This window comes from Urtica dioica, chromosome 3 (assembly GCF_054948205.1).
Source record: "Urtica dioica subsp. dioica isolate 48M chromosome 3, U.dioica_male_clone48M_v1_H2, whole genome shotgun sequence".
Lineage (NCBI taxonomy): Eukaryota > Viridiplantae > Streptophyta > Magnoliopsida > Rosales > Urticaceae > Urtica > Urtica dioica.
Window position 1 is genome coordinate 27,673,988 of NC_142758.1, and position 71,740 is coordinate 27,745,727.

The 71,740-nt window shown below is 47.4% G+C and overlaps 2 protein-coding genes across 3 annotated transcripts; both read right to left on the bottom strand.

The window, feature by feature from the left end:
* Positions 1–8,502: 8,502 nt before the first annotated feature.
* On the bottom strand, positions 8,503–12,861 carry LOC149402537 (isoprenylcysteine alpha-carbonyl methylesterase ICME-like). Of its 2 annotated transcripts, none has more exons than XM_089609880.1 (11): positions 12,221–12,861; positions 11,578–11,654; positions 11,346–11,415; positions 11,152–11,232; positions 10,774–10,848; positions 10,592–10,693; positions 9,924–10,064; positions 9,752–9,817; positions 9,541–9,684; positions 9,252–9,305; positions 8,503–9,124 (listed from the first exon to the last, which is right to left on the bottom strand). In XM_089609880.1, the coding sequence occupies exons 1-11, from the start codon at positions 12,616–12,618 to the stop codon at positions 9,115–9,117; spliced, it is 1,218 nt and encodes a 405-aa protein (XP_089466006.1). In that variant the 5' UTR covers positions 12,619–12,861; the 3' UTR covers positions 8,503–9,114. The 2 variants fall into 2 exon arrangements, with proteins under 2 accessions (XP_089466006.1, XP_089466005.1); XM_089609879.1 differs by having other exon boundaries at positions 9,215–9,305.
* A 1,664-nt stretch (positions 12,862–14,525) lies between these two features.
* LOC149402538 (uncharacterized) lies at positions 14,526–57,444 on the bottom strand. Its single transcript, XM_089608424.1, has 6 exons — positions 57,380–57,444; positions 30,363–30,498; positions 30,189–30,281; positions 30,012–30,116; positions 29,843–29,948; positions 14,526–14,653 (listed from the first exon to the last, which is right to left on the bottom strand). Exons 1-6 carry the CDS (start codon positions 57,442–57,444, stop codon positions 14,526–14,528), a joined length of 633 nt encoding a protein of 210 aa, XP_089464550.1.
* Between the last annotated feature and the right edge of the window lie 14,296 nt (positions 57,445–71,740).

Genomic DNA, 71,740 nt, shown 5'->3' on the forward strand with positions numbered 1-71,740 from the left:
GGTAGTTAGAGACGAGTGTCCTTTTGAATTTTATTTTTTTACTCAGTTTTAGATTATGTATTGTCATTTTGGAGCTTTATAAGTGTCGTTTGTACTCGTTTTTTGAATTTTTTACAAACCGGATTTGGATTTTAGAAACTGGATATCCATTTTATAAAATTGGATAGTAAACTGGATCTGAAATTTTACAAACTGGATAACCGAATTTTAAAAATTGGATACTGGACTGGATACTGGATTTAAGAAACCGGATAACCGAATATTCGGATAACCGAATTTCGGTTTTAGACTAAATTGGATCGGATACTGGACCGAATTTTTAAAAACCGAAAATTCGGATTCGGATACTAAAACTGTCAAAAACCGAACCGAACCGATCCAGTTTCACCCCTACTGTTTATGCAGGGAATTGAGAAAAGATTTTTTGGTTGCCGGTACTGCCTCGGAGTCTCTTTCTCGTGCCTGTGAGGCAATGTTCAAGACTGACATGGTACTTTTCAGAAAAAAAAGTTTTTGTTTTTCATCAGTATAAATATTACTCCTGTAGGCTATTAAATTTACAAAATTAATATTTCTTGCTCAACAACTTGTACTTGAAAAGTAAATGATGCGCTTGTTTTATATTGAGGTTGATTAGAAAGCTGATGTTTAATACTCAAGAGTGAAGACTAAAAAAAGCCTTATAAACTATGGTAATAAGACTTGGTGGGAGATGAAAAAATACTGCTTTCATAGGCAAGTTCCAAACTAAAAAAAACGATTATTATCTGGCCAATAAGGAAAATACTATTATTATCTGGCCAAATAAAAAAACTGATAAAAATACGAAAATAAAGCTAAAACGTTTTACTTATATTAATTTTTTTTTATCAGTAATCTACTTGTCCGTCAATTTACTGCATGAACTTATACCAATATGTTTTCCCACCAGATGAACATCAGTATCATACACTGCAAAAATATAAATTACACACCAATTCATGCAGAATGAGAATTCACGCAAAAGACAGTCATAAGAATCACTAAGCAGTAAATGAGAATCACTAACCAATTACACATCAGCACTTAATGTATACCCAATCTTTCCCAATACTAAGAATTAATTCCGCCAAAATTACATATATTAAAGCCTAATTAATACCCCGATTATGGCTTAAAATACACAATAACTTCAGTAATATAATACTACCAAATTCCTATACTATTCACTATCAATCTTCAATAATTAATATCGTCGGCTGGTAAAATCCCGAGTATAATATAAAATATTCGAATTGGAAATATTCTAACATAATTCAAATATTTATGTAAACAATAGAATTCCATGATTAGTTTAAAAACCAGCGACTTTTACTCCTCACTTCTACAAGTATATTTTCAATTTCTAATTTCGTTGTTCAATAAGGAAAATACTATTATTATCTGGCCAAATAAAAAAAACTGATATAAATACGAAAATAAATACAGAATACAAGATAAACGCTTGACTTGCCCCAAGATACCAATAACTACAGCGCGGCAACTGCAGCATTAATGGAGAATCAAGAATCATAATATGCCTCAATATTTCATAGGCAAGTTACAGAACGTATAAACAACTTTCAAGATTTTACATTAATGCTCATATAATACGCGTGATTGATATATCAAGTTGAGAAAGATGACATTAAACAAAATGCATACTGATTTACATGTATAAATGAACCACCAAGAAATCAGTACGCATACTGATTTACAGATTTATATTTATAAAATCAGATTATAGATTTACGATGATATAAAATCAGTACGCATGTAAATATAAATTTACAGATTTTATTTATTTATATAAAAATATAAATAAATAATCAGTACGCATGTATATTACTGATTATGAATGCATATATTAGTAATTTACATGTATTAGTAAATTGAGTCTTGAGAAGATACGTATGTGTGTGGGCAAATCATTTACAAGTATTTACACATATATATGAATATAATATATGAAAATACAATTTCAAATTCTCGTAAAAGCCACTGATGAGATCAAGTCATAATCTCCATTTTCTCAGAATAACTCATAAATCTAATTTCCACATATATGTCATATGTATATACACACATATATATATATATATATATATATAATATAAATATATATGATTATAAATAATTTATTTCCGCTTTATTCTCTGAATATATATAATAACGTCATATACTACACAATTTATTACTTGATCTGTGTATATTCCCAAATTCACTCTGCATATTTATTGACTAAATATGATGCAAGTTGACAATATATATATATATATATATATATATATATATATATATATATATATATACGTAAATATATTCCCAAATATAAACAAACTGATATAAATACGAAAATAAATACAGAATACAAGATAAACGCTTGACTTGCCCCATAATAAAGATACCAATAACTACAGCGCGACAACTGCAGCATTAATGGAGAATCAAGAATCATAATATGCCTCAATCTTATAAACAACTTTCAAGATTTTACATTAATGCTCATATAAGTGACTGGAAGTTGAAACCAAAAATAAAGAATGCAGGACTAGATTTTTAATCCCGTTAAAATACCTTCAGTACGCATGTATATTCCCAATCTTTTCCAACGGTTAGAGATAATTCCGCCACTTAATTACATGTAATGAAGTCTAATCAGTTCCCAAATATCGCTATAAATACACAATAACTTGGGAAATATAATACTATCTAATTCCAATATTCGTTGACTCATAAACACGTCCACAATCATAATATATTAAGCCGAATCAAGACTATTCGTTTCACAGAAGAAAGCTCTATATATAACATCTCATATTCTCACATACAACTTACGAAAATCTTTAAACCTATTTCTACATTACTCAATTATCTGCTGTCTAAAATCTCATACTTCATCACGTCTCTACCGTACCAATGACTCTATCACAGCCAAGCTCCGCTTGGAATTCTTACAATCTCAGCCAAGCTCCGCTTGGAATATCTATTATAACGTATAGAGTGTTTGTGATGTAAATGTGTATATGATACCAATGGTTATGGAGAAATGGGAATTGTATTGTTTGACTGAGACTCTCAAAGGTACAATGATACACACGAGCCTTTCAAGAGAACTCGTTCTTTCCTAAACAAATGAACTAAAAACTCACACAAGATTCTCGATAAAACTAAACAACAAGATTACAATATCTTAAGTAGTAACTCGTAGACTCCGACTTGACTTCCCCCTTGACCACGTCACCGATCACGCGCGCCTCCGGTACGTGGCTCGTACCGGAGGACTAACAATACTGCCCCGCCAAATTTCCACCTTGTCCTCAAGGTGAAAGTCGGGAAATTGCTCATGAATGACGTCGAAATCCTCCCACGAAGCCTCGAACTCTTCAAGTCCACGCCACTTGATCAACACTTCAATCTCGCCCGCTTGTCCCACAGATTTCGGCCGAATCCCGAGAAGCCTTTCCGGTTCCACGATCAACTCTAACTCGTCGGTGAGCTCGGCCGGAAGCGCGTCCGCTGGCTGCGCCGGTCCGATGGCGCGACGGAGCTGCGACACGTGAAAAACCGGGTGGATCAACGTAGTCTCGGGAAGAGCGAGGCGATAGGCGATAGCACCGACTTTGCCGACCACCTCAAACGGCCCATAGAAGCGAGCTGCGAGCTTCTCGTAACGACGACAAGCCAATGACCGTTGACGATACGGTCGAATCTTTTAAGTACACCTTGTTCCCGATCATGAAGGACTCATCCCGACGGTGCCGATCCGCTTGTGTCTTCATCTTTTGACGAGCCCGGAGTAGGTGCATCTTGAGATCATCGAGGATGTAATCGCGGTCGACGAGTTCTCGATCCACCTCGGCCACCACGGCCAAACTCCGGACGTATCGAAGGACCGGTGGAGGGTCTCAACCATAAAGGGCTTGAAACGGAGTACATTCGGTCACCGAGTGAGATGCGGTATTGTATGAATACACGGCCCACGAAAGCCAACGGGCCCAAGTACGGGCTGCCCGGACGCAAAGCACCGAAGATACGTGTCCAAACACCGGTTGACCACCTCCGTTTGCCCATCGGTTTAAGGATGGTACGAGGTACTCCGCTTCAGCCCCACGCCTTGGAGTCAAAAAAGTTCAGACCAAAAATGGCTCATGAAGATGCGATCCCGATCCGACACAATCTCACGTGGAAGACCGTGTAAGCGAATCACTTCCCGTACAAAAATCACCGCCACTGTTGTTGCCGTTCTCGGGTGCTTCAACCCGACAAAATGAGCATATTTACTAAGCCGGTCCACCACGACTAGGATCGAGTTGGAACCCCCGGACCTCGGCAACCCTTCAATGAAATCCATTGACACCGCATCTCACACATCTCCGGGAATCGGTAGTGGTTGAAGCAACCCCTCCGGTGACATCGCCATTGTCTTGTTTTGTTGACATACGGCGCATTGTCGAACAAACTCGACGATGTCGTTTATCATCCCGGTCCAATAACGTTCCGTCGAAATCCGTTGGTAAGTCTTTGTTTCGCCTGCATGACCTCCTAAAGGCGAGCAATGGAAGTCCTTCATAACCTCCGTGAGTAACTTCGAGCTTTTTGGAAGCACGAGCCTTCCCTTGTAGCGAACCAAATCCTCATCCACGGTGAACCCACTCGGAATCTCTTCTCTGGTCGCCACGGCTTGGTTGCGGTGACATAGGAACTCATCCGAATCCAATTCCTTCTTTAGGTCCTCCCTATAAGTCCGCACCGGAACCTTTATGGCTAGTAATTCGACTCCACCCGAAACCCGTGAAAGAGCATCGGCCACTCGATTGCTTGGTCCGGTGCGGTATTTCACGTCGAAGGTAGAACCCATCAATTTTCATACCCAATTTTGGTACTCGGCTCCGACCACCCGTTGCTCAAGAAGAAACTTGAGACTTTGTTGATCGGTGCGAACGGTGAATTTACGGCCGAGGAGATACGGTAGCCACTTCGTCACGACGAACACGATGGCCATCAACTCTTTCTCGTAGATAGATTTCAAACGAGCTTGGACCCCGAGTGTTTGGCTAAGGAATGCGAAGGGACGGTCGTGTTGGAGCAAAACCGGCCCTAGCCCGAAGCCGGACGTGTCCGTATCGACCGTGAAGTCTTGCGAGAAGTCGGGGAGAGCGAGGACCGGAACCCGTGTCATGGCCATCTTAAGAGCTTCAAACGCCGAATCCGCTTCGTCCGTCCACCGAAATGCATTTTTCTTCAATTGCTCGGCAAGTGGCCATGCAATCCGAGCATACCCCTCTACGAACTTCCGATAATAGCCAGTGAGACCAAGAAATCACCTCAAGTCTTTCACGGTTCTCGGCTTCGGCCATTCTACCATGGCTGGAATCTTCTCCGGGTCGGCTTCGACCCCGTCGCCGGTGACGATATGACCGAGATACGCTGCCCGATCTTTCTCGAACTCGCACTTTTCCCGGTTCGCGTAGAGCTTGTTCTCGCGTAACACTCGTAGCGCGGTGGCCAAGTGCTCTCGGTGTGCCTCCGGACTCGGACTATACACCAATACATCGTGGAAGAAGACCAAGATGAATTTCCTCAAATACGGCCGGAAGAGGCCTTTCATGAGGGATTGAAACGTTGTCGGGGCGTTGGTGAGGCCGAAAGGCATCACTAGGAACTCGTAGTGCCCGTCCTGGGTTCAGAACGATGTCTTCGGCACATCTTCCTCTTTCATCCGGATTTGGTGGTATCCGGACTTGCGATCTAGCTTCGAGAACACCTTGGCGCCGTGGAGCTCGTCCAAAAGCTCGTCGATAACCGGTATCGGGTACTTGTGCGGCACTGTTATTTTGTTGAGTGGGCGGTAGTCGATGCAAAACCTCCACGAACCGTCCTTCACGAAAAGGACCGGACTTGCGAACGAACTTTTGCTCACTCGAATCACCCCAGCGGCGAGCATCTCCGACACGAGCCGGACCATCTCGTCCTTTTGCTCATGTGGGTAACGATACGGTCTTACGCTCACCGGAGCGCTTTCTTCGTGGAGCACGATCGAATGCTCATGATTGCGCCCGGGTGGTAAAGTTTTCGGCATCTCGAAGACATCTTGAAACTCTTTCAACATGGCCGGTGTTTCGATCCCCTTGTATGCCTCTAGAGAATTTGACAAGTGGTTGAGCTCTATCAAAAACTCGGATCCTTTTTTTCTTAATCGTCTTCATCATGCACTTCAAGGACACAAGCGACCGACCGAGCGAGGGGTCGCCTTTCAACGTAACTCGCTCTTTCCCCACCATGAACTTCGTGACTTGAGTTTTCCAATTCGTGTTCACGAATCCAAGTGTTTCCAACAATTAGATCCCCAGGATGAGATCGGTGCTCCCCAACGGAAGCGGAAGAAAACTCTCCACAACGTTCAACCCTTGTAGGATCACTTGTAAAGCCCATCATCGAATTCAAGGAAACTTTCACACGCTCAACTTCGGCCACCTCTAGAGTTGGAGCAATCTCTTCCTCGGCATCGTGAAATTCCGCGTCGCTATCCTCATCGATCTCCCCAACCAAAAGAACACTCAACTCTTTGCGTTTACACCTATGGCCCGGATTCCACTTCTCGTCACATCGGTATCAAAGTCCCTTCTCTCGTTCCTTTTGTACCTCGGCTTCCATCAACCTTCGCGTTTCATTACCACCACGGTGGCCTTGTGTCCCTCCGTTTCCCGGGTTGCCGTTAGCTTTCACGCCCTCGGTCGCCGAAACGATCGGTCAGGCATTCCACGGCGGTCGTGATTGACTCCCTTGTCTGTGGCCGCGGTATCCACGGGCTCGGTTCTTGTTGTCGAGTAGTTGGGCTAACTCCATCGCTCGTCCCAAACTCATAGGCTCAAAGCAACGTAACTCGAGTTTGATATCCTCCTTGAGCCCTTCTAAGTACTTGCCCATTGCGAACGCGTCGGGCATCGTGTCCAAGGGTTCCGACAATTCCATGAACCGTCGAGTGTATTCGGTTACGCTCGTCTCTTGCACAAGCGCACTCCATTGCTCGTGTAACGATCCTCCAAAACCCGTTCGGAAATGGCGTAGAAGCCGGAGCTTCATTTCTTCCCACGAGCCGAATCTTCGCGTCTTGTTCTCGCAACGGTACCAATTATACGCGTCCCCTTCGAACGCCCACACGGCATGTTCAATCTTCTCTTCGTTAACGAGAACATAGTTATCGAAATAACGCTCGACTTTGGAAACCCAAACATCGGGATTTGGTCCATCAAAAATTAGTAATTCCATGCGTCGAGTTCGAAACTCACCTCTCAGCCGGGGTGGCGGCTCGCCATACCTTCCGTAGTCCGCTCCATAGCGTGGGTGCATCGCCGGAGGAAAGTCCTCTTCAAATCGGTAATCCTCGGCTCTTTCGTCGCGCGGCCATGGTTCAACGAGTTCGTGACCATCCCTCGCCGCTCGTCTCCACGGGTTCTCCGCGCGTGGACCCTCGTTCCGGCGTTCTTGACCCCTACCCAGTCCTGGAATGCCTTGGATGTGAGCCCGGTGAGCCCGATCCTCACGCCAAACTTCTCTCGTCACCGGCTCAACTCCTCCGAACTGCAGATCTTCTCCGGCTGGCGCGGCACCTCGCCTTGGATCTCCTCTGACCGGCGCGCCTCCAAGTCTCCACTCTCCCACCGGCGCGCCTCCCAGCTGTAGATCGTCGCGCGCCTCGTCCTCGCGATTCCTAGATCTAGATCTAGGAATCGAGCCGCAAGATCTGGTGAATTCGCTCGTGGTCGCCCGGTTCTGCGCTTCCCAACCCTCGCCGGTCACGATCTCCTTCGCTCGCGCCACCACCCGCTCCGGTGCGCCTCGCTCCCAGCCTTCGCCGGTCACCGGCTCCTTCGCACGGACCCCCGATCGCTCCAGCGCGACTCGATCGTGAGTCTCTCTCTGGCGCGGCTCGATCGCCGCTCTCCAACTCCGGCGGACTGGTGTGATTGGCTTGTAGAACCCGCTCCACGAGAGCGAATCTCTCGTCTGAAACGCGTTGGATCTCGTCGAACCTCGCCGTGACCTCGTTCCTCATTTCTTGTTGAGTCTTTTGCACCTCTTGATTCGCGTTCTTGATCTGGTCTCGGATCGCTCCGATTTCTCCTTCCACGGCTTCGATTCTCGACCTGTTGTTCTTCGTCGCCGCCATCGGATCGTGACTGCTCTGATACCAACTTGATACGCCCTAGGTCGCCAGACTCGTCAAGATCGTAAATCGCCGGGAGACCTGCAATCAAATCCCACCTGCAACAGCCAAGCTCCGCTTGGAATTCTCACAATCTCACCCAAGCTCCGCTTGGAATATCTATTATAGCGTATAGAGTGTTTGTGATGTAAATGTGTATATGATAACAATAGTTATGGGGAAATGGGAATTGTATTGTTTGACTGAGAATCTCAAAAGTACAATGATACACACGAGCCTTTCGAGAGGACTCGTTCTCTCCTAAACAAATGAACTAAAAACTCACACAAGATTCTCGATAAAACTAAACAACAAGATTACAATCTCTTAAGTAGTAACTCGTAGACTCCGACTTGACTTCCGCCTTGACCACGTCACCGATCACGCGCGCCTCCGGTACGTGGCTCGTACCGGAGGCCTAACAGAAAAAATGAGGTGAGGAAGAAAGGCATGAAGTGAACTGAAATTGTCATTAATGCTTTTTATGTATATACACACCCAACGTATAGTGTGTACTAGAGTTACAATTTTCTTTAAAATATTAGGGTTTATCCCCTAGGTCCCCCATCTGACCTCACAATATTTGAGGAATTAGGGACACTAGCAATTGCTAGGTGGCTAGAACTCGGGACGCCTTAAAAATAAACCAAGGGTCTGACCGCTAGACCAACGAGCTCATAGATGTGTACTAGACCTACAAATGAATACGTCTTTTCACGAATAGGTAATTATGGGTTAGAATGGACTAACTCGCCGGGCTAATTTCAACATGAGTTCGGGTACAAGGCGTCTTCTCGGAGGCGCCACAGCGTCTTTGGCGAGGGCTTCCGAGTCACCGTAATGGATTCTGCGGACTAAGTCTTCAAACATTTGGTCATTACCACCTCTCATAGGATCCTGCAAATTCAATGTCCATAGACAAGTAGCTAATTAGTCAAGTAATAAAATCCAAAAAATGAACAAGAGGAAAAGGGATTAAAATGTCACTTGTAGGAAAAGATCAGTATGAGTCTTGTCCTCGTACAAAATTGATTCAGCTTTAATGCCAAGTCTCTGAAGAACTTCTGCAAAGTTTTTACTGCCAAAAGAATCCGTTCAGCTGATTGAATATCAGGACTATTAATTTATAAAAGCCATGTTGATATAATAACTGTTCTGCTCGTTGTTGACTAGGAATTATGATCCGGGTATGATACTAAATGTTGAGAAATGTGGTAACATCTCAAACCATGCTACTGAAACTATCGTCTATTACAACAGCATGTAATCAACTATACGTGTTGCTGAGAAATTCAGCGATGAAGATTCTTTACCTGGAATCTGATGGTATCGAATAGTCAGCTGTGCCATGAAACAGAGTTATAGGAGGCAGGAGAGAAATTGCATTCTTAATGTTTGGATCCTGAACCATCACTTCAGGAGAAAATCTTCGCATGGAGTGTTCGCCTTCCATTATGCTGCACAAAAAGACTGATTGTGACACCACAATCCTAGCAATTTATAATGAATTTATGGCAATCGTACCTCAGAAAGATTGAGCGGTATAAACCTCGACTGTGGAAGTGATCGGTCAGGTTGAACAAATTATACCTGTTTGTGAATGTGGCAATTACATATAATTGAAAAAAAAAATAAATAAAAAATAAAAAAAATAAACGTTGCAGTTTTTTCTTATTTATATTTAGTTAACAATTACCCGCCGGATAAACCAAAGTAACCCTTTATCTGGGAGACACTCCAAGAAGTGTTTTCTCGTTCACCGGCCTCCTTGGTTGCTTGTTCCACGAGAGCACAAGCGGCGATATGTGCCCCAGCTGATTGTCCCATTAAATAAATCCTGTAACAGAGAATAAGGGTGGCAAAACATTAGCCTTCTGGAATCTAGTCCTCTAAGAAGAAAATAATTATTTAAGAAAAATAAAGGATGAGGAAAAGATAAGTTAAAACCATAAATTCTTTATTTTGCTTGGATTTCAAGGAAAATTTAAGTAACAAAAATTAGATCATTTAGTATTTTCCCATTCTTGTTTGAATCTAGGAAAACTTGAGGGAAAAAACGTAAGAGAAAACGATGAGAGTAAAATGAGAGAAAGCAGCAGAGATAGGAAACATGAAATGTTGCACTATTATTAAAAAAAATTAAAATTAAAATTAAAAAACAATTTGAGTTTCCAAATCCAAATTTAGTTATACATTTTCCACCGTGTTTTTACTAAAACATTCTCTCTCAAATTTTTTAATTTTAAAACTAAAAGAATATATACCAAGAATTTTCAAAAAAAATCTGTCCAAGGAGTTTCCTAACATAGCCTTACTAAAATGATTTTACACTAGAGAGAGAACCTATAGTAATTATATTTTAACCTGTTCGGGTCACCTCCATATTCAGCTATGTGATTGCACACAAAAGAGATGCCTTCAGATGCGTCTGCGATCATATCGCTAATTGTTCCCTGAGGGAAATTTCTGCATAATGATATAAATGATCAGTATATCAGGCATCATCGGACACTTACCGTATTTGAATATGGTGGAAATAATATCACCTGTAGTCTATGCACGCCACTATTATGTCTCTTTCTGATAATTGTTGTCCTAAAAGAGAACCCCATGCTTTATATCTGCATATGCCACAAATGATATCAAGAGATTATACAAAATATTACCACCTTCATGGTACACACTAAATTAAGATAACACCCAAAAGCATTGCTTCTGATGTACATCTACTTGAGGCTACACCTACCACTTTCCTGCGGTTTTCCTCAGATAATAAAAGTAAATGTATAACCTTGGGCTTATGGAAGTAAAACTAAGTTGATCGTAGGACCAAGAGTGAATACGGCTACTACCAATTTTTCATATTTTTTTATTGGAAAAGAACCGAGTATCGAAAATACTTTAGGGTTTTCACAAGGCCTTACCCAATAATCCAAGCTCCACCGGTAACAAAGGCAATGACGGGTTTTGCCCCGTCGCAATTTTTTGGCAGATACAGATCCAACCTTCAAAACCAATATATATATATATATATATATATGAGCAATTAAGGACGTGAATGAAGGATATCCAAGAATCCACGACAATAAAGATCTCTAGGAAAGGATGAAGATGGTACCTATTTCGAGGCTTGTCGCCATAGACAATACTTCTGCGTATCTGCTTGGAGAAGAAGTAATAATGGCCAACTGTAAATGAGAAAAATGGCTAGTTATTTACATCGGAGATCGATTTTGCTCGGTCCTATCCTATTCAGGGTAAGGTATAGCCACGCATTAGTAAACAGTCGAAAGAAAAATAATCCGCTCAACGAAGATGTGAACACTAAGAGCAAAATAAAGACACAAAACCTTGAAAGAATCCCGGCATAAGCAATATGGCATAACAACAAAGGGCGGAGAATCTGGTAATCCATCTGTACGCTACCCTGAATAACAAGACGACCGATCGGATCAACATCAATCTCTACATTTCCCAAAGAAAGAAATGCCATTTCAATAACGCAAGCTTCTCCTGAACTTCGCACTAAAACTTTTTTCAATTAAAATCATAAAAGATATTGACAATATAAAAGCCACTTTTTACCGCATCGATTTGTTTTATTCTCTTCCAAGCATTCCGGGACAAAATAACACTCCAGAAATACGCTGGCATTGATAAACTAAGTTAACCCGAGAGTTTCTATAACCACTTTCTTTCACCAAGAAAAATGGTTTATTTCCAAACCATTTCAAAATAAAATATATTTCACCATTTCCCTCATTACCATTTATATCTTCACCATAGTATTCTCTTTGTTCATTTTCAGCAATTTGTTATTGTATTTATAACAACTTTCACCAGCAAAATATATCATTTTGTATACGCTATAAAATAAACCGTCGAGACTTTCTCTTGAACATTCGCACTTGAAAGCATCCAAAATACGGCGACATTATCTAAACAAATTTATCAACAAAAACAAATACCCCAAAAAGCAAGCCCAAAACGTACCCAAGAAACTTCAAGAGCTTCAAACTGAGGCGAGTGAGCAAAAAAGTCTCCGCCGCGGCGTGACGAAAAGATCTCGGCCGCAGTCCAGACCCATCCCCCTCCTCCGACGAGCCCATCAACGACAGCGAGTCCTCGCTCGCAATTCGTCGTCGCCTCTGCTGGTGAATCCCATTCCCATTCGTATAGCTCAACGCCCTAACCAGGACCGGCTTTAGAGCGACGGCCTTCGGATCTCCGTCTCCTTCTTCGCCGCCGGAGATCATCAGAAGCGTCGAGGCCGGATCGTCGTCGTCGATCTTGACAGAGACGAGATCGTCGCTCGGTGGTGGTGGAATCGCTCTGAGACACGATTTCTCGGATTGGCTTCGGGTTATGGGCAGGATTAGCTGCGAAGGCATTTTTCGAATGTATTTTAATGGAGTATTTTCGCGGGGTTTCTATTAGCCGTATTCGAGGGAACAACTGTTTCAGGCTATTTGTTTGGATTTGTTAAGAGAATCGCTGTGATTTGGTTGAGCTCGAAAAAGGAATTTCGATGCTCAGATATATTAATATATTTATAACATCACACACTTGCTTTTGAGTCTCTGTTGTTCCCTTTTGTTTATGTTTCGTTTTCTTCGGCTCCGATCTATTTTCTTTTCTTAATTGAAAATGGGACGAGAACGTTTAAGAGACAGAGAATATTCAGAGACGATGGGCCAATATGTCAGCCACGTGGACAGCTCTCATTGTCCGGATTTTTCCTTTTCTTCGACGACGTTCTTGTATTGGTCTTTTGTTTATTTTAAGTTTTTAACCGGATTAAGACCGATAAGTGAAAGAATTATTTTTTTAAGAGATAATCTACAATGATGTTGGGATAATACAAATTGAAATAGAAAATGAAGGGATTAATGTACTATTTAACTATAACGATCGACAAACTGTTTAACAGGAAATGAAAAAAAAAAATTAAAAAAAAATTAAACGGTATTCTATGAATTATGTACTGATTGAATAAAATTCTAATAAATACTAAACATGGGAACTTTACTAAAGTTCAAATTTTACATGGGTGTATATAACTTGCAGGCTTTTTTTTTTAACAATTAATGTTTTTCATAGTTTATAATACGGGACAACTAGATCAAAGCTCACTCACCTTTAAAAAAAAAATAGTCAAAATTTTTATTTTATTAAGAAAATAATTTACCAGGTCAAAATTAATTTAATTAACTAAATAGTTAACTGAACAGTTAATTTAATCAACTTCGGTTTGATAAACTATTTTCTTAATAAAATAAAATTTTGACTAGAATTTAAAAAAAAAAAAAAAACTAAAAATTTGACTAGTTACAACAAATTCTTCTTATAATACAAGAAAGATTAAAATGAAACTAAAATTTTTTATACATTAAAAAGCTACAAAATTTTGTTTGGTTTTGACCTAATGTCACAAATTTCATTTTGGTTATATATTTCACCACAAACCTCTAATCATTTATGAGTATATTACCACAAATAAGAGTACAAAATTCATATGCTTAACAACTTCTTTCATAATTTCCTTGAAAAAGTGAATAAATTGCAGATATTAGTGTTTATATTTTTTAAAAATCAATGGAAAAGTCCATGAAAAATGTGCGAACAAGTCATTATTGATTAAGCTCAATTAAAGAGTCTAAGATCTCATTCCGGAAAGGATCAAGCTGCCCATGTGAAGAATTGTGAATAGCTCAAGTTTCATTTTATTAAGCAAATAGCTCATATTTTCGGCTCAGACCATAATGCCCTTGGCAAATTCGCGAATTGATTAATTTAATTAACCTACTGGAGTGAGTTAGGTTAATTAATTAACTTATTAGTTGAATATTAATTTAAGTTCTGATTTTTTTGTGAGTAAAGTTAATTTACTAAATGATAGAATTCGGAATTAGGTTAATTAATTGAATGCTTTGTTTATCAATTTACTTAAGTTATGATTTTTGTAAATTTTTTGTGAATTTCAAATCATTCACGAATCAGTTAATTAATTAACCTAACTCACTCCAGTAGGTTAATTAAATTAACCGATTCGCGAATTTACAAAGTGCCTCTCATCAATCCCCTCCATCGCCGCCGATTTCCTCTCCGTCGCCGATTCCTCTGAATTCGGAATTAGGTTAATTAATTGAATGCTTTGAATATCAATTGACTTAAGTTATGATTTTTGAAAAAATTTTGTGAATTTCAAATCATTCACGAATCAGTTAATTAATTAACCTAACTCACTCCAGTAGGTTAATTAAATTAACTGATTCGCGAATTTACAAATTGCCTATCCTCAATCCACTCCATCGCCGCCGATTTCCTCTCTGCCGCCGACCCCTTCCTCTGCGCCGCCTGCGCCGAACCCTCCCACTTCCACGCCCACGGCCGCCGCCACGCCCTCCTCATCCTCGTCCTCGTCCTCTGCGCCGTTGATGGTGAATCAGGCGCGTATCACACACTAACAATCGTTCTGATGCGACTCGTTTGAGATGATTCCACCATATAACCATATTAATGCGGAAAAATAATTAATTACGCTGATCATAAGCTAATTAAATTATGGTTATAATTAACAAGATCTAGTTATGTTTAATTAATATAATTCACGAGAGCATATTTATCAAGCAACCGATTTGAGCGAAAAACGAATACTTACATTGATTTTCGGTTCAGCTACAGAACGCTCCTAAACCAATCGCGTACTCCTTGCGTCGTCTTGATGAAGGACTCGAGGATGACACCTTAGTCTTCCGAAACGTAATCTCCGAGACGAATAAGAAAGATGAGTGGGCACAGTCTTTATCTCACTAGATCACGAAACTAGGTGTTTCGAGATCTCGCTCTTATTTTACTAAGAATGGAAACGAATTTCCGAGGGGAGGGAGAGGCAGAAGTGCACGGCCAAGGTAGGCTAGGGTGCACGAAATTTTTCTCAAAAATTGCTTAATTTTTGCCTTCTCATGAACCCCTATTTATAGTAGTAAAAGGAGATATTCATGGAATCTTCCAGAATATTTTATTTCCTTTTATTGTGTTCACACTGGTGGATTAAATCTAGGCCATTGGATCTCAATAAGTGAATCCTACTTTTTCTCTCATCCATCATATCAATATCTATGGGATATTATTCTCTATTTAAATAGAGAATATTTTATTTAGTGAGATAATAAAGGAGAATATATTATTTACCTTTAAATAGATTCTCATATATTCTCCTAAATACTTTCCTTTAAATAAGGAGAAAATATAGGACAATATCTTATATTATTCTCTCTCCTTTATTTAAACAACTAAAGAGAAAATATTGGTAAATAACAATATCATGAAATTCGGATTTGATGGCACACGGCCAAGGGGATTTGCGCAACACCCTAGTGCGAAAACCCTAAATCCGATTTTCATATTTTGTGCAAGGCCCAATTGCTTAAAACCCAATTAATTATTTATTTACTTGGTCCAACAATAAACAAATAATTACTAATTGTTTATTTACTTGATCAAACAATAAATAAACAATTCTACCATAAATATTTATTTAATTCTGCAAATACCCTTTTCCAGAATTAATGCTGTCAATCACAATTACAGCAAGTGAGATTAATAATGATAAACATTATTATACGAAAGTTCTTATCCGCCTTTATCAGAGCCGAATCGGGGACTATGGACCTAGTAATAGAAGCTTAACAAATCCGATGAAAAAGACGAAATAGTCTTTTCTCTTTTTCCATCGATTCGTCTAATCTTGGTCAAATACTCCACCTTGTAAGCCAAGACTGAACTCTCTTTTATACTAGAATTATATTTACTCATCGTGACAAGTGTCTGCTGATATAGTCAGTTCGTGATCAAGATCCTCCAGGTTCAACGCGTGTCAAGAGAAGTCAATTTTTCTGTTATACTTCTCTTGATACATATCAGCCCTAAGCATTGTTGCTTCCCCAGCGAAAGATTCTTTCGAACGTTACTTACTTCGAAAGTGCTAGCAATCTATCGGTTCTGGAATCAACCCTTAGGTGAGAGAACATTAACCTTCTTTCAGGAAGGCTGGATTCCGTATCTGTAAATCATTCCCACTCGAATTATGCTCTGAGAAAACTCTCAAGACATAAGCTGTGATTAGCATGAATAGCCTTTTAGCGAATGAGTCAAAGAGCTCAGTAACATAACCCAGTGTCCATGATCACTTCAGGATTTAGATCAAGTCTCACTGTGACCATCATAGTGGCATCGGTTAGTGTCTCGTAATGGTCCTTAAACGACACATCTATAACCAAGACCTGTCCAAGTCGTACACTTACCACAAGTGTAGAATGCTCCCACATAGTGACCAGTCTTCACCTAAGTGTTCCACATATATGACTTTAGATATAGCTTTCCAGGCGTATATCAGTCATCGACCTCGTTTTATCTCACCGCCCGAACTCAGGTGCCCAGCACGTGACTCAGTTTAATACGGAGGCTATGGAAGATAGTTGTTATTGATTCTAATTGTTTAGAACTCAACCCACTAATCATATAATGCTAATAAAGTAATCTTATTATCGAATTTAGTAATCATTTATTCATTATCTTCAAGTGGGCAATATTCCTAACAATCTCCCACTTTGACTAGAGAAGATAAGTTTCCTTCAACCAATTTAATTCTTTGCCACCATTATAGACGGTTTAGACCTTGACCCAGGATTGAGATTCCCATCATATGGATTTCCACTTTTATCTTTACTCTATCATTTATGTCGATCTGACATATGTCCCATTTTCATATTATTCTAGTTCATGCATTTTTGCAAGTGATCTTTGACTTACCATTTAAGGTCAAGTCAAATTGTTCATAGTAAATAAATTTACTTTAGAACAAATTAACACCTCGCATATCTTTAGATTATACACCAGACTTTATATCTAAAGATAACAAGTCTCCCTATCAAGGTGTACATCCCTTTGGTGCAAAAACAGGTTGCACCATGCAATGGTTTGATCTCATCACCACTTACTATAGTGTGATTTATTGAACGTGTTTAAATAAGAACTTTATTGACCTATTTCCATGACTTGGTTATTTATAGTTCATCCTTGTTTGTCGTGTTCATATTCAATATATACACAGGACTTTAAGGATCTACTATATTTAAATAACTAAGTATCTCACTATTTCCAGAAATTACAGTGTTTACAACACATGTAGTTATTCTCGGAAATACGACATTGTCTAAGGTCTAATTATTAGTCCTTTTATAAAGACAATGTCAATAGCCTCAACATTGAGCTCATACCTTATATCAATAAGTATGTTTGAAACATAATGGAAGGAGCATGTCGTTTCTAAATTTAATTTTTAGAAACAGTTAGCTCAGTCAATTTACTTGTGTCATAATGAGGTCTAGAACTATAATAGTAATGACTTTATTCATGACACTTGTTTAGGAGCTATACTTATCGATCATTCTCAAAATATTGATTATAACAAACATCCATGTACAATCATGATTAGTTTGTTAAGTACTTAGTATCTACCTTTCATATTTCAAAAGGTTTATTAGTATAACTACTTTGATCCATGTCTTTATGTTATTGGAACTTCATCCTCAAAGGACAGTTCATCTTCAATTTTGAAGATCCCTAATGAAGTGATTCGTGGTATCAGAAAGAAGAGTATCATTGATGATAATGTCTCTCCTTAAGGGCTCAATCCCTTACCTTATAGCTTATTAAAGCTTAAACCATTTCATTAATCCTTTTATAGATCTCTTTATTCCTTTAAGCTAATAGCTTAACAGGTAGATCTATTAAATATGGGCTAATAACTTTCAGACAAGTTAGTATGATCGAGAGTGATATCTCAAGATCATGTCTTTCCATTTAAGGAAAGTTTATTGCTAATGAGAGTGACAAGTATCCATTCTAGGATGCTCCCACTAGGTTATTGATTTTAACGACAAGATAATTCAAAATTATCCTTCCTTTCAATTCAGTTATTTATGTGGCAAGGTAATCATTGATTACTCTTCCACTTTAATTATTGAATAATAGCATATACATTCCGGTTAAGGATGCCATCTTCAATGATGGGTTTAATCCTATGAAGGATGTTGCTATTTATTGAATAACAAGTGGCTAGATTTCATTAAAGAAAGCTCCCACTCTTTTATTGAACAATAGTGACTAGAATCCAATTAAGGATACTCCCACTCAATAATATTGGTTATTTAGTGGCTAGGTTCCATTTATGGATGCTCCCACTGTTGGAATTGATCTAGGGTTTAAGAAAAAGTTTAACGCTTCGCAAAGCGGCAGAATTTTAAAAATTTTCTTTTCAAGTAAAAACAGTTTTTTAATAACCTAGACAAAGAGCAAGTACATATAAATAAAAACTATTATGAGCATAGAATTTTACTAACCTTTCTTGAAGCTTGAACTTTGAGAAGCTTTTGGAAAGTTTGCAACCCTCGTCTCCCCTCGCAGCACGTCTCTCTTTCTTTCCTCGGCAACTCGAGCAACCACGATGGTTTCTATCACTAAATCACTCGAAATAAAAGGAATCAGTGAGTGGACACTTTTAAACACTACGACTTAAGAACGAGTCTTGAAGTCGCAGAGCTAAACACTAGGTCAAATGAGGACCTAGGTGTCAAAATAATAAAACGAAATTCACTAGAGAGAGAAAGGAGAGGGGCGGCCAAAGTTCTAGAGAGAGAGTCTCTCTAATCTCTTAAACTTGGATGAATGAAATGTGTGGAATGAGGCTCTTATTTATAGGAGAGGTTTCACCTTCAATAAGGTAGTTTCCTCTTCTATAGAATATCACATATTCATGAGCAAAAATCCCTTATTTCCCATTCCCTTCTTGGACGTGTGGCGGCCTTCTAGAAACAAGATTTGTTTCCCATTTTGCTTGCCTTGTCCTTACCTTGGGCGCCCACTTTGATTCCTCTTAGGGGAAATTTGTTTCCTCTTTTTCTTTTGGCAAGTATCTTCATACATTCATGCACAAAATATTCTCTCTTCCTTTGGGTATTATGGGTGTTGTTGGCCCGTCTAGGGCCAACGGGATCAAGGTCATCACTTCGACACACATGGCTGGTACGAGATCTTGGGCGGCGAAACCCCGACTCAACCAGGGGCCGGCCCAAACCAATGGCCAAGTCAAAACCCAGCCACGGGCCGAGTCAACGGCTCACCCGGCCATTGGCTGGGTCAAATGGCTCACTCGGCCATTGGACAGTTCACTCGGCCAATGGCCGAGTGAACCCCTCAGCCACCAAGGCAGTTCACTCGGCCATTGGCCGAGTGAACCTTCCAGCAGTTCACTCGGCCAATGGTCGAGTGAACCCCTCAGCCACCAAGGCAGTTCACTCGGCCATTGGCCGAGTGAACCTTCCAGCAGTTCACTCGGCCAATGGCCGAGTGAACCTTCCAGCCGCCGAGACAGTTCACTCGGCCATTGGCCGAGTGAACCTTCCAGCAGTTCACTCGGCCAATGGCCGAGTGAACCTCCCTGCTGCCTCAGCAGTTCACTCGGCCATTGGCCGAGTGAACCTTCCAGCAGTTCACTCGGCCAATGGCCGAGTGAACCTCAGCCGGCCCAAGACTTCCACTCGGCCAATGGCCGAGTGAACCTCACCACCATGTTCACTCGGTCATTGGCCGACCCAACCTCCTCCAATGCCGACCCAAGCATTCTCACTCGGCCAAGGGGTCTTCAAACCACCCCTTGGCTGCCTATAAATACCAAGGCGCCCCCCTTGGTCCAGGTAATCCATTCTTGAGCACTGAAACGCTGCCGAACTCGTACCTCGCTCGTTTCTCTCAAGCTTTGGCCTCTAAACACCCCTAAAACCTCTATACTCCACCTCAATCACACTAATGTTGAGCGTCGGAGAGGTAAACAGGGGCACCCCCCCTGTTTCCCCTTTGTAGTTCACGTGTTCTCTACTCCTTTTCAGGTACTCTGACGAACTCAAGGGACATCCACAGCTAAGGGACGACTCGGGATACCGGGTCCGACACGCTCGAGTCAAGACGAGACCACTTGGTCCGGCCTTGGGTCTAACCGTCTTTGGCTCCTAAATAGTTGTCCGAAAAACAGCGACAACATTTTGGCGCTAGAAGGAGGGGATCTCTCGACCTTGACGACGCATTCCCTCTACCAGTTTTCTCCCTTTGTAATCACGACTCTCGAGAGATGAGTCATCTACCCACTACCTCCGCGGGTACCCGAGCGACGAGCTCGAGGTACGCTCTCCGAAACCTCGCGCACCGTCTTGAAGGGCAACCTCGCGATAGCGAGAGCCAGCCCCAAGACCCGGTGAACGACCCCGAGGCCGAGCTCCGAGAGGACACGGCCCGGCGGCTCGCGGAGCTCCTTGACCGTCCCGGCGTTGACAGCTCCCTCATCGCCGGTCTCCTCGGCTACGACGTCGAGGATCGATCTGCTCAAGATTACTCCGACCCCGAGTACGTGGAGGAATCGAGGACCGACGAGGCCACCCCTAGCCTCGCTCAAACGCGATCCGAGAGGGCCAACGGGGCGTTGGCCGATCCTCTGTGCCCGGCGCGACAACAGGCACGATCACAGTCCCGGGGACTCGCCCCCTCGGTTTCAAGAGGTGGCCGGACACGGCCCCTCGCCGAAGAGAGAGCGACTCTGGTCGACGATGGAGCCGATAGCCGAAGCGCTCGCCGGACGACCCGGCCAAGGGCGGCCTCGCCTCGTCACGCTCCAAGCGTGGACCTTAGAGAGCGCTTGACGGCGCAGAGAAACTCCCGAGGGGAGGATCTCCGCCAAAGGCTAAATTCTCGGAGGGACGCGCTCCCCGCCGCAACTCTTGGCCGGCCTCAGGCCAATGTCGTGGACCAAGCATCCAATGAACGCCAACCAGTGACCCCCGTGGCCCCGACGATTGGCCCTGCCAACGGGCTTGATATGGTCACAATGATCCAGAGCCTCCAAAACCAAATCATCGAGATGAGGGAATCAGGAAGGCAAAGGCCGTACGGAGGGATCGAGGAATCATACTCTCCCTTCGCCGCACAAGTCCTCGCGCAGCCATGCGTGGGAAACTTTAAGTTACCGTCCATTCCCCCCTATGATGGACGTACGGACCCCCACTTCCACGTCCAACACTATGAGACGTGGATGACGATGCAAGGGCAGACGGACGCCACCCTCTGCCAAGCCTTCAGCCTGACCCTCACAGGGTCGGGCTTTGAGTGGTTCCAAAGTTTGAGGCCTGGAAGCATCCCGTCCTTCCGGGCCTTGCGAGAGGCTTTCCTTGCTCGCTTTGCCACGCTTGTGGCACAAAAGAAATCGAAGACCCACCTCCTCTCCATTCGACAGGGGAGAGATGAGACGTTGAGATAATACCTCGCCCGCTTCACCGAGGAGTCTCACAAAGTCGAGGGCTTCGACGACAGGGACGCCATCACGGCGATTACCGAGGGAGTTCGCACGAGCGACTTCCTCAAGTCCATTGTCGGGCAAGTCCCGCGAGACATGGCGGAGCTGATGACGAGAGCCCGCACACATATGGGAATCGAGGACTATCTCGATGGCCGCGATGGTCGGAAGTCAGGAGGACAAGGTGGTCGCCACCGCGAAGAACGGGACGAAGATCGCCCCGACCCTCAAAGCAAGAGGAGCAAGGGAGGCCGTGCCCCTAACGGTCGCCCCCTCTCCGGTCCGAGATCGTCGCACGTTGATAACTTCCAAGCGTTATCGACGTACACCCCGCTGAACACTCCGCAAGAGCGGATCCTAGCTCTGCACCGCGACAAGCTAGGAAGTCCGGCTCCTCTAGCGAAGGATCCCGCGAAGAGGGATCGGAACAAGTTCTGTGAGTACCACCAGGATCATGGGCATCTGACGTCCGAGTGCTATCATCTTAGGCGTCAGATCGAGGCCCTGATTCAAGTCGGGAAGTTAAAAGAGTATGTCCTAAGAACGGTCGGGGAGGCCACGGTGCACGAAGGCCGTCCACGGCGGGGAAGAAAGGGTCCGGCGACGGTGACTGACATGAACCAGGCAGCGATTGAACAACCGGAGAGCTCACAGCTGCATGTCGTGGGCTAAGCCCGTCCCCTTTTCTCATTATGTCATTTTATTTCCGGTTTTAAGACAATCTCGAATTTCAATAAGGCCAATGGCCCAGGGATGTAATTTTTGACTATTTCCGTATGGTAATTAGATTACATTTCACCTTGTTGCATTATAATTTCTAGTCTCCTCTACGAGTACACAAGAAACTCGGGGGGCTAATGGGAAACAATGCTCAACGAAACTAAAGCTCACTCGTTCAACAAAAAAAAAAAAAACAACAAAAAAGACGTGCTAATCGATTATGCCTTCGTTGGCAAATCGAGAAAAGTAAGACGCGCACTAAACAACAAAGACGTGCTAATCGATTATGCCTTCGTTGGCAAATCGAGAAAAGTAAGACGCGCACTAAACAACAAAGACGTGCTAATCGATTATGCCTTCGTTGGCGAATCGAGAACATAAGACGCGCACCAAACAACAAAGACGTGCAAATCGATTATGCCTTCGTTGGCAGGTCGAGAACATAAGACGCGCACAATACGAAAAAGACGTGCTAATCGATTATGCCTTCGTTGGCAAATCGAGAAAAGTAAGACGCGCACAATACAACAAAGACGTGCTAATCGATTATGCCTTCGTTGGCAAATCAAGAAAAGTAAGACGCGCACAATACAACAAAGACGTGCTAATCGATTATGCCTTCGTTGGCAAATCGAGAAAAGTAAGACGCGCACTAAACGACGAAGACGTGCAAATCGATTATGCCTTCGTTGGCAGGTCGAGAACATAAGACGCGCACCAAACAACAAAGACGTGCAAATCGATTATGCCTTCGTTGGCAGGTCGAGAACATAAGACGCGCACCAAACAACAAAGACGTGCAAATCGATTATGCCTTCGTTGGCAGGTCGAGAACATAAGACGCGCACAATACGAAAAAGACGTGCAAATCGATTATGCCTTCGTTGGCAGGTCGAGAACATAAGACGCGCACCAAACGACAAAGACGTGCAAATCGATTATGCCTTCGTTGGCAGGTCGAGAACATAAGACGCGCACCAAACGACAAAGACGTGCAAATCGATTATGCCTTCGTTGGCAGGTCGAGAACATAAGACGCGCACCAAACGACAAAGACGTGCAAATCGATTATGCCTTCGTTGGCAGGTCGAGAACATAAGACGCGCACCAAACGACAAAGACGTGCAAATCGATTATGCCTTCGTTGGCAGGTCGAGAACATAAGACGCGCACCAAACAACAAAGACGTGCAAATCGATTATGCCTTCGTTGGCAGGTCGAGAACATAAGACGCGCACCAAACAACAAAGACGTGCAAATCGATTATGCCTTCGTTGGCAGGTCGAGAACATAAGACGCGCACTAAACGACGAAGACGTGCTAATCGATTATGCCTTCGTTGGCAAGTCGAGAAAACAAGACGCGCACAACACAGTAATAAAGCCGTGCTAACCGATCACGCCCTCATTGGTAGATCGAGAAAATGAGCCACGCACGATCAACCCGAAATAAAAAGTCATCCCTCGCGACACGCGAAGGCCATTCCTCATGATGCAAACCCGAGAGCATTCGTCCCGCGTCCGCACAAAAGCGTAGATTTTGAGTTTCCACTCGACCTACGCTCGACCGGAAACTCGGGGGGCTAATGTTGTTGGCCCGTCTAGGGCCAACGGGATCAAGGTCATCACTTCGACACACATGGCTGGTACGAGATCTTGGGCGGCGAAACCCCGACTCAACCAGGGGCCGGCCCAAACCAATGGCCAAGTCAAAACCCAGCCACGGGCCGAGTCAACGGCTCACCCGGCCATTGGCTGGGTCAAATGGCTCACTCGGCCATTGGACAGTTCACTCGGCCAATGGCCGAGTGAACCCCTCAGCCACCAAGGCAGTTCACTCGGCCATTGGCCGAGTGAACCTTCCAGCAGTTCACTCGGCCAATGGCCGAGTGAACCCCTCAGCCACCAAGGCAGTTCACTCGGCCATTGGCCGAGTGAACCTTCCAGCAGTTCACTCGGCCAATGGCCGAGTGAACCTTCCAGCCGCCGAGACAGTTCACTCGGCCATTGGCCGAGTGAACCTTCCAGCAGTTCACTCGGCCAATGGCCGAGTGAACCTCCCTGCTGCCTCAGCAGTTCACTCGGCCATTGGCCGAGTGAACCTTCCAGCAGTTCACTCGGCCAATGGCCGAGTGAACCTCAGCCGGCCCAAGACTTCCACTCGGCCAATGGCCGAGTGAACCTCACCACCATGTTCACTCGGTCATTGGCCGACCCAACCTCCTCCAATGCCGACCCAAGCATTCTCACTCGGCCAAGGGGTCTTCAAACCACCCCTTGGCTGCCTATAAATACCAAGGCGCCCCCCTTGGTCCAGGTAATCCATTCTTGAGCACTGAAACGCTGCCGAACTCGTACCTCGCTCGTTTCTCTCAAGCTTTGGCCTCTAAACACCCCTAAAACCTCTATACTCCACCTCAATCACACTAATGTTGAGCGTCGGAGAGGTAAACAGGGGCACCCCCCCTGTTTCCCCTTTGTAGTTCACGTGTTCTCTACTCCTTTTCAGGTACTCTGACGAACTCAAGGGACATCCACAGCTAAGGGACGACTCGGGATACCGGGTCCGACACGCTCGAGTCAAGACGAGACCACTTGGTCCGGCCTTGGGTCTAACCGTCTTTGGCTCCTAAATAGTTGTCCGAAAAACAGCGACAACAATGGGCGCCTATTACACTCTAGAAAGGCCTTCTAGAAGCTTTTCCATTTGTTCATGACAACATGGAAAAGGCCCATTAAGAATTTTCAATAAAATTCTTATGAAATGAAATTAATCCACAAGGCCCAATTAATCATATTATGGCCGAGTATTACTTGTCATCAAATGACCATGTCAAAAAATTTATTGACATTCATTTCATCCTATGTCTCAAAAGACAAAAATACCCTTTTGACAATTTTCGTTCTTGTTTTGACTTAGCTTCCAGTTTAACTATTCCTATTCGATGTGATTCGTGACAGTGACCTCATGGATCCAAATGAACAAAGCTTGAGCTAAAATACTTGGACTCAAAAGTTCACAAACCTTTTCCAAGTTTAGCTTAATGTCAACTGACTCCACTAAAGAGTTGACACTGAAAATCTCTCGGTTCAAATGAATTTATTTTCTACTCAAGAATTCAACCTAATTATGATGAGCGGATCCAGTGAATATTATCTGTGTTTACCCTTCATGAATATCATCAGCTAGTCGGGATTTACAAAATTACCATTTTACCCTTCTAGTTGTTATTTCCTCAACTCCTTTGTCGCTTGTGAATAAGTTAGAAACAATGTATTGACGAGGAGCTAACAAGTCACATTGTTTCATCCAAAAGAGTCAAGACTCAATTTGGACACTGGCCAGTTCATTTATTCACACTCCAAGGAACAAAGCATGAGGTGATATGCATTGCATTTCAGCAATCTTGTACATGAATTCCATATCTATGAGAACTTCACAAAGTTATTCATGACATTCTCACAACTTAGTACTTCACCAATAGGCCCTGTTCGGAATCACATAGTGAGTCCGAACTCTGACTTTCTCAAATAAGAATACTAAGGTGTGAAATGACATGTCTCATTTCAGGATTAAGGTAAGCACGATGCAATTCATACGTAGTGACTTCGAGACATAAGAGGTTAAATGGTTTGTTCTTATCTTGTCTCTAGAAGTGCACTGGTCAATTCAGTACCTTCGGAAGATACCTAGAAGAACTATAGAGTCTCCAACTCTCAATGCCTCATAACCAGACATCATAGATTCTTCTAACAATCATACTGAGGTGAATAGTCCTTTGACCCTTAGATTGCGAATATATCGTTTTAAGCAAACTACGAAGAGTTTGTTCATGTAAATCTACATTTGTCTCTTTGTAAGTTGTTTAGTTTTTTTATGGACTGAAGACTAATGTTTTATCATAAAGCTTCAGACAAGGAAGATTGAATGAACGTTTCAACTTTTTATTAATGAATAAGCAATTACAAGCAAGAGTCTTCATGAGACTTTATTACTTCAAATGTAGAATATAAAGATTACAACTCTTCTTGTGGGCACCATTGACAACACCCACTAAGTCAATGAATAAGAGTAGCTAGGTTCCAGCTAACGATGCTCCTACTCGATCATTGAATTTTAGACTGGCTAGGTTCCAATTAAGGATGCTCCCACTCAATCAATACGAATATTAGTGACTAGGTTCCAATTAAGGAAGCTCCCACTAATTTAATTCATCATCAACACTAACTCTTAGTTGTGTCTCCTTTATTACTTATTATTCGCACAAGTCATTGTCGAATAATGGTAATAATTATTTAGACGCTTTCAAAGCTCTAAATAGTTCTTAAACAATAAAACATATTCAACATAAGAATTTAATGAAGCAATAAAAGCTAATTAAATTCTAACAGAGATAATAACTTAGAAAATATTTATATTTATTTATTGTGCTTCTATATAGCATACGAACAGAAAAACGTGACCTTCATATTCTATATCTTTTTCATAAGGACATAAGCATTCATGCATATTCAAATATCATAAAAGCAATCACGGCATTCAATTATAGAAGGAAATATTTAAAGACACAACCATGTGTTCATAAAAAATGTAATAAAACATAAAGAAAGAAAGATTCATCCTTTCTGGAATAAACATAAAGGCTACAGTCCAGAAAACCTCGGATTATTAAATGACACATCCCATGTTCAAAAATAAATCCAAAAATGAAAGTAATAAAACTAGCGGGAAATTAGATATTCAAATGGAGCATGAGCTTCTCTTCAATTCGGGCTTGAATCCGACATTGTTCAACAAGCTCGTCTACACACGTGTGCTCCATCAGATCTGCTCTGCAACAAGAAAAGAAGTATGCTCATGAATAATTCTCCTCAAAACATTTTTAGGATATCTTTAATCATGAATTTTAAGGTACCATACCAGCATTCTTCTTGTTTTTCTCAAGCTCAGCCAAGTACAAAGGACAATGCCTCTTCCAATGGCCTTAAGTGTTACAGTGGTGACATTTACCAATGCTTTCTCGCTTCTTTTCTTTTCCTTTTCCACTTCTCCTGAAGTTCTTCCTTTCCTTCTTAGCGGGACCTTTTGTTGGAATTGATCTAGGGTTTTAGAAAAAGTTTAACGCTTCGTTAAGCGGCGGAATTTTAAAAAATTTCTTTTTCAAGTAAAACAGTTTTTACTAACCTAGACAAAGAGCAAGAACATGTAAATAAAAACTAATATGAGCATAGAAGTTTACTAACCTTTTTAGACGCTTGAACGTTGAGAATCTTTTGGAAAAAGGTTGCAACGTTCGTCTCCCCTCGCAGCACGTCTCTCTTCCTTCCTCGGCAACTCGAGCAACCACGAAAGTTTCTATCACTAAATCACTCGAGAGAAAAGGAATTAGTGTGTGGGCACTTTTAAACACTACGACTTAAGAACGAGTCTTGAAGTCACAGAGCTAAACACTAGGTCAAATGAGGACCTAGGTGCCAAAAAAAAAACCGAAAATTAACTAGAGAGAGAGAGAGAGAGAGGATCGGCCAAGTTCTAGAGAGAGAGTCTCTCAAATCTATTAAACTTGGATGAATGAAATGTGTGGAATGAGGCTCCTATTTATAGGAGAGATCTCACCTTCAATAAGGTAGTTTCCTCTTCTATAGAATATCACATATTCATGAGCCAATTTCCCTTTTTTCTTCTTGAGATACTCGGCCAACATAGGCTTCAAGAAGCCTTGGATTTGTTTCCTATTTTGTTCCATGCCTTGTCTTTGACTCCATCTTGGCCGAAATTCCTATTGCCTTGCATAGGAAATTTGTTTCCTCTTTTTCTTTTGGCAAGTATCTTGATATATTTATGCACAAAATTTCTCTCTTTCTCTTGGGTGGTAGGCGCCCAACATGTCTCTAGAAGGAGCTTCTAGAAGCTTCTTCATTTGTTCATGACAACATGAGAAAAGCCCATTAAGAATTTTCAATAAAATTCTTATGAAATGAAATTAATCCACAAGGCCCAATGATCAAGTCATGGCCGAGTGTTATTGAGTCATCAAATGACCTTGTCAAAAAATTTATTGACATTCAATTCATCCTATGTCTCAAAAGACAAAAATACCCTTTTGACAATTTTCGTTCTTGTTTTGACTTAGCTTCCAGTTTAACTATTCCTACTCGATGTGATTCGTGACAGTGACCTCATGGATCCAAATGAACAAAGCTTGAGCTAAATACTTGGACTCAAAATTTCACAAACCTTTTCCAAGTTTAGCTTAATGTCAACTGACTCCACTAAAGAGTTGACACTGAAAATCTCTCGGTTCAAATAAATTTATTTTCAACTCAAGAATTCAACCTAACACTACAACATTTACAACATTTACCGACGATTTTATTCGTCGGTAATAACCCTAAAATCGTCGCTAAATGTATTTAGCGACGATATTAGCGACGATAAAAATCGTCGCTAATTCGCCGTGCCTAAATATATTTAGCGACGATTTAATCGTCGGTAAATATTTAGCGACGATATTAGCGACGATAAAATCGTCCGTAAATGTTGTGACCAGAAGTTTTTTTTCATTTTGAAACAGACAATTAGCGATGAATTTCTCGTCGCTAATTACCGCGGGAAAAAATCCCGCGTCAATTAGCGACGACAAAGTCGTCGCTAAATGTTGTGACGAGAAGTTTTTTTCGTTGTGAAACAGAGTTTTAGCGACGATTTTGTCGTCGCTAATTCACGCGGGAATTTTTCCCGCGCCAATTAGCGACGACAAAGTCGTCGCTAAAACGTTGTGTGAATGATATTTAGCGACGATTTTATCGTCGCTAATTATTATTATTATAATTTTTTTTTCGTCGTTAATTATTTATTTTTTACGGTTTTTTGGTTGTGAAATTCTAAAATGAAAAATCATATAAAAACTAAATTATATTATCCAAATCAACAACTATATAAAATCCGGTTACGTACGTTTTCGGTTATCGAGAAATATGTAAATAATAAATACACAAAACAACTAATAAATCACTAGTCGCGACGTTTGCTTTGTCGTCCCGCCACTCGTTTTCCCCCTCCTCGACGAGAAACGCTCTTCTGCTGGCGCTGAAGTTCTGCAGGCTGCGGCGTCGGAGTAGACTGACTTGGTCCGCCGGGCGTCGTCTGCTGGCTGGCGTCGGGAGTCCTTTGCTGGCCGCCCGTCGGAGTGCGGACGTCGGGCGTCGGAGTGTGGACGTCGGCCGTCGGAGTCTGCTGGCTGTGGGATGACGGAGCCTGCTGCGAACTCTGCGGAAATTGGGACATGAACGAGCTAAGGTTGAGGCCGGGCACCTGACTCTGTATTGTCTCGGCGAACGCGCCGAGGGTCGATGCCAACACCTCCTGCGAGACATATCCTGGTTGCGACGTCCCAGCCTCCGAACCGTAGACTTCGGCGACTTCAACCGCCATCCGTGCTCCCTGTGGCACCAAACGTCCGACGCCGGTCAAGTGATCAGTCCGCGAACCCATAATATCGCGGATCGCCTGCTGCTCTAGAACGGAAATATCAACGTCCGCTCCTTGGTGCTCAGCCTCCGCTCGCAACGTGTTGAACCTAGCGACCAGTCGATCCTGATATAATTAACTAGTTAGTATATATTAATCGAAAAATAAGAAAAATAAACGTAAACTTACATAACGTGCGGAGGCTTCAGGAGTCAGCCATTCAGACTTGTCGGACTGATGTTGGCGCTTGTAGTTCGCAAACAAGCTCTCGAATGCGCCTGTCTCGACGCTCTTCTGCATGTAAACAAAACTTCAAGTGTTAGATAATTTTAACGATTTGATGTATCATATAAACATAAAACTTACGTTTTTCATGCGGTGGGTCGAGAACCCAATCGTCCCCTGTCGAGTCTTCGTCTTCTTCTTCGCGCGATTCGCCTTATTCTTCGCTTGTATAGCCTGTTGTAATATAAGTAAACGTACACGTAAATAACAAATCGTTTAATAAACATTCGAGTAACGTAAATGATTCGATATTACCTTAAATTCATCGCTCGTATATCGTTGTATCAGCGTCTCCCATTCGGTGTCGAGCTTAACGGTCTTCGGTTTCAGCGACCGCGCCACCTGTACGCTGCTCTTGCAGTCGATGTCGAACCACGACCGCAATGTATGCCTCCAATCGCGAAGACGAGTCTTCGCGTCTCGAATGATTGCCGCATCGACAATCGCCTTCTTCTTCTCGGTTGCATCACCATCGACTCGAATGTCGTACTTGTCTCGAATCGCTGCTCGGATCTCGGCCTCCTTCGCCGGCCCCACGTTCGCATTCGTCCACCTTGGGACCGTAGGCGAGATGTTGTCTCGGACGACCAACCCGAGCGTGTTCGCGAACGTCGCGAGATCCGGATCCATCTCGCGCTCTGGCTGCAAGAACGACTGAAAGTCCTCGTTATAAATAACGACTTCCTTCACCCCGGGGCGCCGTGCACGCTCAGATCGAAGCCCGACCGTCGGCCCACGCACGGCCGGTTCGATATCCTCGTCTTCTTCTTCGACGCCATCACGTACGGGTGCCGACTGGCAATAATTCGGGAGACGGGCTAAGAAGTCATCCCCGCCTCCGCTGCCTCCAGCTCCTGTAGCCGCAGCCATCTGAAATTCAAAAAAAAAATTATTTGGTTATGCATTCTTAATGATTTAAATCAGTTAATTTAGTAAGTAAATGAAAAACGTTATATACTATCAATCATCGTCGTCTGACAAATCATCTTCTTCCATCAAATCTTCGTCCTCAGTTTCTTCATCATCGATAAACTCTTCTTCTTCAATATTCTCCAACAAGTTCACTGCGTCGTTGCTCACGGGCTCTGGTATCGCAGACTGATGACGCGTTGACAGTGAATCTAAATCTAACGGTTGTACTGACAACTGAACTGAAGACGAAGATTGACCAAGAATGAGGTCAATATCAGGAAGATCCCACACATTTCGATGATTACACTCTTCGACGATTCGCCAATCAGGACCATTCAAGTTATCTTCCAAGTAGAAAACTTGTTTCGCTTGAGTTGCCAAAATAAATGGCTCGTTTTTGTACCATTCTTTTGCCACATACACGCTTGTCAAGTTATTGTCGTTGCGTGTCCTTTTCCTCGGATCTTGATCACCGAACCAACAACGTTGAAATAAGACGACGCGACAATTGTTCTGATACGTCAAGACAATGACGTTTTCTACTTGACCGTAGAAGTCGTGACCTCCTTCACTTGGTACACATACCCCGCTATTCTGAGTTGTTCTTCTGCTATCACGTTGACGAGAGATAAATTTAACCCCGTTCACTACACAACACGGATACGTCTGTGGTGCGAAATGTGGTCCCAATGCCAATGCATATAATTCGGAGGTAACGGATAAACGTGTTGTCGGGCCATTGCCATGAACTCTGTCATGCCAGCCGCAAACTCAACGCTTAAACGTTGGTCCTCGATTATCCAATTCCTATTTGGATAACTCATTTTACCTATAGATTGAACATTTCAAAATTTAGTAGTTTTCGGATTTTATTTTATAATTTCACGATCGATCCTACCGAAATTTCGACAGAACCTCCCCTATAAACTTAACAACCCGGCATCAAGCCTTTAACTTTAAAACCTGCATAGAAACATCCTAAAACTAACAATAAATCCAACCTCAGTGGTTCGATTATTAAAATTCATAATCCATCACATTTTAATCATTTTTAACAACAATTAAATACAATTCCATTTAATTTACATAAACTAACTAATTGTTTTTACATAATTTTACCAAATATAAAATTTATAACAAATATATAATTCATTTATAATTTATAAAATTTATAATTCATTTATAATTTATAAAATTTATATTTGGTATAACAAATATATAATTCTAAAAATATAAATTATAACAAATTTATAAACTAAAAATATATAATTCATTTATAACTAATTTATACTTATATAATTCATTTATAACTAAAATTATAACTAAAAAATATATAACAAACATTTATAACTAAAATTATATAATTCATTTATAACTAATTTATAACAAATATATAACTAAAGTTTATAACTAATTTATACTTATATAATTCATTTATAACTAAAATTATAACTAAAAAATATATAACAAACATTTATAACTAAAATTATATAATTCATTTATAACTAATTTATAACAAATATATAACTAAAGTTTATAATCCTATAACTAATTAAAATAAATTTATAACTAAAGTTTATAATCCTATATATATTAATCATATACAACTAATATATAACTAATATATACATAAATTTATAACTAATATATATTAATCCTATAACTAACTAACTAATATATATATATATATATATATATATATATATATAGTTTTTCAAAAAAAAAAACTTACCGATCAAGATCAAGAGGGAGAGCGCGCGCGCCCAGAGAAGGGGAGCGGCGTCGGTGGTGGAGCGGCGTCGGTGGTGGAGCGGCGTCGGCGTCGGCGGCGGAGGAGCGGCAGAGGATGAGCTGTAATGGGAGAGAGAGGGACTTTAGGAGAGAGATGTGAGGAGAGAGAGAGAAGTAGTGAGGAGAGAGACTTACCGGCGAGGCACACGGCGGAGGAGCGTCGGCGACACACGGCGGTCGTTTCTCACAGCGGAGGAGGGAGAAAGTAGAGAGAGAAAGTAGAATTTAGGGTTTCTGAGCGAATGGGGAGCTGGGTCGCGTTTCTGGAATTTAAAGACCTTTACCGACGATTTTTTCGTCGCTAAATGATTTCGGTTCGTCGCTAAATGAACTTACGTTAACCAGACATTTAGCGACGATGAAATCGTCGTTATTAGTAAATTTCATACGTTTAGCGACGATTTTATCGTCGCTAAATCATTTCGTTTTAATTTAATGGGAGGGATTTTTCCCTCTTTAAAATTCTTCATAAACTGGATGACCTTTAGCGACGATTATTTCGTCGCTAATTGTATAGCGACGATAAAACAATCTTTAGCGACGATTTTATCGTCGCTAAATGTTTTTGTCTTAATTAAATTGGAGGGATTTTTCCCTCTTTAAAATTCGAAATTAATTCAACATTTTTAGCGACGAAATTGTCGTCGCTAAATGAATTCAGAAATAATTAGCGACGAATTTATCGTCGCTAATTATTTTCCCGCGAACTTAGCGACGACAAAAAAGAATTAGCGATGATTAAGTCGTCGCTAATTATCTTTGCCGCCAAACTTCAATATTTTTCGCACCAAAGAATTAGCAACGATTTTATCGTCGCTAAAAGGGTTATTAGCGACGATTTATTAGCGACGACTTAATCGTCGCTAATAGTTTCGTCGCTAAATGTGGTATTTCTTGTAGTGTAATTGTAATGTGTGGATCCACAGAATATTATCGGTGTTTACCCTTCATGAATATCATCAGCTAGTCGGGATTTACAAAATTACCATTTTACCCTTCTAGCTGTTATTTCCTCAACTCCTTTGTCGCTTGTGAATAAGTTAGAAACAATGTATTGACGAGGAGCTAACAAGTCACATTGTTTCATCCAAAAGAGTCAAAACTCAATTTGGACACTGGCCACTTCATTTATTCACACTCCAAGGAACAAAGCATTAGGTGATATACATTGCATTTCAGCAATCTTGTACATGAATTCCATATCTATGACATCTTCACAAAGTTACTCATGACATTCTCACAACTTAGTACTTCACCAACATGCCTTGCTCGGAATCACATAGTGAGTCCGAACTCCGACTTTCTCAAATGAGAATACGTAAGGTGTGAAATGGCATGTCTCATTTCAGGATTAAGGTAAGCACGATGCAATTCATACGTAGTGACTTCGACACATAAGAGGTTAAATGGTTTGTTCTTATCTTGTCTCTAGAAGTGCACTGGTCAATTCAGTACCTTCGGAAGATACCTAGAAGAACTATAGAGTCTCCAACTCTCAATGCCTCATAACCAGACATCATAGATTCTTCTAACAATCGTACTGAGGTCAATAGTCCTTTGACCCTTAGATTGCGAATATATTGTTTTAAGAAAACTAGAAGAGTTTGTTCATGCAAATCTACATTTGTCTCTTCGCAAGTTGTTAAGTTTGTTTATGGACTAAAGACTAATGTTTTATCATAAAGCTTCAAACAGACAAGGAAGAATGAATGAACGTTTCAACTTTTTATTAATGAATAAGCAATTACAAGCAAGAGTCTTCATGAGACTTTATTACATCAAATGTACAATATAAGGATTACAACTCTTCTTGTGGGCAATATTGACAACAAACTCCCACTTGACTCAAAGAAGATGTGTGTAGTCGTTCATGCCTAATCCCTCTCGATGTTGGTCGAAGACCTTGTTCGCTAGGGCCTTGGTAAATGGATCTGCCAGAGATCTACTTCACCTCCACGTCTCCGCGCTGCGCGATCTCTCGAATCAAATGGTATTTCCTCTCAATATGTTTAGAGCGCTTATGGCTTCGATGTTCCTTTGAGTTAGCGACAGCCCCACTATTATCACAATAAAGGGTCATGGGCTCGTCGACGTTTGGAACAACTTCCAAATACTTAAGGAATTTTCTAAGCCATACAACCTCTTTGGATGCTTCACAAGCAGCCACATATTCTGCTTCCATTGTGGAGTCAGCAATGCAAGATTGCTTAATACTCCTCCACACAATAGCTCCACCATTAAGGATGAACACAGATCCAGAAGTGGATTTCCTGGATCCAAAAAGTTTAACGCTTCGCAAAGCGGCGGAATTTTAAAAATTTTCTTTTCAAGTAAAAACAGTTTTTTACTAACCTAGACAAAGAGCAAGTACATATAAATAAAAACTATTATGAGCATAGAAGTTTACTAACCTTTCTTGAAGCTTGAACTTTGAGAAGCTTTTGGAAAGTTTGCAACCCTCGTCTCCCCTCGCAGCACGTCTCTCTTTCTTTCCTCGGCAACTCGAGCAACCACGATGGTTTCTATCACTAAATCACTCGAAATAAAAGGAATCAGTGAGTGGACACTTTTAAACACTACGACTTAAGAACAAGTCTTGAAGTCGCAGAGCTAAACACTAGGTCAAATGAGGACCTAGGTGTCAAAATAATAAAACGAAATTCACTAGAGAGAGAAAGGAGAGGGGCGGCCAAAGTTCTAGAGAGAGAGTCTCTCTAATCTCTTAAACTTGGATGAATGAAATGTGTGGAATGAGGCTCTTATTTATAGGAGAGGTTTCACCTTCAATAAGGTAGTTTCCTCTTCTATAGAATATCACATATTCATGAGCAAAAATCCCTTATTTCCCATTCCCTTCTTGGACGTGTGGCGGCCTTCTAGAAACAAGATTTGTTTCCCATTTTGCTTGCCTTGTCCTTACCTTGGGCGCCCACTTTGATTCCTCTTAGGGGAAATTTGTTTCCTCTTTTTCTTTTGGCAAGTATCTTCATACATTCATGCACAAAATATTCTCTCTTCCTTTGGGTATTATGGGCGCCTATTACACTCTAGAAAGGCCTTCTAGAAGCTTTTCCATTTGTTCATGACAACATGGAAAAGGCCCATTAAGAATTTTCAATAAAATTCTTATGAAATGAAATTAATCCACAAGGCCCAATTAATCATATTATGGCCGAGTATTACTTGTCATCAAATGACCATGTCAAAAAATTTATTGACATTCATTTCATCCTATGTCTCAAAAGACAAAAATACCCTTTTGACAATTTTCGTTCTTGTTTTGACTTAGCTTCCAGTTTAACTATTCCTATTCGATGTGATTCGTGACAGTGACCTCATGGATCCAAATGAACAAAGCTTGAGCTAAAATACTTGGACTCAAAAGTTCACAAACCTTTTCCAAGTTTAGCTTAATGTCAACTGACTCCACTAAAGAGTTGACACTGAAAATCTCTCGGTTCAAATGAATTTATTTTCTACTCAAGAATTCAACCTAATTATGATGAGCGGATCCAGTGAATATTATCTGTGTTTACCCTTCATGAATATCATCAGCTAGTCGGGATTTACAAAATTACCATTTTACCCTTCTAGTTGTTATTTCCTCAACTCCTTTGTCGCTTGTGAATAAGTTAGAAACAATGTATTGACGAGGAGCTAACAAGCCACATTGTTTCATCCAAAAGAGTCAAGACTCAATTTGGACACTGGCCAGTTCATTTATTCACACTCCAAGGAACAAAGCATGAGGTGATATGCATTGCATTTCAGCAATCTTGTACATGAATTCCATATCTATGAGAACTTCACAAAGTTATTCATGACATTCTCACAACTTAGTACTTCACCAATAGGCCCTGTTCGGAATCACATAGTGAGTCCGAACTCTGACTTTCTCAAATAAGAATACTAAGGTGTGAAATGACATGTCTCATTTCAGGATTAAGGTAAGCACGATGCAATTCATACGTAGTGACTTCGAGACATAAGAGATTAAATGGTTTGTTCTTATCTTGTCTCTAGAAGTGCACTGGTCAATTCAGTACCTTCGGAAGATACCTAGAAGAACTATAGAGTCTCCAACTCTCAATGCCTCATAACCAGACATCATAGATTCTTCTAACAATCATACTGAGGTGAATAGTCCTTTGACCCTTAGATTGCGAATATATCGTTTTAAGCAAACTACGAAGAGTTTGTTCATGTAAATCTACATTTGTCTCTTCGTAAGTTGTTTAGTTTTTTTATGGACTGAAGACTAATGTTTTATCATAAAGCTTCAGACAAGGAAGATTGAATGAACGTTTCAACTTTTTATTAATGAATAAGCAATTACAAGCAAGAGTCTTCATGAGACTTTATTACTTCAAATGTAGAATATAAAGATTACAACTCTTCTTGTGGGCACCATTGACAACACCCACTAAGTCAATGAATAAGAGTAGCTAGGTTCCAGCTAACGATGCTCCTACTCGATCATTGAATTTTAGACTGGCTAGGTTCCAATTAAGGATGCTCCCACTCAATCAATACGAATATTAGTGACTAGGTTCCAATTAAGGAAGCTCCCACTAATTTAATTCATCATCAACACTAACTCTTAGTTGTGTCTCCTTTATTACTTATTATTCGCACAAGTCATTGTCGAATAATGGTAATAATTATTTAGACGCTTTCAAAGCTCTAAATAGTTCTTAAACAATAAAACATATTCAACATAAGAATTTAGTGAAGCAATAAAAGCTAATTAAATTCTAACAGAGATAATAACTTAGAAAATATTTATATTTATTTATTGTGCTTCTATATAGCATACGAACAGAAAAACGTGACCTTCATATTCTATATCTTTTTCATAAGGACATAAGCATTCATGCATATTCAAATATCATAAAAGCAATCACGGCATTCAATTATAGAAGGAAATATTTAAAGACACAACCATGTGTTCATAAAAAATGTAATAAAACATAAAAGAAAGAAAGATTCATCCTTTATGGAATAACCATAAAGGAACGTGCATCTTTCCAAGAGGAGGCGCACAAAGGAGCAGCGGCGCATCATGCGCGGGGCGCGACCTTGCCTGGGCGTGGCGCGCGGTGCAGCTTGCGCGGTGCGCGGTGCAGCCAGCGTGGTGCGCGCCGGGCTGTCCCTTCGTGGGCTTTTCGTGATCGTCGTCCTTCCGGGCCCGTTGAGCTATTGTGGGCTTTACATTCCGGGTTTGTGACGCGAATGTATCTATTTGATGGATAGAAGTCGAGTCGAGACTGACTCAAGACTCAACCCGAGGAGCGAAGCTCGACTCGAGGAGACTGACTCAAGACTCAACTCGAGGAGCGAAGCTCGACTCAAGGAGACTGACTCAAGGCTCGACCCGAGGAGCAAGGCTTGACTCGGGGAGACTGAATCAGTCTCAACTCGAGGGGCGAGGCTCGACTCGAGGAGTCGACTCAAGTCTCGACTCGAGGGGCTAGGCTCGACTCACGGAGTCAAGAATTCGGGGCAAGGGCTCGAAGGATCGTCGCTCTTCAGGACCTCCGGCCTTTTGAACGACGTGTCTCCTGGGTGTCTCGGGTTTTCCGAAAAAGACCGACAACATTAGCCCCCCAAGTACGTCGCTCGGGAGGTTCCTGGTGATGAACTTTTTGTCTTTTCGGTTGGTTGTTTGAGGAAAACATTTTCCAAGTCCCGTCACCCAAGGAAAATTTTCCCTTTCTCTTTTTTTTTTTTTTTTTTTTTTTTTTTTTGCGTAGCCGCGCGGCTCGCGGTTTGAGCGGCGCGACCCGCGCGGCGCGGGGTCCTGGCGCACGGCGCGCCCCGTGCACGGGGCTGGTTCGCTTCGCGCGGGGGAACTCCGACTTTTTGGAGGTTTTCTCCGTTTTTTCTCTTTGTGGGAGTAGGATTTCGACTCCCACTCCCCCAGAAGTCTATAAATAGACCCCCCCTCTCCTCATTCTTCCACTTTATTTTTTTCTCTCTTCTCTACACTTTTTTTCTTTTCTACCGCTTGCATTCATGGGTATTCCTTCCGTTTTCTCAACCGAGGGTCCCGAGATTGAATTCTCTCCCTTGGTTCAGGACTCTGATCATGTAGAGGACGATCTCTTCGCGGGATTGGGGGAAGTTCCTCTGCACGTGGAAGAGAATCCAAGTGGAGTGGAGCAGTGGCTCGAAGGAGGCGAGCTGGGAGCGACCGCGCCCGTTCCTCAGCCTCAAGAGGAGTGCGCGCCAGCTGGGCGCGACACAGGTGGGGAGTTTGATCATCCCACGTCCGGGGAACCTGCCCCTCGCCTCGTGATCAACTTAGTTGGCGAAGGGATTCGCGACAAAGCTTGCCTCGACGTGCCGCAGTCCGACTTGGACCCTCATGGCGCGCCGAGAGATATTACGGGCGTGGATGCAGTGACTCCGCTAGAGTCGGTCCTCGACGAGATTGACTGCGTGGACGACTTTGGTCCCGAGTCTGAAGATCCCGGAGGTGATTCAGAGGCATGTCCGGGGGCTGAAGGCCTCACATCGGAGTGTCCCGAGGGGCCATTCCGTGGAGCTAGGGGGTACTCAGCCCGAGACCCCTGATGCAGAGGCGATAGTGTCGGCGAGGTCGCTTGCTAGGACGGAGTGGTATCCCGAGGAGGGCTTTGCTGCTCCCGAGGGCTTTGATTGTTCGGGGGTCGATGCTTCGAGCTCGCTCACCTACCTGTTAGGAATATTGCCCACTTGAAGATAATGAATAAATGATTACTAAATTCGATAATAAGATAACTTTATTAGCATTATATGATTAGTGGGTTGAGTTCTAAACAATTAGAATCAATAACAACTATCTTCCATAGCCTCCGTATCTAACTGAGTCACGTGCTGGGCACCTGAGTTCGGGCGGTGAGCTAAAACGAGGTCGATGACTGATATACGCCTGGAAAGCTATATCTAAAGTCATATATGTGGAACACATAGTGAAGGCTGATCACTATGTGGGAGCATTCTACACTTGTGGTAAGTGTACGACCTGGATAGGTCTTGGTGTAGATGTGTCGTTTAAGGACCGTTACGACACACTAACCGAGGCCTCTATGATGGTCACAGTGAGACTTGATCTAAATCCTGAAGTGATCATGGACACTGGGTTATGTTACTGGGCTCTTTGACTCATTTGCTAAAAGGCTATTCATGCTAATCACAGCTTATGTCTTGGGAGTTTTCTCAGAGCATAATTCGAGTGGGAAGTGATTTACAGATACGGAATCCAGCCTTCCTGAAAGAAGGTTAATGTTCACTCACCTAAGGGTTGATTCCAGAACCGATATATTGCTTGCACTTTCGAAGTAAGTAACGTTCGAAAGAATCTTTCGCTGGGGAAGCAACAATGCTTAGGGCTGATATGTATCAAGAGAAGTATAAAGGATAAATTGACTTCTCTTGACACGGATTGAACCTGGAGGATCTTGATCACGAACTGACTATATCAGTGGACACTCGTCACGATGAGTAAATATAATTCTAGTATAAAGGAGAGTTCAGTCTTGGCTTACAAGGTGGAGTATTTGACCAAGATTAGACGAATCGATGGACAAAAGAGAAAGGACTATTTCGTCTTTTTCATCGAATTTGTTAAGCTCCTATTACTAGGTCCATAGTCCCCGATTCGGCTCTGATAAAGGCGGATAAGAACTTTCTTATAATAATGTTTATCATTATTAATCTCACTTGCTGTAATTGTGATTGACAGCATTAATTCTGGAAAACGGGTATTCGCAGAATTAAATAAATATTTATGGTAGAATTGTTTATTTATTGTTTGATCAAGTAAATAAACAATTATTAATTATTTGTTTATTGTTGGACCAAGTAAATAAATAATTAATTGGGTTTTAAGCGATTGGGCCTTGCACAAAATATGAAAGTCGGATTTAGGGTTTTGGCACTAGGGTTTGCGCAAATCCCCTTGGCCGTTTGCCTAAAAACCGATTTTTATAATATTGGTATTTACCAATATTTTCTCTTTAGTTGTTTAAATAAAGGAGAGAGAATAATATAAGATATTTTCTTATATTTTCTCTTTATTTAAAGGAGAATATTTAGGAGAAAATTTAGGAGAATAATATATTCTCCTTTATTATCTCACTAAATAAATTATTCTCTATTTAAATATCCCATAGATATTGATCTGATGGATGAGAGAAAAAGTAGGATTCACTTGTTGAGATCCAAGGGCCTAGATTAAATCCTCTAGTGTGAACACAATAAAAGGAAATAAAATATTCTGGAAGATTCCATGAATATCTCCTTTTTACTACTATAAATAGGGGTTCATGAGAAGGCAAAAAAAAAAGGATTTTGACCTAATAATTTCGTGCATTCTAGCCTCCTTGGCCGTGCGAAATTCTCTCTCTCTTCCCCTCGGAAATTCGTTTCCATTCTTAGTAAAATAAGAGCGAGATCTCGAAACACCTAGTTTCGTGATCTAGTGAGATAAAGAATGTGCCCACTCATCTTTCTTATTCGCCTCGAAGATTACGTTTCGGAAGACTAAGGTGTCATCCTCGAGTCCTTCATCAAGACGACTCAAGACGAAGACGGATTGTGAAAGCTTTCAGTTCGTGAGCCAAAAACTGTAAGTATTCGTTTTCGCTCTATATCGGTTGCTTGACTTATATGCTCTCGTGAATTAAATTAATTAAATATAACTAGATCTTGTTAATTATAACCATAATTTAATTAGCTTATGATCAGCGTAATTAATTATTTTTCCGCATTAATATGGTTATATGGTGGAATCATCTCAAAAGAGGCGCGTCGGAGCGATCGTTCGTGTCCGATGCGCGCTCGATCCACCAACACTACCAAACATTCGTTGGTCTCAGGGAGGCATTCGCCATTCCATCGTCCGTGGCGCTTCTCCGTCCCTTACAGGGCGACCGTCCTTTCCGTCCTCGTCGTGGGTTTGCCGCAGTTTCAGTTGCGAGTCTCAACTGCGGGTTGCGGTTGCCGTTTCAACCCATCGTTCAGCAACTCCTCGCTCGTCTGGGGGTGCATGCATGTCAGATGAGTCCGACGTTCTACCGCATCGTGGCGATGTGTCACATGGAGTGGCATTGCCAGACTGAGCGGGTGATGACCGTGAGCGAATTTCGTAATCTCGTCGCGATCTTCCCTGCGCCCGGGCAACCCAGTTTCTTCATGGCCCGTGATCACCAGAACACCAAGCTGATCATGGACTCAGAGAAGTATAACCGACGACCATGGGTGTGGGTCTCGGCGGAGGCTTTTGGCGACGCGCCGCTCCGGTTCGGTCCCTTGACCAAGTTTTCTGCTGACGCGGGGGCCGATGATCTCGACTTCGTGAAGGAGATCCGGGGAATGTCGGAGGCTCGGAAGGCCGTTGAACGATTTTGTTCCCCGGAGCTGATGGCTTCCACTGGGTGGTTCCCGCCGTTTCCACCTAGCCGTGGCGACAGTCAGCGGGCCGAGAGTGCTCCCAGTGCCGCATCATCTCTCTCGAGCGGCGGTCTTCAAGGTATGTCGACGTGTCGCACTTTTTGTTTTTGTTCTTAGTTTAGGGTTTTGACTTTGTCGCTTTTGTAGTCTCTTCGGCTAGGGCGAGGGCTCGGGCGCGCTTGGCGAAGGCTTCCCGGGACCCGAAGTCATTGGCGGCGGTCCGTTGTCAGATTGCCGCACGGAACGGTCGTGAGAAACCTGATACCGAACATCGGACGGAGAGCGGTCCTCGCGCTTCTTTGAAGCGACCCTCCTCCTCGGCTCTACCAGACACGTCTTCTGATTCGAAGCGCGTGAACTCGATGGTCGACGTGGAGGCCGTGGAGGTTAGAGGGGAATGTTCCCTGGGTCTCGTTCAATCCTCGATGAAGATGTGGAAGAGCGTCGTGGCCATCAGCGACGTGGAGTTCTTCCGTCACGGCGTTTCTGACGCACAGAGAGTAAGTTTCTCTTGCTTTGTTCGTTAGGAACCTATCTTTTGCTGAATCATCTTTTTGCCTTCTCAAGTGCTTGCTCGAGCGACCCGGGGCAAGAAGATTCTTCACGACCTCATCAGGTGGATGAGCCGTGCCCAGGAGGAGCTTGCTCAAGCGAAGTCTCAGTTGGCCCACGCCGAGCGAGGTTCTCACTCAAAGGCGGAGTTTGCGAGTCTCCGCGAGCAGCTTCAAGAGGCTCACGTGGAATTGGGAGTTACCCACGACAAATGCGACCTTGCTCAGTCGGCCGTGGGGAAGATGGCCGAGGAGCTAACGACGGAGGTCTTCCGGAGCAAGGTGCGGGACCTTCGACGCCAGTTAGAGTCGCGCACAGAGGAAGTAGGTATCCTTCACGGCCAACTCTCGTCGAGCGAAGCCGCCCGTGTTCGAGCGGAGCGCGAGCGCGATTCCTTGGCGGAGGAGGTGGCTCGGGTCACCACGGAGAAAGCTGCGGCGGAACAGCTCGCGTCCGACCTTTAAGACGACTTCGATGTCGGAGTCGAGGAGGCAAGACACGCGGCGGCGGTGGAGTGTCGGGACACCACAGCTACCGAGAATGCTTCTCGAGGGGTCACCTTCCACTTCTTCGACTCGATGTTCCCACCACTTGGCGGGGCCGATCTTGTTGACGATGATCCCGCCGAGTGACATATTTTTTCTTCATTTTTCTCGCGCAAGTGTTTAGCGCACGCTCTTTTTTAGGATTTTTCCATTCAGCGCACTTGTTTTAGCGCTTGCTTACTAGGATTTTTCCCTTCAGCGCACTTGTCTTAGCGCATGCTTCCTAGGATTTTGAGGTAGTTGCCCTTTTCTTTTATGAGAAGTTATTTGTTTTTATGAACGTTTTTGCTCATTTGTTTGTCATGGCATGTTTTGATAAGCAAGTTTTGTGTCAACGGTCTTGCTAGTTCTTTCATCTCAGCAAGATCTCACTTCGGACGCGCCAATCTCTTGAGTGGTTTGCGTTCCGTAAGCTTTTTTCAACTGTGAGTCAGCCATGCTACGTAGGCGCCTTACGTGTGCCGGATTGTGCCACGTAGACGTCTCAGGTCGCGCCAGGTAGGCGTCCTGGTTGCGCCATTTAGGCGTCTTAGGTGCGCCATGTAGGCGTCTTAGGTGCGCCATGTAGGCGTCTTAAGTGCGCCATGTAGGCGTCTTAGTTGCGCCATATAGGCGTCCTAGGTTGCGCCATGTAGGCGTCTTACGTGCGCCATGTAGGCGTCTTAGGTTGCGTCATGTAGGCGTCTTACGTGGGCCATGTAGGCATCTTAGGTTGCGCCATGTAGGCGTCTTACGTGCGCCATGTAGGCGTCTTAGGTTGCGCCATGTAGGCGGCTTACATGCGCCATGTAGGCGTCTTAAGTGCGCCATGTAGGCGTCTTAGTTGCGCCATGTAGGCATCTTAGGTTGCACCACGTAGGCATCTTACGTGCGCCATGTAGGAGTCTTAGGTTGCGCCATGTAGGCGTCTTACTTGGGCCATGTAGGCGTCTTAGGTTGCGCCATGTAGGCGTCTTACGTGCGCCATGTAGGCGTCTTAGGTTACGCCATGTAGGCATCTTACGTGCGCCATGTAGGCGTCTTAGGTTGCGCCATGCAGGCGTCTTATGTGCGCCATGTAGGCATCTTAGGTTGCGCCATATAGGCGTCTTATGTGCGCCATGTAGGCGTCTTAGGTCGCGCCACGTAGGCATCTTACGTGCGCCATGTAGGCGTCTTAGGTTGCGGCATGTAGGCATCTTACGTGCGCCATGTAGGTGTCTTAGGTTGCGCCATGTAGGCGTCTTACATGCGCCATGTAGGCGTCTTAGGTTGCGCCATGTAGTCGTCTTAGGTTGCGCCATCTAGGCGTCTTATGTAGGCGTCTTAGGGTGCGCCATGTAGGCGTCTTATAAATTTTTTGGTGGAGCGTGTTCTTTTGATGGTTTCCTTACCATTGCTAGCCCCCCCAAGTTTTACGGTTATAAGTTAATTTTTGATAACCGGAAAATTTGCACAAAACGAAATTTGAAACGGAAAACTTGCCTCGAGTTTTATTACGTTTGCGAAAAATTTGCAAGTAATTTAAAATCCTAAAACATTGGCTCGTAGGCCATATTGAAAATAGGAAATAAAAGCGATAAAAACGTGGGGAATGCTAGCTACTGGTAGTACTGCCTCAAATGTTCCGCATTCCATGGGTGGCGAATCGGAGTCCCATCCGTGTGCTCGATGTAGTAGGTCCTGTCGTGAATGACTTTGCGGACTCTGTAGGGGCCTTCCCAGTTCGGGCCTAGGACACCGGCGCCTTGAACTTGTGTATTCTGGAACACTCGTCGGAGTACAAGGCTTCCGACGGCAAAGGTTCGCCTTTTGATCTTGGAGTTGTAGTATCTTTCGACCTTGCGCTTCTGTGCGGCGAGGCGTTCGAACGCTTCTGATCTCTTTTTGTCGATCAAATCAAGCTCCAGGCGCATGGCCTTGTCGTTGTTCGCTTCGTCGAACGTATCGACTCGGAACGTGGGTATCTCGGTTTCGATTGGGACCAACGCCTCGATCCCGTATGCGAGGGAGAATGGCGTTTCGCCGGTGGCGTTTCACACGGTTATCCTGTACGCCCATAGGACGAATGGAAATTCCTCGGTCTAGGCGCCCTTTTTATTCTCGAGCTTCTTTTTAAGATTGCCCTTGATAGTCTTGTTGACTGCTTCGACCTGGCCGTTGGCCTGAGGGTGACGCGCCGAGGAGAAGGTCTTGCTAATCTTTAGCTGATCGTAGATATCTCTTACTCACGCGTTGTCGAATTGGGCGCCATTGTCGGTCATGATCGAGGCGGGGATACCGTGCCTGCATATGATGCTTTTCCATATGAAGTTTGTCGTGTTCGCTTCAGTTATTCTTGCAAGCGGCTCGGCCTCTACCCATTTAGTGAAGTAGTCAATGGCGATAATGGCATACTCGTATTGTTATCGCACGAAAATGAACAACTATTTAAAACCTCGGGCGGTTCGATCCAAGGCCGGACAAAGTGATCGCACTCGGGCCAAGAGTGTGAACTCGATAGTCTCGAGCTAAGTTTTCTCCGATCAACCCGCCTCTCGGGAGAGGTAGGGGGTGAGGAGGAGGAGTGACCGTGCCTTCGGTGTCGGCTGCCTACGTACCCGTGTGTGGGATTAGGTCATAACGTAGTTCAAGCGTGTAAGACGTAGTATGAGGCGCGGAGCCTTGGTGGAGAAGCGTACTCGACGAAGGAGACGGTGCGCGAGGAGTCCTCGGCGGCGTCTCAGAACTTCAGAGATCGCGTGCGCGAGAGGGAATGTGTGTTTTCTCTCTTTTGGAGATGTGGAAGACTCTAAGTCAAGAGTTCCTTGTTGTGGCGGAGATTCCGGACGCGTAGGTGATTCCAAATTGGAAATGCCGGACGCGTAGGCGATTTCTTGTCAGAAATGGTGGACGCGTCTAGGGTGCTGGACACGTAGGCGATCTTCAGTCGAAAACCGTTAGAGCGCTTGTGGGCTCGAGATTAATCGTTCGATCAAGAGAGGCGGCACTCGGGAGTCCCCGGAAAGCGCTTCAGAATCTATGAGAACGAGAAATCGAGGAGAATCCGCTTCAGGCCAAGGATGGCATCCAGAGAAGCAGAGAGAAGTCTCAAGTTCCTTGAGAAAGAATGGGATGGCTTTCCCCTCAATGAGAGGGGGTATTTATAGGTGTTTGAGGGCCTTAGAAGGCTTCTTTTTCGTCCATGTGGGACTAGGAACGCGCGCGCCATTAATTGGAGGCGCACAAGGTGCAGCGCACAACACGCGGCGCGCGTCGCGCGGCGCAGGGGGCGCGGCGCGTAGGTCAATGGGCGCGGCGCTGGATGCGCGGCGCGGGACGCGCGGCGCAGGATTCGCGGTGCTGGATGCGTGGCGCATGGGGCGCGCGGCGCGCGGCCTGCCTGGCGCGGCGCGCTGCCTTCCTGGCGCGGCGCGAGGCTTGCTACATGGCTGGCCGGCGGAACGTGCTGCGCGCGCGGCGAATGGCTCGTCTTTTCGGACTCTTGTGGGCCTTTAGGGGTCTTCGAATACCATTCTTACCACGTGAAATATGAAGGTTTCCACTTGACGAGAGTGACTCGACTCGAGGAGCGAAGCTCGACTCGAGGAGACTGACTCAAGGCTCGACTCGAGGAGCGAAGCTCGACTCGAGGAGACTGACTCAAGGCTCAACTCGAGGAGCGAAGCTCGACTTGAGGAGACTGACTCAAGGCTCGACTCGAGGAGCGAAGCTTGACTCTAGGAGACTGACTCAAGGCTCAACTCGAGGAGACTGAATGAAGTCTCAACTCGAGGAGCGAGACTCAACCCGGGGAGCCGACTCAAGTCTCGACTCGAGGGGCTAGGCTCGACTCAAGGAGTCAAGAGTTTGGGCGAGGGCTTGAAGACTTGCCGCTCTTCAGGACCTCCGGCCTGACCATCGTTCCTTTGAGCGACGTGCCTTCTTGGCGTCTCGGGTTTTTCGAAAATGACCGACAACATTAGGCCCCCAAGTTCATTGCTCGGGAGGCCCCGGGCGGTGAACTTTTAGTTGTTTCCGCCGGGTGTTTGAGGAAAATAGACTTCCCAGAGCTTCACTGTCACGAAGCTTTTGTGGTTATAAAGAATATTGTCACAATTGCTAGTGCTCTCTCTCGCTTTTCCGTCTCTCTCGACACGAGCGTGTGATCGACACGTGGAGGAGGATCCAAGCGGATAGGAGACGTAGCTCGACGTGGGTGAGGCAGACGCGTTTGCTTCTGTCGCTCTAGCCCCGGAGCAAAGGGGACATGCGTGGGCAAGCGGGGCACGCATTTGTGTAGAGGCGGCCCGGCGTGTCGCGGCTTGTTGATCTTTTGGTGAAGTCACGCCTAAGTCTTTCTTCGATGGAGCTTTGTTTTGACGATATCATCATCCTGGAGTCCATGGGATTTGACGGTGACTAGCAGGGTGAAGATTGTGTAATCGTGACCTATTGGGGGAAGATCATGGCGTCCATCTCGGCCAGCTTGGAAGGCGACCGCACTTTTGCGTTTCGCAAAGGCGTGCTCATTCCGAGGTCTCGAAGACGGAGGTTGATGTTGCGGGCTGATACTTTGAGAAGACGGAGTGGCACCTGGTGAAAGGCTCTGCCACACCGGAGGGCTTCGACTACTCGGGGATCAACGCTAAAAGTTTGACCATGCACCGAGCATAAGTCGGTCTCACGTGGCATCCGCCATTCCAGCTTTGGTGATGCTTCCCCATCTGCATTCAAAAGATCAGCCCTTATTCCCCAGACGTGAGTGCGAGTCTCTGTTACAAATGCGAATGGAAATCGTAACGAGTAGTGATGTAGACTTCTCATGTCATGGCGTTTTTGACGCTCAGAGGGCATGTTTTTCTTTGTTTATCTTTTTGCTTTATTTTGCAATTGTCTTGCTTTGGCTAGCCTGTTCTTCAAATCGTTTAAGGTGCTTGTTCGAGGAGCGGGACTCGACTCGAGGAGAACGACTCAAGGCTCGACTCGAGGAGCGACTCGAGGCTCGACTCGAGGAGAACGACTCGAGGCTCGACCCGAGGAGAACGACTCAAGGCTCGACTCGAGGAGCGACTCGAGGCTCGACTCGAGGAGCACAACTCAAGGCTCGACTCGAGGAGAACAACTCGAGGCTCGACTCGGGGAGGACGACTCGAGGCTCGACTGGAGGAGGATGACTCGGCTCGAGGAGCAAGGCTCGACTCGAGGAGAGTGACTCGATTCGAGGAGGGAGGCTCAACTCGAGGAAAATGTCTCGACTCAAGGAGCGAAGCTCGACTCGAGGAGCAAGGCTCGACTCGAGGAGAATGACTCGACTCGAGGAGCAAGGCTCGGCTTGAGGAGAATGGCTCGACTCGAGGAGAAAGGCTCGATTCGAGGAGAATGACTTGACTCGAGGAGCAAAGCTCGAATCGAGGAGAATGATTCAATTTGAGGAGCAAGGCTCGACTCGAGGAGAACGACTCGACTCGGGGAGCGAGGCTCGACTCGAGGAGAATGACCCGACTCGAGGAGCAAGGCTTGACTCGAGGAGAATGACTCGACTCGAGGAGCAAGGCTTGACTCGAGGAGAATGACTCGACTCGAGGAGCGAAGCTCGACTCGAGGAGAGTGACTTTGCTCGAGGAGCGACGCTCGACTCGAGGAGAATGACTCGACTCGAGGAGAATGGTTCGATTTGAGGAGCAAGGATCAACTCGAGGTGAATGACTCAACTCGAGGAGCGAGGCCTGGTTCGAGGAGAATGGTTCGACTCGAGGAGCGTGACTCGACTCGAGGAGCGAAGTCTCAGCTAGTTCAGGCCGATCGAGGTTCTTGCTCAGAGGCGGGGTTCGCGACTCTTTGCGAGCAGCTTCAATTAACTCGGATGGAATGGGGAGTCTCCCAAGGTGAGTGTGATCGTGGTTAGTTGGCGGATATTCTCCTCCAACTCCATGATGCGGTTGTCCCTGCTGTATGGAGATGGAGATGGTGAGCGGGTCGAGCTCTCTTCGTGGAGCGACTCTTCGTCACCATGCGCTCGGGAGCGCAAGAAGTACTTTTTGGTCCCAGTGACGTTTTCGGGGTTGTTCACGCCCTCAGAACATACGGGTGGTTGGCTACTCATTGTTCCTCAAGTTCGAGAAAGTAGAGTTCGCAGAAGAAAAGAAGAACATGAACATAAGGGATTTCGGGATGAACAGGTCGGGAAGCCCCCTCCTTCTAGCGCCAAAATGTTGTCGCACGAAAATGAACAACTATTTAAAACCTCGTGCGGTTCGATCCAAGGCCGGACCAAGTGATCGCACCCGGGCCAAGAGTGCGAACTCGATAGTCTCGAGCTAGGTTTTCTCCGATCAACCCGCCTCTTGGGAGAGGTAGGGGTGAGGAGGAGGAGTGACCGTGCCTTCGGTGTCGGCTGCCTACGTACCCGTGTGTGGGATCAGGTCATAACGTAGTTCAAGCGTGTAAGAAGCAGTATGAGGCGCAGAGCCTTGGTGGAGAAGCGTACTCGACGAAGGAGACGGTGCGCGAGGAGTCCTCGGCGGCGTCTCAGAACTTCGGAGATCGTGTGCGCGAGATAGAATGTGTGTTTTCTCTCTTTTGGAGATGTGGAAGACTCTAAGTCAAGAGTTCCTTGTTGTGGCGGAGATTCCAGACGCGTAGGCGATTCCTAGTTGGAAATGCCGGACGCGTAGGCGATTTCTTGTCAGAAATGGTGGACTCGTCTAGGGTGCTGGACGCGTAGGCCATTTTTGGTCGAAAACCGTTAGAGCGCTCGTGGGCTCGAGATTAATCGTTTGATCAAGAGAGGCGGCACTCGGGAGTCCCCGGAAAGCGCTTCAGAATCTCTGAGAACGAGAAATCGAGGAGAATCCGCTTCAGGCCAAGGATGGCATCCAGAGAAGCAGAGAGAAGTCTCAAGTTCCTTGAGAAAGAATGGGATGGCTTTCCCCTCAATGAGAGGGGGTATTTATAGGTGTTTGAGGGCCTTAGAAGGCTTCTTTTTCGTCCATGTTGGACTAGGAACGCGCGCGCCGTCAATTGGAGGCGCACGGCGCGCGCGGCGCACAACTCAATTGGAGGCGCACGGCGCGCGCGGCGCACAATTGGAGGCGCACGGCGCGCGCGGCGCGCAGGTCAACGGACGCGGCACGGGACGCGCAGCGCAGGATTCGCGGCGCGGGATGGGCGGCGCATGGGGCGCGCGGCGCATGCATGTCTTGGCGCGGCGCGCGGCCTGCCTGGCGCGGCGTGCTGCCTTCACGGCGCGGCGCGCGGCTTGCTGCATGGCTGGCTGGCGCAACGTGCTGCGCGCGCGGCGAATGGCTCGTCTTGCCGGACTCTTGTGGGCCTTTAGTGGTCTTCGAATACCATTCTTACCACGTGAAATATGAAGGTTTCCACTTGACGAGAGTGACTCGACTCGAGGAGCGAAGCTCGACTCGAGGAGACTGACTCAAGGCTCGAGTCGAGGAGCGAAGCTCGACTCGAGGAGACTGACTAAAGGCTTAACTCGAGGAGCGAAGCTCGACTCGAGGAGACTGACTCAAGGCTCGACTCGAGGAGCGAAGCTCGACTCTAGGAGATTGACTCAAGGCTCAACTCGAGGAGCGAAGCTCGACTCGAGGAGACTGAATGAAGTCTCAACTCGAGGAGCGAGGCTCAACCCGGGGAGCCGACTCAAGTCTCGACTCGAGGGGCTAGGCTCGACTCAAGGAGTCAAGAGTTTGGGCGAGGGCTTGAAGACTTGCCGCTCTTCAGGACATCTGGCCTGACCATCGGCCCTTTGAGCGACGTGCCTTCTTAACGTCTCGGGTTTTCCGAAAACAACCGACAACACGTATTACCTTGGCGCTCTAGGGAGCTTACCAATGATGTCCACGCCCCACTTAGCAAAGGGACATGGGACAACGATGCTGCTTAATGGGGTCGGAGACTGTCGCGGAATTTTTGCGAAGCGCTGGCATTTGTCGCAACGCCTTGCCCATTCGCAAGCATCTCACTTCATGGTAGGCCAGAAATAGCGTTGCTTAAGCGCTTTGAGTGCGAGGGAAATTCCAGCGGCGTGGTTCCCACAGATGCCCTCATGAATTTCGTGGAGGACCTTGGTCGACTCAACGCTATCGAGGCATCGGAGCAGCGGTGTTGAGTAACCGCGCTTATAGAGTACGCCCTCACGGAGCGTGTATTTGGATGCTAAGGCCCTCAGCTTATCGGCTTCTTTGCGGTCTTCGGGGAGTTCCCCTCTTCGCAGAAACTCGACAATTGAGTCCATCCAAGTCGGCTGAGATGCCACCTCTATGATCCCGATTTCGTCTAAGGAGACGGATGGCCGTGGGAGAAATTCAATGGGTACGGTCCCCAATCCATCTTCGACGATGCCAGATCCGAGGCGAGCAAGTGCGTCAGCCTCTGAATTTTGTTCTCTCGGGATTTGGTGAATCTCGAACCAAGAGAAGGCATCGAGTTTGGAGTTTGACTTAGCCAGGTACGCAACCATATTAGGTTCCTTGGCGGTGTAATCTGCTTTTACTTGGTTTACGATCAACTGCGAGTCGCAGTGTATTCGCAAGTTATGGGAGCCGAGCTTCTGAGCTAGCTCTATCCCTACAATGAGCACCACGTATTCGGCTTCATTGTTGGAGGCTTGGAAGCCGTAGTGGAGGGCGTATCGCAGCCTTTCCCCGTCGGGGTTAATCAAGACTATTCCGGCGCCAGCCCCCCGAGCATTAGATGCTCCGTCTACGTATAACTCCCAGATGGGACCCGTCGGGTCTACCTTCCTTTTCCGAGTTAACGCATCATTGTTTAGGTCAGTTTCTGCTCTTCCCATGTCGGGAGTATAGGAGAGTTCTGCCACGAAGTCGGCTAAGGCCTGCCCCTTTATAGCCGTTCTTGGGTGGAACTCAATCCCGTACTCGCTCAATTCTTGGGACCAGATCGCAATGCGAGTTGATGTTCCCTTTTGAAAAGCTTTACCGATCGGATGCTCGGTTCGCACCACGATTTAGAGAGCTTGGAAGTACAGCCGTAGCTTCTTAGCTGCCATTACGAGAGCCAGAGAAAGTTTCTCTATCTCGGTGTAGGGCGTTTCCGCGTCGACTAAGGCTTTGCTCACGTAGTAGACCGGCCATTGGACCTTGTCTTCTTCGCGGACAAGAACAGCACTTACAGCTCTTTCAGAGACGGCGAGATATACGTATAGCATCTCGCTCTCTCTTGGTTTAGAGAGGAACGGTGGGGACCCAAAGTAAGCCTTCATGTCGGTGGCTTTAGACACGAAGCGTGTCAGAGCGTCAATCCGACCGGTCAGGCTTTGCACCTCTTTGACTCGTCTTGGAGACTTCATTTCAAGGAGTGCCCTGATTTTTCCGGGATTCGCTTCTATCCCTCGTCGGCTGACGATGTATCCGAGGAATTTCCCGGATTCAACCCCGAACACGCATTTGTTGGGATTGAGCTTCATTTTATATCGGCGGAGGATTATGAATATCTTCCTTAGGTCGTGTACGTGATTGGTTTCCAGTAGGATTTTAACGAGCATGTCGTCCACGTACACTTCCATTGTCTTGCCGATTTGATCGGCGAAGATCCGATTCACCAAACACTGGTATGTTGCTCCCGCGTTCTTAAGGCCGAAAGGCATGACCTTATAACAATAGAGACCTCGATCGGTGACAAAGGTTGTCTTAATTTGATCGGGCTCGTGCATTTGAATTTGGTTATAGCCCGAATAGGCGTCCATGAAGTTGAGAAGTTCATGGCCAGCCGTGGCGTCCACCAGTTGTTCGATACGCGGGAGTGGAAAGCAGTCTTCAGGGCAGGCTTTGTTAAGATCTTTGTAGTCTATACAAATTCGCCACTTCCCATTGGGCTTTTTCACCATTACCACGTTGGCGACCCACTTGGGGTACTTAGCCTCTCGAATGAAGTTTGCGGTGAGGAGTTTCTCGACCTCTTCATTTATGGCCAGGTATCGTTCTGGGTTGAACGTTCGTCTAGCCTGCACTTTTTCGGCGACCTTTGGGTCGTCGTTCAATCGGTGCACTATTACCTCGGGATCAATTCTGGGCATGTCCGCATGAGTCCATGCAAAAACATCCTCGAACTCCCTGAGGAAGGCAGTAAGCTGAGTTTTGATGGCGAGTGGAAGCCGGGTGCCGACCTTTACAACCTGATCAGGCTTAGATTCGTCCAGGACGATTGGCACAAGATTATCGGAGGTTTCCACCTTGAGTCTTTCGACTTCATCCCGGGGGTCAAGTTCTCCGAACTTCTTTGCGTCCCTGGGGTCGCATGGGTAATCGTCTTCCAGTTGGAAGATTGTGTTGACTGTTTTTCCCACGGATTTACCATCAACTCCTTGCACGTAGCATATTCTGGCTTGGGATTGGTCTCCGGCCATAATGCCAATTCCCTCTTCGGTGGGGAATTTCAACAGTAGGTGATACGTGGAAGTGATTGCCCTTAGTCGGTTCAACGTGGGTTGCCCGATGATTAAGTTATAGGGCGACTCCTGATCGACCACTAGGAATGGGACCATGTGAACAGCCTCAATTCCTCCAGGGGTCCCAAAGGTGATCGGTAGGTCGATGATGCCCTCGGTCATGACCTTTTCCCCAATGAACCCAAACAAAGGTGTTTGGGTCGGAGTCGGGCGTAGCCCCCCGAGCTTCATGCGCTCTAAGGTGGACTTGAAAATTATGTCGGCAGCGCTGCCGTTGTCGATGAGAACCCTTTTCACCAAGTTATTGGCCAGTTGGGCCTTGAGCACGATTGCGTCATTGTGCGGGTGCACAACTCGCTTGGCCTCTTCATTGGTGAAATACATCGTCTCGTGAGATACGGACGGAGGTTCTTCATACGTGAAGTTAACGTGCATAGCAACGTCTTCCTGAGTTACGGCCCTAAGGAATTTCTTCCGTTGTCGGGCCGAATCTCCATCTTGTGGTCCTCCCAATATGGTGGTCACCACGTGGAGCTGTGGATTGGCGTTGGCGGCAGCCGCGGTTTGGTCGGCATAAGCGGCTGTTCCTCCTCCCTGACCAGACTGTTGTCTGTTCGTGGTGGGGCCCGCAGCGCTAATCATGCGCAACACGAACTCTTTCAGCTCACCCCGTTGGATCAAAGCCTCGATTTGCCTTTTAAGGTTTTAGCATTCCGAGGTCAAATGACCGTATTCCCTATGGAACTCACAATATCTAGATCGATCGCGAGTCGCGGGATCCTTTTTCATCGGAGCCGGGGGCGTGAACTTGTCACGTGCCAGAGCCAGGATCCGTTCTGGCGCCGTGTTCAGCGGCGTGAACGACGAGTACCCTTTGAAGTTTTCTGCAAGTCGCGGCTTCTGGGGTACATGGGGTTGGTTATTAGAAACCTGGTTTCCCTTGTTTCGCCTTTTACGAGGCTCATTTTGCTCGTGGCTAGGTTCTTCCCGACGTCGAGAACTCTGATTGTTACTCTTGCGGCCGTCGAGGTAATCTTCGACTCCCATGAAGGTCTTAGCCCGAGTCGTTAACTCGGCCATGGTCGAAGGGACACGGCCGACAAGTGACTTAAGGAAGTCACTTGTGCGCAAGCCTTCTATGATAGCGGCGATTGTGTCACCGTCGTCAAAGCGGTCGACCTTGTTTGACTCTTCATTGAATCGGGCGAGGTATCGTCTAAGAGACTCGCCACTCTCTTGCCTGATCGACCACAGGTACATCTTGGTCTTCTTCTGGACCATAGACGTAGCGAACCATGCTAGGAACATGTCCTTCAGGTCTTTGAACGAGTGGATGCTTCCTGGCCTTAAGTTCTTGAACCACTCAAAACCGGGTCCGGCGAATGTCAAACTAAAAGCTTGGCACATGGCACCAGGAGAAACACCCTACATCGTCATCCAGGTTTCATAGTGCTGGATGTGGTAAACGGGGTCTGCTTTCCCATCATAGGGAGTGAGGTTCGGGAGTTTGAAATTCCCCGTACAATCCTCGGCCAATATCTGAGCCGTGAAAGGCGAGGAATTCTCCTCAACGACCCCATAGGTACTTCCACCTATTCAGTATTCTCGGAGATCTCGTACCTCATTTCGAAGGTTGTGGATCATAGTGACCACATCGAGACCGGTCAATGGAGTAACCCCTTGTTCGGGAGGAGTCACCTGTAGCCTCTCGTTAGACCCTTGACCTGCGCGGCGGTTCCCGTTAGTTGGGGCTGCCAGCGGGATGTTGGGTCTAGAGCTTAGCCGCTTTCTCAGATCATTGCCACGCCCAATGCGTTGAGCAGTGAGGCGGTCCCTAAGGTCAGGGCTGGTCGTACGGAGGCGCAGGCTTCGTCTGCGACGGCGCGCTCTCCGTGTGCCCTGACTTTCCGCAACATTGTCCCTCGGACCTAGTCGGTCGAGGGCTGAACGTCGGGAATTCCCCTCTTGAGAAGCTGACGGCGCGTCGCCTGTCCGGGCTAAGGGATTCGATGGACCAGCTTCAAACACGGCGGGGAGTCCCCCGTCCTTCATGAGAGAAGTCTCGATATCCTCCGACTCACCAGTACCCTCGTAATCAGGGTCGCGGTCGCGGCTTTCCTCGTTGAGGTTCTCAGGATCCCCGTTGGGGATTACCATGTCATGCACAGGTCGCTTCGCAGCCAGTCGGCTGTGGTACCTTGCGTTCCTCGCCTTTAGTCGGCGGATACTCTCCTCCAGCTCCATGATGCGGTTGTCCCTGCTATCAGGAGATGGAGATGGTGAGCGAGTCGAGCTCTCTTCGTGGAGCGACTCTTCGTCACCATGCGCTTGGGAGCGCAAGAAGTACTTTTTGGTCCCAGTGACGTTATCGGGGTTGTTAACGCCCTCAGAACGTACGGGTGGTTGACTACTCATCTCTTCTCAAGTTCGAGAAAGTTGAGTTTGTAGAAGAAAAGAAGAAGATGAACAGAAGGGATTTCGGGCTGAACAGGTCGGGAAGCCCCTCCGTCTAGCGCCAAATTGTTGTCGCACGAAAATTAACAACTATTGAAAACCTCGGGCTGTTCTATCCAATGCCGGACCAAGTGATCGCACCTGGGCCAAGATTGTGAACTCGAAAGTCTCGAGCTAGGCTTTCTCCGATCAACCCGCCTCTCGGAAGAGGTAAAGGGTGAGGAGGATGAGTGACCGTGCCTTGGTTGTCGGCTGCCTACGTACCCGTGCGTGGGATCAGGTCAGAACGTAGTTCAGGCGAGTGTAGCGCAGTATGAGGCGCGGAGCCTTGGTGGAGAAGCGTGCTCAACGAAGGAGACGAGGCGCGGAGGAGTCCTCGGCGGTGTCTCAGAACTTCGGAGATCGCGTACGCATCTAGTTGAGAACCCTAGGGGCGTGCTTTGAGCACCGGGGGGCGTTCGGTCAGAGGGAGCGACGTCCGGGAAGTCCCCGTGAGTGCTTCAGAACCTCTGAGAATGAGAGAGACTTGTGAGAATGCTTCAGGCCAAAAATGGCATCAAGAGAAGCAGAGGAGAGTGAGAAATCGAGCGTAATGATAAGAGATGAAGGGATGCTTTTCCCCTCAGTGGAATGGGGTTTATATAGGTGTTTGAGGACCCTAAGGGGGTCCTTTGGCGTCCATGTAGGACTAGGAACGCGCATCTTTCCAAGAAGAGGCGCACAAAGGAGCAGCGGCGCATCATGCGCGGCGCGTAACCCGCGGCGCGCGGCGCGACCTTGCCTGGGCGCGGCGCGCGGTGCAGCCAGCGTGGTGCGCGCCGGGCTGTCCCTTCGTGGGCTTTTTGCGACCGTCGTCCTTCCGGGCCCGTAGAGCTATTGTGGGCTTTACATTCCGAGTTTGTGACGCGAATGTATCTATTTGATGGATAGAAGTCGAGTCGAGACTCGACTCGAGGAGCGAAGCTCGACTCGAGGAGACTGACTCAAGACTCAACCCGAGGAGCGAAGCTCGACTCGAGGAGACTGACTCAAGACTCAACCCGAGGAGCGAAGCTCGACTCAAGGAGACTGACTCAAGCCTCGACCCGAGGAGCAAGGCTCGACTCGGGGAGACTGAATCAGTCTCAACTCGAGGGGCGAGGCTCGACTCGAGGAGCCGACTCAAGTCTCGACTCAAGGGGCTAGGCTCGACTCACGGAGTCAAGAATTCGGGGCAAGGGCTCGAAGGCTCGTCGATCTTCAGGACCTCCGGCCTGACCATCGGCCCTTTGAACGACGTGTCTCCTGGGTGTCTCGGGTATTCCGAAAACGACCGACAACAATTTATTACAATCATACATTACGTACCTTCCAATCGTCAGTTGCGGGCCCAACCCCGGAGTGGCGTCTGCAGGGGCGAGCGTGACGAGCCCGACCGGGGAGCATGCTGACAGGGCCGAGGAGGCCGACGCCGGCGTGGAGGGGGCCGCGCCCGGCCGGGTCGGCGCCGTCTGGGGCGAGCCCAACCCTGGAGAAGGCGCCCCTCGGCCTGGAGGGGTCAGGCCGGTTGTGGAGGACGCCGGAGGAGTGGGCGAGCCTCGGGGCGGCGCGGCTGACGGGATGGGCGTCGGGAGCGATACGCCGCCGTGGAAGAACGCCGCCGGGGGCGGCGCTGATGCCGGGGAGGACCCCACACTCTCGGGTGGGGCTGTGCTGCAGGTGGCCGGCGGCTGTGGAAGCCTAGGTGGAGCAGTCCCAGCCGGTCTGGGGCGCGCGCATGGCGGGGGAGCTCCGCCGGCGGCGGCCGGCGCTTCAGGTGGGGGCGCCGACACCGGAGACCAGGTGCGCCGGCCGCCCATTGCCGGAGAGGAAGAGGCGGCCAACCTGGCCCCCTTGCAAACCCTAGGGCCCATTGGGCCGGTCCTAGGTGGAGGAGGTTTGGCTCTTCTTGGGCCGGGCCACGTGTTTGGGTCGGACGCACAATATGAGGGCCACATGGGCGACCCAGCGCTCCACGGGCGTGAGCGAGATGTACTAGGGCCGGCCCTCGGCGAGAATGACCCCTGGGCTCGAGCGTTCGATGCGCGCCACGGGCCCGCAATTGGGCCGGACGCGCCGACAGGGCCGCCTCCCGCGGCCAACACACGGGAAACGAGTTTTGTTGGGCCGAGCGCGCACACTACGGCTCGAGCGACCCATTCTAGCGAGCATCACGAGGAACTCCCTGGGCCGAGGGCTGCTCCAAATGCCGAGGGCTCGGGCGAGACGTCGAGCCGCCATACCCCGTCGACCGCCCCGGCCAGTTTGACAGCGCAGGAGGAGGACCGTGCCTCGTCGTTCCCTATCGGGGAATCAGCGATTCGAGAAGGCTTCGACTGCTCCGGCGTCGACTTCCCAAGTTCTCTTTCATTTGCCAGCTTCAAGGGCTTGAGGAAGCGCTTTCGCATTCCGTCGGCCGTGTCGCTACTGCGGCCGTTACCCGAAGATCTCCCGACTCGTCCTCGGAAGGGGTACGCCGTCGTTCACGAGGCGAGTCTCCGCGGGGGGCTGCGCTTGCCTTTTCAGCCCGTTATCCAGAATCTCCTAGCCCGTCTCAACGTCCATGCGGCCCAGATGTCTCCATCCTTCTACCGCATGGTGGCCGCCTGCCACATGATGCTGCATCGGGCGAAGGGCCGGGCCGTGACGGCCGATGATATCAGGAACCTCGTGGCTGTCTTCGACGTTCCCGGGAAATCTGGCTTCTACAAGGTTCAGCATCAGAAGCGGTTTCCTATCCTTACCAAGCTAACCTCTAAGCATCGCTACCCTTAGGTGTGGGTGTCCGAGTCTACCTTCGGGACGGCGCCTCTCACTTTCGGCCCCGCGGCCGATTTCCCGCCCGACCACGGTATCGAGAGCTCTGAACTCGCGCTCCTGGTCGGAGCGGTACTAGACTCGAGGCGACAGGGGTCGGTTTTTGAATCCCCGGACCTCATGGCGACCACCGGGTGGTTTGTGCCCATCGACGAAGATCCTCTGTGCTCCGGACCCGGAGCGGAGGCCGTGGAGGATGCCGAGTCCGAGGCGGGGGGTTCGTCTGCTCCCCTACCCGACGCGGGGGGTACTAACCATATACGCGTCTTCGTGCTATTGTTGTTTTTCCACCGTCTATGCTTATTGTTATGTTCTAACTGATTGACACACTTTCTCCTTTGCAGATACCATGGCCCGACGACATCGACCGCGCACACAAGTGCCGAGAGTGGCGCCTACCGCCGATGCTACGACCGCGGCTCGTCCCCGAGCCGAGGCTCCCCACGGGGGGTTGCCGCCGCGGGTGAGGAACGAGGCGATCTCTTCCAACAAGCGACCGTTGTCGTCGACCTCCTTCGGATCACCATCCGGCCACAAGCGCGCTCATACATCGACGGTGCCGGACAACATGGATTCCATGCTCCTAGCGGAGGCGGCAGAGCTGAGGGACCAGTGTTCTCGAGGGATCCTTGAAACCTCTCTGCGGGATTTCAAGGGTCTGCTGACGACGAGCGACCTTGAGCATTTCCAAAACGGGATCGGAGACGCCAGAAAGGTAAGATTCGTTTGCTCGTCTCATGTGTAATCGTTATGCTTATTCTAATTACGCGTATGTCACTTGTTCCCAAAGATGCTCGCGCGCCAAGAGCGAAGTGATCGCATTCTCCGAGACCTGTTGCGGTGCATGCAGATCATGGAGAAGGAAAAGGAGAGCGCGGCGGCCGCCCATGCTGCCGCTCTAGCGAGGGTCCGTACTGCCCGAGAGTTTCAAGCGCTCGAGGAGGAGTTGGAGTGAGTTCGCGGGGAATCGGTGGCCGAGAAAGCGCTTCGTATGGCCGAGCAGGCGTCCCGGGAGAAGGCGGAGCAGGCGGCTGACACCTTCTTAGGGGAGACGAAGAAGCTCCAGGCCGCACTCTCGAGCCGGGACGAGGAGCTGAGCATCGTCCACGCTCGACTATCAGCGAGCGAGATCTCTCGGGTCAAGGTCGAGAGGGAGAGGGATTCTTTGCGGGCGGAGGTGCAGACCCTCATCGAGGAGAAGGACGACGCCGTGCGATCCAAGACGGACTTGAAGGATGACTGGGACCTCGCGCTAGAGGTGGCTCGTTTTGAGGCCGCCATACGGGTCCGAGACGCGACCGCGAAGGAGAACGCGTCTCGTGGGACCACGTTTTCCTTCTTCGATGCTATGTTCCCCCCTTTGGACGATGAACCACCGTCGGACGATCTGCTCTCTCACGTTCCCGCGGAGGCGGCTCAATCGACGAACCGCCTGCTTGACGGAGAGGCGACCGACGGGTCGGGAACCCCCCATCCTGAGGACGACATGGAGCAGATCGACTTTGGCTCAGAGTAGCCAACTTCGCGCATTTGTTTAGCGCCCGCATTACGTTTCCTTTCGGATATTCGTTATGTTTCTTTTGCTTGACATTCGGTGTGTTTTTCTTGTTGGGTTGTTTATGTGACATTGTTTGCTTTGGTTAAAGCTTTTGTTATGCGTCTTATTTTCTGACTTGCTATGCTTTAGCGTAATCGATTTGCGCAATCCAATTTGTGCGCGTCTTACGAACTCGGCTTACTATATCTAGCGTAACCGGTTTGCAGGGCTTACTGCCACACCTGGCGGAGAAGTTTTCCGCGGACACTGGCTAGACCAGTTTCGCCCGGCGGGCGCCACTCTTTGCCGTCCATTCGTGACTCGCTACCTATCAGCGTGCGCGAGCTGGGTGGCCATTGCGCCCATCTTCCGGCGAGTACGCTACCTATCGGCGTGCGCATTACGCGTCGGGACGGGCTTGTTGTAAACGCAGTTCCCAGTGAGTGGGGTACCTGTCGGTATGCGTGTCACGTTTTGGGTTTTGACTGCCGGGATCGGCGGTCCGGTGCGCGGATGCGATCGACCGACGCCCAACTGCCTATCGGTACAAGGGGCATCGAATCGTGCGAGAGCGTCGCGCGATGGTCGGAGTTCCGGTGCGCGGATCCGATTTGTTGACGTTTCGCTACCTCTCGGTGCGCGAAACGCAGAATCGCGCGAGTGCGTCGCGCGAGAAAGGTGTACTTGTTATCCTTATTAGCCCCCCGAGTTTCTTGTGTACTCATAGAGGAGACTAGAAATTATAACATCATAGGACAAAGGCTTTGAGATGAAAAATGCAATTCAAGTATCATGTCGAATAGTTCAAAATTGCATTCCCAAGCCATTGGCTTTGCTTGAAACTGGAAATTATCTGTTGCTAAAATTGAAAACAAGACGAAAATAAATGAACATCGGGGAAGCAGGGCCTCTATTGGTAGTATTGCCGCAGGTGCTCCGCGTTCCACGGATGTGTGAACATGAGTCCCTCCAAGTTCTTGAGCTCATACGTGCCGTTGTGGATGGCTCGGCGCATGCGGTACGGACCTTCCCAAGTGGGGCCCAAGACTCCCGCCCCTTGCCCTTTGGTGTTTTAGAACACCCTTCTAAGGACAAGGCTTCCGTCGGCGAACTTTCGTAGGTTGACCTTCGAGTTGTAGTACTTCTCGACCTTCCTCTTCTGTGCAGCAAGGCGAGTGAGTGCATCTGCCCTCTTCTCGTCTATGAGGTCAAGCTCGAGCCTGATTGCGTCGTCGTTGGCGGCTTTTTCATATTCCTCGATGCGCAGGGTTGGCAGCTTGGTCTCGACAGGTACCACGGCCTCGACGCCGAACGTGAGAGCGAAAGGGGTTTCACCGGTCGCATTTCGGGTGGTGGTTCGGTATGCCCATAAGACCATGGGAAGCTCGTCGGCCCAAGCCCCCTTTCGTTCTTCCAGCTTCTTCTTCAAGTTTTCTTTGATCGTTTTGTTGACCGCCTCGACCTGGCCGTTGGCTTGTGGATGGCGGGGAGAAGAGAAAGTCTTGCCAATGCCTAATTGTTCGCACATGTCTCCGAGGCGCGCGTTGTCAAATTGCTTTCCGTTGTCGGTCACAATTGACGCGGGGATCCCGAAGCGGCAGACAATGTTCTTCCAGATGAAGCTCGTCGTGTTCGCCTCGGTGATCTTCGCTAGCGGTTTGGCCTCTACCCACATTGTGAAGTAGTCGATTGCCACGATCGCATGCTTGTATTGCCTCGGGGCCATGGGTAGCTCACCGATGAGGTCGATTCCCCACTTTGCGAAGGGTCGCGGCACGACGATCGGGCATAACGGAGCCGGTGCTTGGCACGGGATGTGGGCGAACCTTTGACATTTGTCGCATTTTTTGGCCCACTCGTGGGAGTCCTTTTTCAAGGTTGGCCAAAAATATCCGAGTCTTAGGAGCTTCAATGCCAAAGATTGTCCGGCGACAAGGTTTCCGCACACCCCTTCGTGCACTTCGTGGAGTGCTTTCTTCGCCTCGACTTCGGTCAAGCAACGGAGGAGTGGCATGGAGTAGCCTCTCTTGAACAAGATGTCTTCCCTCATTGTGTATTTCGGCGCCAAGCTTCTCAGCTTTTTGGCCTCTTCTTTGTCTTCGGGGACGACTCTTCGCTTAAGGAATTCCACGAGCGGCGTCATCCACGAGGGGGGCGGAGTCCCGTCAACTACCCCTACGTCGTCTCTTGAGACGTAGGGTCGGGTCAATACTTCTATCGGGACGCTGCCTTCTCCCACCTCGTCTATCCCGAACGCGAGGCGCGCCAGGGCGTCAGCGTCGATGTTCGCTTCTCGGGGAACTTGGACGATCTCAAACCATGACAGGGCCTCTAGGTTCTTTTGGGCCTTGGACAAGTATGCGATCATGTTTGACTCTTTAGCGGCATAGTCGCCCTTAACCTGATTCACAATCAACTGCGAGTCGCAGTGGATGCGCAGGTTTTGGACGCCTAGCTTGTTTTCTAGCTCCAAGCCAACGATCAGAGGCTCGTACTCCGCCTCGTTGTTGGAAGCCTTGAACTCGAACCGTAGGGCGTATCTCAATTTTTCCCTATCGGGATTTGTGAGCACAACACCGGCGCCAGCCCCCCGGGCGTTTGATGTGCCATCTACGTGCAAGTCCCAGACCGGCCCTATCGGGCCGTTGGTCCTCTTCTTCGACGACTCGCTGTGGTCGTTCTCCTTGTCTTCCTTGTTCTCGTCGTCTTTTTCACCCTCGTCAATTAAGGGTGCGCTTGTGAATTCGGCTATGAAGTCGGCGAGGGCTTGGCCCTTGATGGCGGTTCTCGGTTGGAACTCGACCCCGTACTCGCCCAACTCCTGGGACCATATGGCCATTCGAGAGGAGGTCCCTTTTTGTAGGGCCTTCTCGATGGGATGTCCCGTGCGCACCACGATGGGGTGCGCTTGGAAGTAGGGTCGAAGCTTTCTCGCGCTTATGACAAGGGCGAGGGACAATCTCTCGATTTCCGGGTATCGGGTCTCGGCGTCGAGGAGCGCCTTGCTAACGTAATAGACCAGTCATTGTACCTTGTCTTCCTCGCGTATGAGAACCGCGCTCACCGCCCTATCGGAAACCGTGAGGTAAATGTACAAGGTTACGCCATCCTTCGGCTTTGCGAGGAACGGGGGGAGGTGAAATAGGCTTTCATTTCGCGGAACGATTCCTCGCACTCCTCCGTCCATACAAACCCGTCGGTCTTCTTCAGTGCCTTGAAAAACGGTAGGCACCTATCGGTGGCTTTGGAAACGAATCGCGTCAGGGCGGCGATCCTTCCCGTCAAACTCAGAACTTCTTTCACTTTTTGGGGCGACCTCATCTCTAAGATCGCCCTAATCTTCTCGGGGTTAGCCTCGATCCCGCGGCGGCTAACCATGTAGCCCAAGAATTTACCGGACTCAACCCCAAAAGCGCACTTGTTGGGGTTGAGCTTCATCCTGTAGCGTCGTAGGATCGTGAACATCTCTCTAAGGTCTCGAACGTGGTCGTGGGCCTTGAGGCTTTTGACGAGCATATCGTCCACGTAGACCTCCATAGTTTTGCAAATTTGATTGGCGAACATTCGGTTCACCAACCTTTGATACGTAGCTCCCGCGTTTTTGAGGCCAAAGGGCATGACCTTGTAGCAGTAGAGTCCGCGGTTCGTAACAAAGGTGGTCTTGATCTGATCCGGCTCGTGCATGCAGATCTGATTATAGCTTGAGTAGGCATCCATGAAGCTCAACAACTCGTGGCCCGCCGTGGTGTCTACAAGTTGCTCGATCCTCGGGAGAGGGAAGCTATCTTTCGGGCATGCTTTGTTGAGGTCTTTGTAGTCGATACAGATCCGCCACTTCCCGTTTGGCTTCTTGACCATCACCACATTGGACACCCATTTGGGGTGCTCCGCCTTCCTGATGAAGTCGGCGGCGAGAAGTTTGTCAACCTCTTCACCAATGGCTTGGTACCTCTCTCCGCTGAACGCCCGTCGCGGTTGAACGCGCTCAGTTACTCTCTTGTCGTCGTTGAGACGGTGAACCATTATCTCGGGGTCGATCCCCGGCATGTCGGCGTGTGTCCACGCAAAGACATCTTTGAACTCGCGAGGAAGGCGGCGAGTTGTGTTCGGACATCGGACGGGAGTTAGGCGCCTACCTTGACTACTTGATCAGGCTTGGCGTCGTCCAACACGACGGGAACGAGGTCGTCTGGTGTCTCCGCCTTTCGACGCTCGACATCGTCCCTTTGGTCCAGTTCTCCGAAGGCTCCTTCCTCTATCTTGCATGGGAGCTTTTCCCCGAGCTGGAAGACGGTGCTCACCATCTTTCCCTTTTCTTTCACATGCACGCCCTGGATGTAGCACATTCTTGCCATCGATTGGTCTCCCAACATCATGGCTATCCCCTTGTCAGTCGGAAATTTCATCATCAGGTGGTAAGTGGACGTAATGGCCTTCAATCGGTTAAGGGTCGGGCGGCCGATTATGATGTTCTAAGCTGAGGGCTGGTCCACGACCAGGAACGACATGATGTGGGTGACTCGAGCCCCCCGGTGTCGCGAAGGTTACCGGGAGGTCGATGGTTCCCTCCATCATGACCCTCTCGCCGGAGAAGCCGAAGAGTGGAGTCGAGATCGGGGTCGGTCTCATTCCGGATAGCTTCATCCTGTCCAGCGCCGACTTGAAGATTATATCGGCGGAGCTTCCATTATCGATTAGGATTCTCAGGACTAGGTTGTTGGCGACCGGGGCTGAGACGACTATCGCGTCGTTGTGTGGGTGGACGACTCGCACCGCCTCTTGGCCAGTGAAGAACATGGACTCGAATGGGGTCGGAGGAGGAGCCTCGTACGTGTGGTTGATGTAGTGCGCTATTTTCCCTTGGGAAACTTCACGCACGTACTTCTTCCTTTGCGTGGCCAAGTCTTCGAACTCCGGGTTGCCCATGATCGAGCCCACCACGTGCAGTTGCAAGCTCTCCGGCTCTTCGATTGCTGCCCGATCCGTGACGGTCACTGTCGCCGGACCCTTCCTTTCTTGCCGCGTGCGTTCTCCGTGCGCCGCGGCCGTCCCGATCGTCCTCATGACATATTCTTTCAATTTCCCATTGTTGTCGGCCCGTCTCGGACCAACGAAGAAGAAGGCATCGCTTCGACCCACGAGACCGGCGTGAGGCCTTTGACGGCGAGACCTTGCCTCAGCGATTGGCCGGCCCAAACCAATGGCCGGCCCAAGGTTCAGCCGGCCAATGGCCGGCCATATGCTCAGCTGGCCCAAGGGTCAGCCGGCCCATGGCCGGCACAAAGGTCAGCCGGCCATATGCTCAATCGGCCCACGGCCGGGCCAAAGGTCAGTCGGCCCATGGCCGGCCCAAAGGTCATCTAGCCATGCAGTTCGCTCGGCCAATGGCCGAGTGAACCTCCCAGCAGTTCACTCGGCCACTGGCCGAGTGAACCCTAGAGCCGGCCTTCCTCCAGAGCGGGCCTTCCTCCAAAGCCGGCCTTGCTCCAGAGCCGGCCTTGCTCCAGAGCCGGCCTTCCTCCAGAGCCGGCCTTGCTCTAGAGCCGGCCTTCCTCCAGAGCCGGCCTTCCTTCAGAGCCGGACTTGCTCCAGAGCCGGCCATCCTCCAGAGCCGGCCTTCCTCCAGAGCCGGCCTTGCTCCAGAGCCGGCCTTGCTCCAGAGCCGGCCTTCCTCCAGAGCCGGCCTTCCTCCAGAGCCGGCCTTCCTTCAGAGCCGGCCTTCCTCCAGAGCCGGCCTTCCTCCAGAGCCGGCCTTCCTCCAGAGCCGGCCTTGCTCCAGAGCCGGCCTTCCTCCAGATTCGGCCTTGTTCCAGAGCCGGCCTTCCTCCAGAGCCAGCCTTGCTCCAGAGCCGGCCTTCCTCCAGAGCCGGCCTTCCTCCAGAGCCGGCCTTCCTCCATCGCCGACTCAGACCCGGCCTTCGGCCAAGGGGATGCCCAAAATGCCCAATTCGTCGCCTATAAATACCAAGGCCCCTCCCTTGGTCCAGGTAATCCGTTTTTGAGTCCCGAAACGCTGCCGAACTCGTACTTAGCCCGTTTCACTCATCTTTGGCCTCTCACCACCCCTAAAACCTCTATACTCCACCTCAATCCCACTAATGTTGAGCGTCAGAGAGGTAAACAGGGGCACCCCCCCGGTTTCCCCTTTGTAGCTCACAATCTCTTTCTTGCTTTTCAGGTATCGAGACGAGGTGAGCTTCATCCACAGCTAAGGGACGACTTGGGATACCAAGTCCGACACGCTCGAGCCGGAGTGAGACCACTTGGTCCGGCCTTGGGTCTAACCACTCTGGGCTCCTAAATCGTTGTCCGAAAAACAGCGACAACATTTTGGCGCTGGAAGGAGGGTATCTCTCGACCTTGGCGACACATCCCCTCTACCACTCTTCTTCTCATTTCTACGACTCTTGAGAGATGAGTCATGTCCCCGCCACCGCCGTGGGCGCTCGAGCAACTAGCTTGAGGTGCGGCCTCCGAAGCCCCGCGCGTCGTCTTGGAGGGCAACCTCGTGATAACAGGCCAGCCCCGAGACCCGGCGAGTGACCCCGAGGCTGCAGTCCGAGAGGACACGGCTCGAAGGCTCGCCGAACTCCTAGACCGCCCCGGCGTCACCGGCGCACTCATCGCCGACCTCCTCAACTCCAACAACGTCAACGACATCAACCACGAGACCAACCTCGACCACGCTACTCACGAAAGGGGACGCACGCGCACGCTTCCAAAGGGACACCCTCAGGCGACCGCGTCGAAACGTCAACTTTCTGATGAGCACCCGCACGCGCCCTCGAGGGGACACCCTCGGGCGACCACGTCAAGGCGTTAAAGCTCGCACAATACCCAAGGACGCTCAGTCTCCAGGTCCCGAAAGGAACGCTCCAAGCTCACCATCAGCGTCCAAAACCCTTGTGAAGGTGACAACGTTGATGGTCGCGGCCTCCGCCAAAGGCGTCGCCTGAGTGACACGCCCTTAACAAGGGTGATAGGGACGGCCTCCGGAGATTTGAGAGACCACCTCAGCTCTCAAAGAGAAGATCACGAGTTCGACTTGAGAGAAAAACTCGACGCTCAACGCGAGACCGCGACCGTCTTGGGGCAGCGACCACCCAACATTGATCGAGCACCCAACCAGAAGCGCGCAGCCGCGCTTGTGATACCGGCCATTGGTCCCAAGTCACGAAGGAAAAGGTGCCGGAAGGGTCAAGTCCCTAATGACCACCCTTCTCCAGCCCCGAAGCAATCCTTCATCCCGCTCAACACAACGTCCGACCGGATCCTGAGCTTACGCCGCGATGAGCTGGGAAGCCCCGCTCCGCTCACAAAGGACCCCGCGAAGCGAGATCGAAGTAGGTTCTGCGAATACCACAAAGATCACGGGCACGTGACGATCGAATGCAACCAGCTTAAGAAGCGAATTGATTCCCTGATTCGAGGTGGGGATCACAAGGAATTCGTCGCATCTGCTAGCAAGCCATGATTGTCGTTACTTCGACCCTTAAACTCACGCCCGAACTCGATCGGCTTCGTGATCACTTTTATTTCGAAAATGTAATTTCCTTTTTTCAAAGAAGGCCAAGTGCCATGACAAGATGTAACGACCCCTTTATTTCAATAAAGAGTCATTCCACACATGACAAAATGCAACACACACTATTGTATACCTCCAACACGAGAGTTTCTTGGCCTTCATCTCACAAACGCAAGAAACTCGAGGGGCTAACAGGGGTCAATGCTCCATAAAAAACAACTCAACAACAACTCAAAAAGAAAAAAAAATATAATAATAATAATAAAGTCTCAAGGGGCCGATGGTTAGGCCGGAGGTCCCAAGGAAAGACTTTTCACGTAACTCCTCGAGATGAGTTCATTCCTCGAGTTGAGTTCGAATCCACGAGTCGACCGATATTCCTCGTGTCGATTCTTCACGTAGCTCCTCGTGCAGGCTCTATATGAGTCCTCGAGTTGAGTCCGAGTCCATGAGTTGACTGATACTCCTCGTGCCGACTTTTCACGTAACTCCTCGAGATGAGTTCATTCCTCGAGTTGAGTTCGAATCCACGAGTCGACCGATATTCCTCGTGTCGATTCTTCACGTAGCTCCTCGTGCAGGCTCTATATGAGTCCTCGAGTTGAGTCCGAGTCCACGAGTTGACTGATACTCCTTGTGCCGACTCTTCACGTAACTCCTCGAGATGAGTTCATTCCTCGAGTCAAGTTCGAATCCACGAGTCGACCGATACTCCTCGTGCCGATTCTTCACGTAGCTCCTCGTGCAGGCTCTACATGAGTCCTCGAGTTGAGCCCGAGTCCACGAGTCGACTGATACTCCTCGTGCCGACTCTAATGAATTGTCGGGATTTCGACCACGCCAGCTCGTCTGGTCGAGCTCGTCAGCTCGCCTGGTTGAGTTCAGTTCGCCTGGCCGAGCTCGTCAGCTCGCCTGATTGAGTTCGCCTGGCCGAGCTCGTCAGCTCGCCTGGTTGAGTTCAGTTCGCCTGGCCGAGCTCGTCAGCTCGCCTGATTGAGTTCGCCTGGACGAGCTCGTCAACTCGCCTGGTTGAGTTCAGTTCGCCTGGCCGAGCTCGTCAGCTCGCCTGATTGAGTTCAGTTCGCCTGGACGAGCTTGTCAGTTCGCCTGGCCGAGCTCGCCACCTCGCCTGGCCAAGCTCGTCTGGTCGAGCTCTTCACCTCGTCTGGTCGAGTTCGCCGCCTCGCCTGGTCGAGCTCGTCACTTCATCTAGTCGAGCTGGAGCGACTTCATCACTTCGTCCAAACGTCTTTGGATTCGGTTCGTCAGTTCGCCCAACCGTGTTGGGCTAAATCTCTCGAAAACAAAAAAACAAATAAAAGAATAATAAAGTCTCAAGGGGCCGATGGTTTGGCCGGAGGTCCCAAAGAGAGACAACCTACACGTAATTCCTTGAGATAACTTAATCCCTCGAGTCGAGTTTGAGTCCACGAGTCGACTGGTACTCCTCGTGTCGACTCTTCGCATAGCTCCTCGTGCAGGCTCTACATGAGTCCTCGACTTGAGCTCGAGTCCACGAGTCGACCGATACTCCTCGTGCCGACTCTTCACATATCTCCTCGAGATGAGTTCATTCCTCGAGTCGAGTTCGAGTCCACGAGTCGACTAGATACTCCTCGTGCCGACTCTACATACCTCCTCGAGTTGATTTCACTCCTTGAGGCAAAAATCAAGTCCAAGAATCGACTAGCTACTCCTCGTGCCGACTCTTCACGTAACTCCCCGAGATGAGTTCATTCCTCGAGTCGAGTTCGAATCCACGAGTCGACCGATACTCCTCGTGCCGACTCTTCACGTAACTCCCCGAGATGAGTTCATTCCTAGAGTCGAGTTTGAATCCACGAGTCGACCGATACTCCTCGTGCCGACTCTTCACGTAACTCCCCGAGATGAGTTCATTCCTCGAGTCGAGTTCGAATCCACGAGTCGACCGATACTCCTCGTGCCGATTCTTCATGTAGCTCCTCGTGCAGGCTCTACATGAGTCCTCGAGTTGAGCCCGAGTCCATGAGTCGACCGATACCTCTCGTGCCGACTCTTCACATATCTCCTCGAGACGAGCTCATTCCTCGAGTCGAGTTCGAGTCCGTGAGTCGACCGATACTCCTCGCGCCGACTCTTCACGAAACTCCTCGTGCAGGCTCTACGTGAGTCCTCGAGTCGAGTTCGAGTCCACGAGTCGACCGATACTCCTCGTGCCGACTTCACATGCCTCCCCGAGACGAGTTCATTCCTCGAGTTGAGTATCGAGTCCAGAAGCCAACTAACCACTCCTCGTGCATGCTCTACATGAGCCCTCTAGTTGTGTCCCGAGTCCACAAGTTAACTAACTACTCCTCGTGCAGGCTCTACGTGAGTCCTCGAGTTGAGTCTCGAGCCCGTGCTCGCCGCCCAGCTCGTGAGCCCAAAAGACAACGATGGGTTCAAAGGCTTGCGTCCGCTGGGCGTATCTGGTCTAGCCAGCGTCCACGGGAAACCTCGCCACGCGAATGTGGTACCGCACTCGCCGCCCAGCTCGTGAGCCGAAAGGCAGCGAGTTACAAATGGGTTTCAAAAGCTTGCGTCCGGTCGCCCGAAACGCCGATCGTGTCGTCGGACCTCGTCGGGCCGATAATAGATGATATCGAGGTTATGTTTCGAATCTACGTACTTTTAGGTTTCGAGTTTTTTCGAGGAAATGATGATTGAGGGATGCTTGCGAGTCATGTTGCTTAATAAAGTTGAAACAAGTTTATGATTAGTCTTTGGTTTAGGATTTAAGTTTTATTTAAGACTTTGATAAAATCCAAAGGTGTTATAAACCAAACGATAATTTACTCCCTCGAGAGAAGGCCGCAAAAAAATTTCAATTTATAAGTAAATGACACATCATTAATGCTTAGCCAAGATGTCAATACATCAATTTTGACTAGCCACCTTTTAAATTGGATTGATCACTCACATCCTTTCGCAGAGCCTCAAGGGAGGATTACTAGGGATTGAGCCTAAGTGTGCAACCAACCACTTAGTCCAAAAGATTGACTTTGAAAAACAATCCCCCAAGGGGAGGCCTTGTCATCATCGTCTCACTCTCGGACGTAGCTCATCGAGCAATGATCGAAGCAAAAACGCCTTGGAGTACTCCCATTTAAGAGAGGGTCGCAAGAGCGGCTCTTAGTCCCACGTTAATTTCTTCTTTCATTAGTGTTGGGGATCGTGGGTTACAAACAACAAATATAACCCTCCCACTTACTTTTTGGAGTTGGTACATCGACTCTTATAAGTTCGAAAACGGTTTTTCTAGTTATAGAGCGATAGAGCGGACAACTAGAAGAGAATCCTAGATATTCATGTTCAGAGTAGTGTTAGTGCATAAAGGCACAAGGGACATACTCGGATCTTTTCCTATTTTCTATTTCGGGAAAGTGGATGACGGAAGTGTGAACTTCAACTCACTCGAACACTTGAAAGTTTGAGATTACACATCTTTTTATTTTTCGGCTTGTCTACAAAGAGACCTCCCACTCAAAATTTCAAGAGCATATAGATTTTGAACATATGTGATATAGATATAGTTTTGAAAACATTTTGAAAACTTATTTGATTTGGATGACAAAATATTTTCAAGTTTGAAAACGAAAACGGTTTTTCAAAATTCAAACTAGTTTTGTAAAAATTCAA

Coding starts and splice junctions, on each gene's coding strand:
- LOC149402537 (XM_089609879.1), bottom strand. CDS start 12,618: ATGCCTTCGCAGCTAATCCTGCCCATAACCCGAAGCCAATCCGAGAAA. Junction 11,233..11,345: donor GGCGACAAGCCTCGAAATAG/GTACCATCTTCA, acceptor TTGGTTTTGAAG/GTTGGATCTGTATCTGCCAA. Junction 9,306..9,540: donor TCGATACCATCAGATTCCAG/GTAAAGAATCTT, acceptor TTCTTTTGGCAG/TAAAAACTTTGCAGAAGTTC.
- LOC149402538 (XM_089608424.1), bottom strand. CDS start 57,444: ATGGTCAGGCCGGAGGTCCTGAAGATCGACGAGCCTTCGAGCCCTTGC. Junction 30,499..57,379: donor TGCCCCGAATTCTTGACTCC/GTGAGTCGAGCC, acceptor TCGCGATTGGAG/GCATACATTGCGGTCGTGGT. Junction 29,949..30,011: donor CTGAAGCCTCCGCACGTTAT/GTAAGTTTACGT, acceptor TAATTATATCAG/GATCGACTGGTCGCTAGGTT.